Here is a 71,471-nt window from a genome sequence, read left to right as displayed (position 1 = left end):
CCAGAAGTAAGTAAAATAAGTAATATTTGCACCTAGACATATGTTTGGCTTGTTTAACCGGAGATTAGGTATGTACGTTGAGCACAGTTTACACAATAAGAATGTAATATGTAAGACTTTTCAACTACACCCTGGAGGTAGTATCGTTTGGTGCAATTGCATGTTCCATTTAAAATATCAAGGATTTTTTGTGGATTCTATGTTGTAAGCTGTTCATTTGATGTGTCAATTTAAATTTTAATTCGTTTGTTTTTCGCCAAGTTTAGTTTTGCAAGTAAAATATGGCTATTGGCGAAAGATCCTGCTGTACAAAAAACCTAACGACTGTATGATGAGACTACCTCCAGGATGCAGTTGGAAAGTCTTACATATTTTACATTATTATTGCATAAATTGTGCTTAACATACATATCTAATAGGGTGTTTCATTTTTTCACCATTTTTGAAATTCAAAATGCCTGGGGTCCCATCTGGTGGTATTTGGGAAAAAAAGTTTACACCCCAAATTTTTTTCAATTATGACGTCATATTGAGGTGGTCCACGAAGTTTGAAATTTTGGGGCCTCAAAATCTCGAAATTTGGCCGTATCTCCGGAACCACTCATCATAGATCGACAAAATTAGTATCAAAATGCGCAGAAGGGTCGGTTTCCTATACCTGATGTAGAGAATATTAAGGTCTATCTGCTTCAGAAAAAAAGTTATTTCAAAAAATCTGATTTTCGGTCTATTTTCTCCTGATGTACAGAGATCAGGTGATCAAGATAATAAGTTTTTCTGTATTTTTCCACTCTTGGAAGCTGCTATTGCGTAGTAATAGTCCTTGTTCGTTTTGCAAGAGACGAAAGGGTAATAATTGAAGGTATTACTATTATAATGATGATGGCTATCCCTCGTCGAGGATATTATAATGTGACCGTTGAGGAAGAGGTATGCTGCTCAGTGCTCACCTGCTTTAGATTTTGATTAAGTGTCATTATGGCATTAAGGTCAAGTATTAGTAAGTCGATGCAAAACTTCAAGGAATCGGAGAAAAATGTGCTTCCCCTTAATTCAGATATAGTCATCACTATTTTTACTTGAGGAAGAAAGTATGGTAGCCGAAACTAATCCCAAGTTTTTGAAGAAAATACCCCATTTCAAAGATTTGAGAGACGAACTGCTGAAAAATGTAGTTGGCATATGAAACATAGCTGGTCTTCCAGTGCTTAGCAAACAGAGAATTGAAGCCAAGTTAAAAGACGTGATAGAGAAGTACAATACAGCAAGAAAGAAAGAAATGAAACGCAGAGGTAATGACTCTAATGAGGTTAATCAAGAATGGTTGCAGAACTTGTTCGATATGTATGTGCATGTAAGTGAAGTGTTCGATCTCCGAAAGTCCGGTTGTTTTTCAAAACAAACTCTCTTGCAGCTGTGAACTCGAAAACCGAGTCCAGGAGAAAGTAATCGCTTTCTTCAAAGATCAGCGAAAAGATCGAAAAATGTTTATCGGTGGCGTAGATGTCAACCATGTAGAAAAGACTTTGGAACGGGAAAATCATAAAAGGAGGTGGGAAACGAGCAGTGAAGTTGAACAACCCAGCACTTCTGGCATACAATCTGCCAAAGCATCGGCACTTCTATGTTCGAAACAGAGAAAAAGAAATGAAGCAGTTAGATGTCTACACAGTAACGAAAGCGACTCTGATGGGGATATAAATTGGGAAGATGATAGGGAATACGAGCCTCTGAAACCAGCTGTTGGGGGAAAAGTGTACAAGAAAGTACATTCTTTTTCAATAAATGATAGAAGTTGTTTACTTGCTGATCGTAGGATGACTTCGGTACCCAACAGTCAGATCTTATGAGGTCGGTTCTTGGAAAAGATCAAATAGCTGCATCACCTTCGACAGTATACCGCCAACGACAAAAAACAAGAGAAAAATCTCTGATGGAAAGTGAGAACCTTCTCAACTCAGCTTCTACCATGCAGTTATGTTATGATGGGCGCGTTGTCGATAAAATAGATCGATACGTTCTCTTGGGTCAACTTGTTGATGATAATGGCATGAAGCACGAAAGTGTGCTTGCTGTTAAATATTTTCCCAAAAGTGTGTCAGTCACTGCAGCACTGATTTTTGACACCATCATCCAGGAGGCTTGCAGAGTTCACTTATCCCAAGTATATTCACTATTCAGTCATGGCTGATACGACTGCTCTCAATACAGGAAAAAAGTCCGGAGTCAATACTCGACTGGTCAATTATTTTAATGATGGAGTTGGTCATGATATTCATACCCTTAAATGCATGTTCCACATAAACGAAATATATCTTTCCCATGTCATTTCTTTTGTGGACGGCGCCAAGAAGGGTCCCGGAGCAATGCAAGATGGGGCTTTGCTTAAGCAGATAGCAAGACTAGACAAGCCCAGTACTGAAACCTTAACACCAACTATTATTACGCAATAACAGCTTCCAAGAGTGGAAAAATACAGAAAAACTTTTTATCTTGATCACCTGATCTCTGTTCATCAGGAGAAAATAGACCGAAAATCAGATTTTTTGAAATAACTTTTTTTCTGAAGCAGATAGACCTTAATATTCTCTACATCAGGTATAGGAAACCGACCCTTCTGCGCATTTTGATACTAATTTTGTCGATCTATGATGAGTGGTTCCGGAGATACGGCCAAATTTCGAGATTTTGAGGCCCCAAAATTTCAAACGTCGTGGACCACCTCAATATGACGTCATAATTGAAAAAAATTTGGGGTGTAAACTTTTTTCCCCAAATACCACCAGATGGGACCCCAGGCATTTTGAATTTCAAAAATGGTGAAAAAATGAAACACCCTAATATCTAATCTCTGGTTAAACAAGCCAAAAGTATGTCTAGATGCAAATGTTACTTGTTTTACATACTTCTGTAAGTGGAAAAATGACAGGTTTATCATGGCTATGATTGTAACAATTCAGACTCTTAGAAATTTTCCCAAATAGCAACATATTACTTTGTCAACAGGCGCTGTCAATCTCTGTGACTTGGCCTGTGTCACGGGTTCATTGTCTCTCTGACGCTTCCTTGGCTCAAGAGGAACGATAATTAATTTGTTTTCTTCGTTTTTTGTTTAATTTAAAACCCATCCAATTTTGTAGGTTTTGGAAGTCCCACTGTCCCCCATGCCACGGCCTCGGACAACCCCCCAGTCCCCCCGCCGAGTGTCAGCTACCAGCAACATCTACGTCTCCCCCATGAAGTCCCGGGCTCTTCTTGATTCATCCCCAACAAAATTGGAGTACAGCTTCTCTCGAAGTCCGGCCAGGGATCTGCGCAACATCAACGCGATGATGCAAAAGCGAGCTGCTCCGATCATCAGCATGAAGCGACACCTAGCGTTTAATGATGGTGAAGAGGGCGCTGCCAAGCGGCCAGCTTACACGCGTCGACTGGAGCTCGTTCATGCAGAACGCAACGGAACAAAGTAACATCTCGTCATCAGCATGATGTGAACGTTTGGGAACAACTTTGTCTGTCGTCTGAGTAGTTTGATAAAAAAAAGTAAAGAACTGGTTTCTTGTCCCTATCTGCCATGCCGCATCACGAATCAAGACACTTTTCAACTAGCGAAAAACGATTTTTGCTGCTTAAACATCTGGTAACGTTGTATCGATATAGAAAAATATAATTTAGAAGTTATAGTGAATTGAATTGCCCGACGTATACCGTTCGTGTCAAAGCAGTAGAAGTATGGATTGTTGTTGGGCTTGTAGCGGTTGGCGCGAATCATTCTGCGGAAGTCTGTTTTTGTTGAGTCCACCCAATAGAATGCGCTTGATAAGAGACAGAGAAACGAACTGTACTCTATCTAGCCCCAAACTCCGGCATTTTTTTCTAAAGAATTGATTGTTGGTCTTGTTTTAGGCTTGTTTCTTCCTGTACAAGCTTTGGTGTAAAATATTCTAGTCCTTGCAATGACTTCAATATGTGATCAGTAGTGAGATTCAGTAGGTGTGTGCGATCTTGTTTTTGAGAATTTGCGAACCGGTTGTTCACAAGCGGATGTCTTAGTCTGTGCATCACTCATAGCTGGTCCATATAACACGCTATTGGTAAGAGAACTTAAAAGTGTTTGAATTCTATCACTGTACTTAGTGCTGTTATTTTCTTTCAAAATTAACAGCCTTTTTATTGACCTGAATGAAAATAACCGAAGGTAGTGTGAATTGAAAGCGGCGTGCCATTACAACCGGTTTGGTCGGCTTCGTATCGCCCCTGTTTAATTGTCTTTTACAATCGTGTTTGTGTGTTGTAGTTATGCTTCCACAAAATGAAATGCTAAATCATTAAACAATCTTTTGTGTTTTAAAAAAAGTTTACGGCATTTACATTAAAACAACGTTGAATTATTAAGTCGTTCATTTCTTCGTTGTGTATGATGTATGAGTAGCGATTTTCGCTCTGTGATTTGTGTGGTATCTGGTATTACACTCAAATTGTCATTTTTGTCGTGTCCAGTACCAGTAGGCAGAAAAGCAAGGCAGCCGATCGTTGTTTCCAATTGATAGATTGTGGCGGTCTTTATCTTCGGGCTGAGAAAGCTTCTTAATCTTCGCAGTTTCGCGAGTTGTATAGGCTTTGAACCACTGACGCAGGCGCTGTCACAGAAATTGAAAGTAGAATGGTTTGAATTCTTGTGATTAGTCAAATTTACATTTCGTTTTTTTCTATAAATACTTCACCACAATGTCCACTTGTCCTCCCCGCTAGCTTAGTTGGTTCAACTCTAGGGGCTTGCGTTTGAGCAACGCATTTTAAAGACTGCTCTCCATTCAGCGGCATGTAGTGGATGGAATAATTCCCCAGCAACAAATCTTCAACAATCGAAAACTTCGCTCTGCTAATCTCGGTAACCGGCTCATCAGGAATAACCTATCAAGGCGTTGTCAGTCCGAGGATGAAGATTCAAAACCAATTAACCCATTCATGGCCGGTGTCCTTTTAAAAGGACATCGTTTTGAATTCATCAGTATTGCATCATCTTATTTTGATTGAATCATTTTGGACTTGCTAGTAGTTGTTTAGGGTCTGTTTTGGAAGGTGTTGATAAATATTTGCAAACAAAGTACTTTTTCTGAATTTTGTGAAAGTTTGAAAAATGAGAAGAGCCCGATAAAGTGAAGTGAGGAGGAACATGTATGTTTTATTGCCTATTGGTAATAGATATGAATTATGTTTCTTCATAGTTTGATACTCTGTAATATTGTGCTTCCTACTACACTCTAATTTGTGTAAGGTTTTGCTTCTTTTATTTGTTTATTTTGCTTTATATTTATTGTTGCCTTTTAAAAGGACACCGGCCACATGGCCACATTTTTTTGGTTGTTTGTAACACTGTCAAAGAATATTGAACATCGTGTAAAAGCAGCACATTGTGCCTATGGAAGACTTAACCATCGTGTTTTCAACAACCATGCTATATTTATCCGCACAAAAATTATGGTCCTCCGGGCAGTCGTTCTATCCACTCTTCTCTATGCTTGTGAAACCTGGACATTATACCGCCGTTACATCAAAAGTCTTGAAAATTTTCAGCAGAGGAAACTGGGTCAAATGCTAGGCACTCGTTGGGAAGATTGTCTCACCAAAGATGCAATCCTTGATCGCGCTAGGTTGCCCAGTTCAGAAGTCACCATATTGCAACACTGCCTTCGCTGGACAGGACATGTCATGAGAAGGAACAACGAGGAGGGACAACTAGAGACAGGAAACTCCCCTCCAGAAGACCAAAAATGAGATACAAAGATTAGCTGAAAGTCTCCCTCAACCATGCAAACATTGATCTGGATTCATGGGAAAACCTTGCTAGTGACAGATTACTCTGCAGAAAAAGATCTAAGGAAGGCACGGAAATTTTCGAAAAAAGGGATACAAAAAGCCCAAGAAAAACAAACACTAGAAAAGTTAAAACTACCACGTCCCTCCCTCCATACAATCCTTACCCCCCATACAATGTGACTTTTGCCCACGTCTTTTCCATCATACACTGGCCTCCAAAGCCATATATGACATCACCATCCAAAGCCAAATTCGATTTGATGACGAAACCAATGCTCAGACACGAGTTGGAGCCGACGACTGTCAGTGGCGTATCGCTATGGTTTGTGCCGCCCGCGGTGGACCATGATTTTACACCCCTGAACGCGTGAAGTAGGAACCAGCAAATAGAATACGAGCCAAATCCATTTCAAAAAAGATTTTGACTATGCTTTTTCGTTTACGTTTAAAAATATTCTACTGCCACAAGCTTACGACCGAGGGGGAGACTGCCCACTGGGGGGGACACCCCCCCACTAGCTACGCCGATGGTTACCGTGAATATAATACGTTCATACAATAACTTTGAAACGTCCTTCAAGTAAGATCTGACAAATTTCTACCGAAACAAACACCTTCTTATGTTAAGGTATCGCGAGATTTACATTTGACTATGTGGCCGGTGTCCTTTTAAAAGGCAAACAAAAAAATGCATCAAAAAAGTAAAAATCATCAAATTTTTTTAAACTAATTCAAAAGTTATGACAATACAACTTTGTGGCTGAAATATTTCCTAAAAAGAGCAACGGGAACTTGTGGCGGCTTTTAATGGGTTAAGTTAATTTTATTTTGACGTTGCCTGCGGAAGGGGGTCAGACCAAAACCGGTGCTCGAGCTATGTGCAACCTTTTCGCAATTTTCAAGAGTAAAGTTTCTGCTTATTGAGTTGTCCACCTTCTGCATGTTTTGGAAAGATGCCAAACCGACCTTTTTTTTGAGCGTCCATGGGCAATAGGCCTACACCCCCGATGATTTTCGATCAAGCCAACTTAGAAGATGGTTTTGGTTTTTGAATCTGGGTCACAAGAAGAATCAATTCAATTTATTTTTCTTTGTCGGAAAACAACAGCAATGATAAAATTACAAATAGTGAACGGGAACAAAAGGAAAAGGTGGCAAAACTACAAAAGTTTAAAACGTGCATTAGCCTACGTAGCCTACACGAAAGTAAATTAAGCACGGCTACCAAACCTAACAGTTTAAAGTAGATGAATTAGTTGGAAGAACTAGTTGGCTCCACATACCTAATTCAACCGGAAGTGTGCCAGTTGATGAAACCATGCGGGGACGACTGAACCTAACAGGGCCTCCGAGAGAAATCAGCACTGGTCGGGAAACAACACGAAAAATGGGCCCCATAATATTTTTTAGCAAATATTGCATTGCATGTTCGTGTTAAGCTGAAATTAGCCTACTTTCCTCAGCATGAAAAGAACTTCGTTCAATGTAAAAATCATCAATACTGTATATAATCACTGGATTACACTTGCAGCAAAAATGCCATTGAGGCAAACTATTTTGTCTAGAAAGCTTGTAAACACACAATAGGCCGACAGGCAACGAAAATAGTTCAACCAAGCATTTAATTCAGGAGTGTCCAAACTTTTCCCCACGCGAGCCAGTCTTGATAATAAGTGTTCGCGGGCCAACAGCCACAATAATTTTTCTGAAAACTGCAAGTTGAATTTATATGATTTTTGTGTGCCTGCAGGCCAAAAATAACACATTGTACAACAGGCGCGGGCCATACAAAAACGTTTCGTGGGCCGGAGTTGGCCCGCGGGCCGGACTTTGGACATCCCTGATTTAATTCAACCCTTTCTGGACTTTTTGCAATGCAAAGTTACGGATCACAGCATCAGATGATAAATTATTGCGACGTCTGAATTGATGCACAACATGTCTAGTTAGGCTTTTCAATCGGTTTTGAGTCATGGTCATAGGCCCACTGGAGCGCAAACAATTCTTTACAAATTTCAGGAATTGCTGAAACCACGTTCTCAAAGCACAACCGTTGGAGGTAGCTACCGGAACAAAAAAAAAATCATAACAAAATTATTTGGAAAAACCTTTCGAAAGTTGCAATCAATGATTCCTTGTGTAGAGATTATGGGGTGGTTCGTTCTGGTTTGCAGCTGAAGTTTGCTGTCAATTTCTGTCAAAAGTACCAACTCATCCAAAATGTCTTGAAAAATGTCATTGTTGTAGCCTACAAATGGTTTCAATTTGTCCCACATGCCCGCAACTGCACAACAGACATACGATGAAATTTTCATGGAACTTCAAACTCATCGACGATATGTTTAAGTTTGTTGATGCATTTGTCAATTCCAACAACGATCGAATCCTTTGCAATGTACGGTAGAATACATTTCGTTCGAATGATTCAGCTAGTTAAGTGGAGTTATAAAAGCGTTCTGTACTCAGGAAAACAAAGTCATTTTCTTTTAAATTTATAATTGCCAAGATTTATAATCAGCTTTCTCTTACTTAGATTACTTCTACCTTTAATTTCATTAAATTCATCAGTGAATCTTGTTTAGGACCGTAATCCACATAATGCAAAGCAGTCACAAATTTAAAACTGCTAGTTGTAGGCTACTTTAGCATTGACTCAGCTTCCGATCAAGCTCTTGTTGGTTCTAACTTGATGCATTTAAGAAACGTCTTTAGAGCTCCAATTGCAAAAGGGTAATATAAAGCATTGGGTTTGACTGCACCCCGCCTTGATTACATTCTCGAAGTCAATTTTCTTTGCAAGATGATAGGACAGCTTTCTTTAGATTTTTCAGAAATTTTTCTGTGACTGGTCTATAACTTTAAAGATGCTACAACAAGCTTACAGATAATCAATTAGGCCTACTCCAAAAAGGATAAGACATTTGAACAACGCTGTCTGTAGGCAACATTATGAATTCCAACTAGATTTAAGCAACAACATCCATAAACAAAAACTCAAATAAAGAAAAAAACTCACTACCTTCCAAATCACATCATGAGAAGCATGACCAACAAAAGGCTACTTGACCACACGAAAACAGATCTTTTAACTATGACAAAATTACATCCAATTCCAGCAATAAGTTAATAAAATCAAAAGTTTTAAACCTGTTCGGCCACATTAAAAGATCACAATTCGGAATCAGCAAAGTTTGCACAGAAGGATAAGTAGAAGGAAAAAGAAAACGTGGCAGACAACCAAAACGATGGCAAGACAACATCCAATCATGGACCGGACTCAACTTGGCGACACTGGGCGAGCTGGCTCAAAATCATCACTCTTGGAAGCAAATAACTCATGTTGATGCGCAATCTGATGCAGACGGAGATAATGACTGATGATGATGATGATCCATAAACAAAAAATATACAGGATTTACTTTCTTTAATCGTGCTTGGACTGATACCTTTAACTTTCCCAGATAACTTATGTTGGATACAACATCCTATGCCTGGCCAACGCAGATTTTGAAGTTGAGGTTCAGTTGTCAAGCAAAAATAGTTCCCGCTTAGCTAACACAGCGCCAGTTTTCAAGTTAAAACTATCAATAGGGGAGACTGGGGTAAAGTGTGCAATGGGGTAGGATGAGCAACCCCTGTTTTTGGAAAAACGAGTCGGCGGAATTTTTTTTATTTTTATTCTGGATGTATCACTCATAATGCCACTTCACTCAATGTATTTGTTATGTTCACTGACAATTGCATTTTACAATGGCACGCAATTATATCAGATTATATTGCATATGTCGAAAATTCGAAATTTTTATTTTTTTGCCAAAAACTGAATAACTTTATTGTTACACTATGTAAATCAAATCTGTTTTTTTTGTATTGGTAAGTATAAAGTGTGAGGATATTCAATAAAACGTTCAGGTTGGTTAGTCTTGTAGTTTTTTAAATATTTGTAATTTTGTCACAAAAATCAGAATGGGGTAAAGTGTGCAATGCTAGTTGAAGTACTGTATCTTGGAGCAATTGCTCAACTTACCCCAAAAGAAATAGCCTTAGCTTATTTAATGTTTGAACTGTTGAATTTGTGTCTTTTTAGGTTCGTATTGGATAAAAAAAACAGTGTTGTGTTGTGAAGCATAATGCCTCGCAATTATACAAACTAACTGACAGGGGAATGCTTCAACTTAATCGAATTGCTCAACTTACCCCAGGTCATTGCTCAATTTACCCCATACAATTTATGCCGGGGTAAGTTGAGCAACACGCGAATAAGTATCAATATAAAAAAAAATAAAAATCGCAAGGTGATAAAACTCAATCTAAAATGTAGCTGATTCACTAGTGCTTTAAGTTTACCCTATTAAAATTTTCCAAAACAAACGGTTCTTTTGTAAAAGCGACTTAAGCAAAAAGGTGCTCATCTTACCCCACCCTCCCCTACAATCGAAACCGTTCAGTGATACAGAAATCATTTCAGCTTCAGATTTTACGTCTTGAAGCTGTTCAACATCGCCTACTATAACACAAAAATGATTTGTTCTTGATGAGAAGAATCGAGAGTGACATTTACAATGATTGAGAAATACTGGAAACTACGCACTTCATTTAAGAATTTGTTGATTATTTAGTTGGTACATTTTTACTTTAGTACTAAAATGGGCCCCCCTCAAAAGTGCAAAAACAAAAAACTACTCGTTTTTCCTTTACAATGTTTTGCTAGGGGGGAAACTGGCCCGAATTCCCCCCCCCCTCTTGGAGCCACTGGAACCTAACAACCAATATAAAAAAGAAAAATCAACAACACGAGCATTTAAGAATAAACAATGAACATACGGCATATTAAACATATTAAAACAATGAAAACTATTAATAATACAAAAAGTGCTCAATGCTAAGCAAAAAGGCAAAGCAGAGCGAATTAAACCAAATATAGTCATTACCATCCGAATCCCCGACAGCCCGCAATCAATGACACGTGTTTCGCCCTTGAGGCTGGGCTCATCAGTATCGCACAACTATTCATGCCATATAACTTAGTTATAGGTCCTTTTCAATCGTGCATATCCTTGGCCACAGTTAGTTTAGTTGTTTTCTTTTCACAAAGGTATAAGGATTCAATTGACTGACAAAAGCAGCGATTGAGAATTATGTGGCATGAATTTGTGGTGCGATACTAATGAGCCCAGCCTCATGGGCGAAACACTTGTCTGCCGCTGTCAGTTCTTGATACACTCGAGTGACTCGACTGTCGAGAAACAAGAAAAATCATTTTCAATGAGATGAAAGTTCTGGAGTTAACCATGTGATTTACCCAGGATAAAATGCAATCACGTAGTGCTCAGTTGTACAAAGAAAATAACAGGTTGTTGAAGTGTTATATGACGCCCTCGAGAAGAGAGGGTTGTAGCCTACTTCTCAAAAAACCCGGCACTACGTTGGTGAAAGCTTTACTGAAACAAATAAATTCCAAAGCATTATAATACCGGCAGGTTAGCCTACAGTAGGCAGAGTAGGCTATTTAATTATTAAAACCTGGTTTGTCGAGTTCTGAACGCAGCCTTCCGTTGATTTTAAACAAGTACTTCGACAAAACAGCCTCAACCCACATTTCGTTATATTTAAGTAGTTTAGAAACAAAATCTAGCCTAAATCTTTTTAACAATACGGTATCACCATCACGTGCTGTCTCCGATCCGAAGGTTGGCTGTCATTTTCTTCCACATGTCATGTTCTAGTTCTTCTGCAATTTGGTATAGCCGCAGCAATGTTGCATAGAGAAGGCTTTTTATTTTATTTTTTATTATTATTCAAAATAATAGCAGTTACCATTTTGATGAAGTTGTCATGGTTACGATGCATCTTCAGCTTTCGAAAGTAAAATTGGTTGCAATAAGTTGAGGAAAAGAATATTTCAAAATGAACTACGAGGATGAGGAAGAAGCGTTTAAGAGCTCTTTTGTTACTTATTTGGCAGAAGGAGATAAACTGTTAAATGCAGGAGAATATTTCAAGGCGCTGGACAGTTATAAAACGGTTTGTTGGCATTAGTTTTCGCTACAATATTCCTTTATAATTCTCAGTGTTTAGGCAATTAGTGAGGCTTTGGGCTATTGCTTCATTTTTTATCTATATTTTTCAGCAGCTTCAAGGTGAAGGTGTTTGCATGACAGTTACAGCTTTATTTCTATCTATTTCATAGCAGGCTCAAAGTTAAGAAAAGGGTAGAATTAATTAGCCTACCTACATGTAAGCTATTGGCTAGTAACGGTATGTTTGTAACTGCGACTATTTAATGAGCAAGAGTTAGCCTGAAAATGATTGTTGAATGGGCTATAAAGTTCTACCAACAAAGTTTCAAATAATTTAAAAGTTATGCAAATAAGCTTGAAGATTTTGTAGTAAGCCTGAATGAGTTAGTCTACAACTTAGTTGAAAACAATGGTTTGGTAAATTTACAGTATTAATACTGCAGTCAATAGTCCTACCGTATAAAGCACAAATTGATTTATTTGGTGTGCTTATTTTGTTGATTGTAATGAGCCACTTTTCTGACATTTATACTCTTTTTTCAGGCGCTTGAAATTGAACCTAAAAATGTAACAGCTCTTGTCGCAAGATCAAAATGTTATTTGCATATTGGTGATGCACAATCAGCACTGGAAGATGCTGAAGAATCACTCAAACAAAGCAAAGGCTTCCACAAGGTGAACCTTTGAGGAAAAATTGTTTGTATGTTTGATTTGATTATAGGAGTACAATATTTGATTATATGAAAAGAATGATGTGTAATCATCATCATATCGTACTTTTGTCAGTGATAACTGATGTGTCAAAAATGCTGCAAATATTCTCTATATTGGGTATGGGTAACTAGCCTAATTTTTATGACAATTGGTCATTTTTTAGCTCACTATAACAGTCTTATGTCCCCCGTTAGTTCAGCTGTGCACTGCGCGTGTGCTCTTGAGCAATGCATTCTAAGGACTGCTATCTAGTATCTATTCAATGGTGCCTAGAGAATGGAATAATTCCCCTGCAACAACAATCGGAAAGCTTCACTCTGTCAATCTCCGTAACCGACCCTGCATCAAAAGCCTCTACAAGTATGTGAAACTACCAGGAATAACCTATCAAAGGTTTGTCAGTCCGAGGACAAAGATTCAAAACCAAACCAACCAAACTTACCAGAGTCAAGTAAATATTAGTAACATCAATGATTTTAACATACTTATTACTTTATTCACCCAATAGTACATAAATATACATGAATTTTTTATTTTTTGAAAAACAGAACCATACAAGTTCAATTTGAATTTCTAATCTAAATAATATTGTCTCACTTATTTCAAATCTAACTATTACTAGGCTTATTTTAAAGTGCCCCTGACAGGTTGGACCCAAGTATAGTAACTTTTCTAAGCATTTTCTAGCGCAGAATTATGCTTAACGAACTTTTTAATCTTAACCTCGAAGCTCGACTGGTAAGGGCGAAATTTATACAAAACGACAGTTCCACAGCGCCACCACAGGCGAAACTCCATATTTCACTGCTCTGCGACGACTTTGGTGGTATTACGTCATCGTGGGTGGGCGTCGTTAGCGACGAATAAAACAAATGCTTTCTAGATGTAATTGGTGGATCACAGTTTGGTCGGAGTTGGTACAAGCGGTTGCTTTTTTCGAATATTTATTCTTTTTTGCAGTTTAATAAAACTGTACTGGATACGTTCCTACAAAACCTAAAATATACTTGAAGTGAAAACTGAAGAAATCGTACGAATCATCATTCATATTTATTTCATCATCACTATTCATAAATAAATAAAAGTTCTCTCTCTCTCTCATAATGTGCCTTCAGTTGGCCATTGAAAACCGGTGTAATAGCCATCTGGACTTTAAAATTGTTTCGGATTTGCCAAACAATGCATGATGGCAGCACAATCCGATTGTTGCTTCCGAGAGTACCACCTTGTAGTATCCACTCCAATACATGCCTGTAAGCGACTAATTACCGATACTGCCTGCAAGGAAATAAAATCACTTTGTTTAGTGTGCATTCTTTAGCGTTTAGGGTATTTTTAGCCTAATGTAGCATCCTTACTCTTTTGATAGGTCTCCGTTTTCTCCTTTTGGTTTATTGCTTTTTCTCCAGTTCTTCCTGCTCCTCATAAAAAAAGTCCTCAGAACTGCAGGATGTAAGTGTGCCTCAAAATGGGTCAAATTGGTAACACAGCTAGATGGGTCTTTCTTCAAAAGTGCTTTCGTCTGTGGCACTTCATGGCAACATACACATTCATTGGGCTGGGACATAGACTCGCACTTGTGGCAAACGCACCACCTACAGTTCCCAGCATGCCACTCATTGCTGAGAAGATCCAAATCGGGTTTGTGGTGTTAACAAAATCATCTCCATTGAAGTAAAGAGAACATATACGACTAGTTTTATATGGTCCATCCCACTTTCGAAGACTTGAAGAAAACTTTGACTATTTTCTTCTCAGCACCTTGTTTTGTTTGAAAGCATGAAATATAGCACACGTCTTTGTCAGTGACTCTGTCACATAAACAGCAATTTCCAGGCATTACCTCAACCATAAATTAAGGGTACTGTCTGTGAGATACTGCTGTTACACTGCAAATGGCTATATAGCCAGATTAGGACAAACAAAAAGATTATCCAAATTGTAGCCCTACAAGAGTTTAGAAAAACTGCAATTTCAATTGAATTGAGATGCTGTTTGATGAAAATAAACTCAATCTATTTGATCTAAACCTGATAGTAATAATAAGTTGACTTTTTCATTTCGGTAATTCTCATTTTGCACATGCTTTAGACCAATAGAGCCCCACACATTGACGTTTTGGAGCAGTCGTACCATACCTTACCAACTCACCACAGAGAAAGAATGTATCCTTCCCACCCACGGTGACGTCACAGCGGTGTTGCCGTTTTTATTTTCGTAATTGACTGATTGCCAGATTTGCCGAAAATGAACGAAAGTTTGCAAGCGTGTAACTTAGTAGCCTGTTGATATTTTTTACGATTTGCTGGTCAGGGAAGTTTGTTAGTGTCATCTCTTTGGTATCTTAGGTAAATTTAGCAAATTTATTTTCCTGTCAGAGGCACTTTAAATAGGGGCGCAACAATGTGTTGAAAACATTCAAAAAGGTTTTACTTGTGAAGAAAGTGGGCATTCTTCCCGGCTATCAGCAAAAGGCTGATAGCCGGGAAACAATCGGCTGCCGATGAACATAAAGTTTTACTTGTCTGTTAATGTAAGCTGTACATTTTTTGCATGAATAAATTATGTTAAAACTATTGGTGTTGCAGTTTTGCATACCTGTGGTTTAACAAAATGAACTCTCTACCAACGCTCAGCTATGTATGCCTAGCTATAAGTTTATGTACCGGTACTGTATTTACATAATGTTAAGTTGTCTAGTATATAATTCCCATCAAGTTTGTGTTTGATACAAACAAACTACAATATATAATAAAAATACGTTTCGTGTAAATGATAGGCATCACCACTAGAGTAACTGAAAGCTCTGTTGTCAAAGCAACCTTTACATTATATGTCTGTCGTAAGTTGGGTCATCAGAAAGTTTTTATTTCAAAAAAATAATTGGCCTGAGTATTGAAGTGGCCAATTCAAAAAATTTGTAGGCAGATGAAGTTATGTTGGTTATATAATATATATTTTTGATGTTGCAAGCACATATTCTCTATTTTTTTTTATCTTACAATCTAAATTTATGCACTATTTATGGGTTGAGCAAATATCATTTTTAAATAATGAACTGCTGAATTGCATCATTGACATTTGATTTTATTAATACCTGTTCTCACACTAGTAAGTATATTATATGGGTTGTAGCATATATTTTAAATTTGCAGGGCTTGTATCAGAAGGCCCAAGTGCTATATCACATGGGTGACTTTGAGCATGCGTTGATGTTTTATCATCGTGGCCACAAGCTTAGGCCAGAACTTCAAGAATTCCGACTTGGAATTCAAAAAGCTCGAGAAGCAATTGATAACTGTATAGGAAGTATGTTTATAATAGTGTATAAACAATTTTTATTTTCAAATCTAATTCACCGTGTTGCTGCATTTACTGATAACACCAAAACTTGTAGATGTTTGGAAATTGTAGGCGTACAGCTGTACAATAAGAGTGACGAAGTGATCCTGATGTATCCTAACCTTCGTTCTAGCTTCTTGATGTCAGGAGAATTGCAGATGATAAATTTTATTAGGATCCTTGTACTGTCGGAAGCAACCAAACGAATAAAACTAGTCAGTAAAACAATAAAGTTTGGTAACTAAATAAAATTGATGTGAGGATTTTTCTGCCATGAAGGTGGTTTATCGGTTGCATCTTTCTTTGATTGCTTTACTTACTTTACTTTTATTCTATTTAAATAAGAGTAGAGTACTGAACAAGCTGCCTTTACGGCACCGAAAACTCCATGCAAATTTGAATTACTTAACAAGGCTGTTCTTATTTATTTACAATGTGGCGTTGAGTTTGTGTGAGGAATGGAGAATGGTTGTTGGAAAGCACATTGCATAAATGAGGGTACCCGGTCATTTGGTCGACAGACATTTGGTCGACAGGACGTTTGATCGACAAACATTTGGTCAACAGGACATTTGGTCAACAGGACGTTAGGTCGACAGAACGATTCATTTTAGGGTTAGTTAACTAACCTTAAACCTAACCTAACTTTAACCCTAAAATGAATCGTTCTGTCGACGTAACATCCGGTCGACCAAATGTCTGTCGACCAAATGTCTTGTCGACCAAACGTCCTGTCGACCAAATGTCTGTCGACCAAATGACTGTCGACCAAATGTCTGTCGACCAAGCGACCGGACACCTAAATGAGGAGGTGTTGAAGGTGGTGTACAAGAGAAATTTTTCAATAGAAACAATGAAAAGAAGGCACCATTCATGGGTTGAGCAGAGGGTACTCTATGCCATAGAATTGAAGGATGTTATCAAAGGTTGAGGTTTTAAAGAATGAGAAAGAACCAGCCATGGGAAGAACAAATTCTTGAGTTACGTGATGATGAAAGTGATTAATTATTGTTAAATGATAAGGTAAACAGAGGATAAAAGAAGAGAAGAGCAGCAGACCTTTTGAGAGGCAGAAAACTAACCAGTGAAATCACAAAACTACTAAAATACGCAGTTGTCACAGATTATTCAATATTTTTAAAACCATGCCTGGAAGTTCAACAATGTCGAAAAATTACTAACTGCATATTCTGTATGTAGGTCCATCATCTGTGAAGTTGGAAAACAAAGGTGATCTGACTTACTTCAACAAAATGGATGAAGGGAAAGGGAAGTTGAAGCCCAGAAATCAGTATAAGTGTGTGGTTTTTATTTTTGATATTCTTTCAATCATATTGTTGCCTCATGAACAAAAATTAGAAAAAACAGTTGACTGTTTCACCAATATGTTGTTTGTATTTGTTTGAAAACATAAATAACAACGTAAAGGATGATAATTATAGTCTTACGCATGTATTTTGTTTTCAAAGACCATTGCAAAAGCCAGCAGCAGCTTCGAAGTTGGTACGAGCAACTACTCCAAACAGCGGCCCAAGTACCAGGACTACAAAGGCATTACTTGGGGAGTTATACGCGGACAAGGAATATCTAGAAAAACTATTAAAAGACGAAGGTGGATACTTGATGTTTTGGTGATTTAGTTTATTATTTACACTATTTTTTATCGTTTCGTTTTATTTTTATCAAAACCATCTTGGCGTTTTTTTTTATCTGTGTCATCTACCACGAAATGGCCCGTTTCGGTGAGTCCGATCCCTTAATGGGGGATTTTTTCAATTTTTTTTTTAAATTATCGGTTACCGTAGCCTAATTATCATCGCCGTTTTAGGATAAGGGGTTAGAGGTTAGGGACTCACCGAATCGGACTCACCGAATAGTAGCAGACCCCATCTACCACCGCCCTACCGCATGCCCTCTACAGATTCTTGATGTCAATAAAGTTGTTCTGTTTGCTATTTATAAAAAATGTCTACGTTTGTAAAATTTGGATGTATTAAAGCAAATAGCCGTTGTTAATATCAGAATAACTCGGAAAAACATGTTGATACCGTGCAATGGATTGCTCACCTACGTTTATATTTAATTTAACACGCCTTTATTAAGTGTGCTGCTGTAAGCCTAATTAAGAAATTCAAATGATGGGCGCTTTCTTTTTGTAGTGGCGGTATTTCAAACTAAACACATTACTCATTCAAACCCATGATATTGTCTCCCTTTACCTTATCCGGTTATCCCCCTTATAGGGTGCGTTAGAATTGTGATGATACCGCCTATAACAAATTGTGTTGATCCGCATTCTTTGTTGCAACTTTCACAGACTTAGTCAAGGAGAGTGAGGGTGGGATGACCATCTATGACCTTGTGGCGTCTGGAATACATTACCTCGACACAAGGTGCAATAAAAGCTATATTTCACTTGTAACCGTTTTAAAGCAAACAAAATCTATTGCAAATACAATAAAAGCAAATAAAATAATCACTATTGTTTGAGACCTTTACAGCTTGTTTTATTCCAAAGTGTGATCAACAGAAGGTTCATATTGAATAGAATTCCAGAGATAATCAGGAGAAACAGGCTGTAAACGTTTTTTGGGCAATAATGATTTATCATATGGAACTTAATCATTTTCCACTTTTAGTGCAGAAAACTCTGTCTGTTTGTAGAACCGATTTTTGGAGGCAGCAAAAGCCCATGTACGCACGGAAGCGTGACCGGTTACAGATGCAGCGGAAATGGTCTTTCAAGAAGAACAAACGTCCTGACGTCCACGCGTCGTTTATTCTGAAGAACCTCGAACAAATCGATGCCTGTAAGTTCAATTGGTTAGCGCCGGTAGTTCAATTGCCGGTAAGTTCAAATCGATGCCCCGATAGCTCAATTGGTTAGCGCGTCACTTCTGGAACGAAGAAGCTTTAAGATCAAGCGGCGCTGGTTCGACTCTCGGGGTGTGCGCTTGAGCAACGCACGTTAAGGACTGCTCTCCATTCAGCGGCATCTAATGGATGGAATAGTTCCCCGGCAACAAGACTTCAACAATCGGAAACTTCACTCTGTCAATCTCGGTGAGGGCCTGCGTCAGTGATTCAAAGCCTCTACAAGTATGCGAAACTGCCAGGATTAATCTCTGCAAGAAGCTTTCCCAGTCCGAGGATAAAGATTCAATCAATCAATCAACTGCTGGATATCGCAACCTCGTGTCTGGCCCGTCTAAGTAACAAATCATTCCTTTTTACATTGACTCGACGTTTGTAAACGTTGAATCAATCCAATCAATCAACCCAATCAATCCAATCCATGAACCAATCCATCCGTTTGTGTTGTTAAAGCGTTAGGTTTTATGACAAAGCTTAGTTTTTATAAAGTCTTTGTTTTCAGAATGTAAATGAATAGATTGAAACGCAAAGCGGTTTATTTAGTTTAGTGGATGACTTTAAAAGCGGATTTCAACGAAATTTAACCAAAACAGTTTAAAGAAAAATGGTACCAGTGATATCGATGATCCAAAACCAAGGAAGCTTTATGTGCACATAGAAAATTAAATAATTTGGCAGTTTGGCCTAACTTAAGACAGAAAGCTTGTAACGTTACCTTCGATGCGTCTTTTAATCTTGACATGATTGACTGGTGGAATGACTGTTGAAGGAGCGATTTTCTTGGCGTCTGCAATTTTAGTAGGCTACTGGCTACTCACTACAAAACAGCGAGCATTGCGCTTCTCTAACCATCTCGGGATGGCCTCCACGCTAGTCACTAAAGCCAACCAAGACACAGATTTCTCGGCAGTCAAGTTTAGCAAAAATTTACAGCGATAGACCCTAATTTATTCTTGCAGATTTGTCCGAAGGCAAGGCGAGAGAGAGCCTTGCACTGGCGATGGCCACTCTTCAAAAGGTCAACACACTTTCCGACAAAGAGATCCCTAACAAAGCTGACGTCATAGCCAACTTGAACAGCTGCATGGGCAATGCTCATCTCGAGCTGGGACAAACCGACGAAGCTCTTAAGCACCACCAGAAGGACTTGTCGATAGCAGAGCAACAGTAAGCAACTTTTGAATGACTTAAAAAATGAAATTATAAAACATATTTTTAAATCAATGTTGAAGTTTTGAAAAAGTTGTTTTCCTTCTGACCCTTACAAATCATCCCGACAGGTTTCAAGGTGCTTTGAGATTTCGTGGTGCTCAAAACACATTAAGACGTGAGAACATTGTCAGTATTTTAATGAAGTCTTTTGTTTTCAGCAACTTTCATGACGCTCGATCTCGGGCACTGGACAACCTGGGAAGAGTTCACGCAAGAGCGGGAGGCTTCCAGAAGGCCATCGACTGGTACATGTGCCTGAACATGCTGATCACACTCCTCAGACAGCAAAATCCGTCGTTTTTGCATTGATTCAACGCTCTGCAGACGTTCAATCAATGTAAAACTGATGGATTTTACTGTCTGGGTCAATGCCAATTGTGACTTAAAAAGCGATATCGGTTGTGTAATCTAGATGTTATAGCGTTTGCACGACGCGCAGAAGGTCATACACTATCCAAAACATGCGGCCAAGGTTAAACGTGAGACTTTCTTTTGCTTCTGTAGCTGGGAACAAAAACTTCATTTGACGAAGTCAGCGTTGGAGAGTACCTGGCTCTACCACGAGATCGGCCGATGTTACTTGGAGCTTGCAAAGAGCAGGAAAGCGAGAGAGTTTGGTCAGAAATCCTTGGCCGCCGCTAAACGTGCCAAAGATCAAATGTGGCAATTAAATGCTGGGGTTCTAATTGCTCAAGCGGAAGGTATTTACAACGTACCGTTGAGTGTTCCATTTATTTGCAACCAAAGCATTTGCTGATCAATCTTACGTCTTCAATTCGTGAAAATAAACTTTTCAATCTAAGGGATGAAAGTTTTAAGTGAAGGCTATTTGTTACGTGCAAGATTATAACATCACAAATTATGCAAAAATGTAGTGAAAAACAAATTCTGTAATGTCAGTCGCTTGTCTACTTTACGAATGCTATAACATTTATCTTTCCAGTGAAGCTTGAAATGTACGATACCTCCATCAGATCGTTCCAGATGGCCTTGGAAACCGCCAAGCTGGAAGGGGATGAAACGGCTCAAGCTGCGATAATCAAGGCGCTAATGGACGTCAGGGCAAAGTAAGCGAACTGAACTACTGCAGGCGATGTTATACTAATAATTTACAATATTATTGTAAAGTGTTCGCTAGACCAACGTGCAAGGACAGTCCAGCGGATGGTTGTATAAATGAAAGACCATTTGAAAGAAGTTCTGAATTTGTGTGGACTTTCCATACAGTTCTAATTTTTCTGTCAATACGTCATACGAAACAAGGCCGTAAACACACACAACGCAGAGTTATAATTGTAGGCTACAGTACTCATGGTTATTTCTAAGGCGCAGTGATAGGCTACAGTACTCATAGTTAATTCTAAGGCGCAGTGATAGGCTACAATAGTCACAGTTAATTCTAAGGCGCAGTGATAACAGTTTCGTGCAGTGATAGACCAAACTTGTGCAGTGTTAAAATAGGTGTTTATCCGCCAGATAGTACAGTAAACAACGCATTCTAGTGTGCAAGACACATTCTTCTGATTGTGGGCGAGTTATCTCACCGACAGTTGCTAGTACGGTACGTCAAACTATTAAGCACTCACTGCTTGTAACCTACATAAACATGAATATGCCTACGCTCTCTGAATATGGCCTAAGACCTGTTATTTTGAGGTGAATAGGGCAGAGTTGAAAAGTCACATAAAGCAGGGAAGTTTTTCATGGTAGGGGCAAAGGTGCAATTTCAGACGAAACAAAAACAATTTAATGCAAATAAAAAGTTAATTTCCTCTTTCCTGCGTAAGATACTAATGTACATTGACATGACATCCGTGTCTTCATAACTAACCTATAGTTGTCCTACTATAAACCTCTTTTGTGTTTTCAAAAGTGATTATAATTAAACCAATCAAGCGCTTTAACTGACTTCGGACATTTTTTTAAAAGTGTTGTTTCATATTTTGCATATGTTTTACTTAGGGGCTGTCCATAAAAGATGTCAGGGAGGGGTTTACAAATTGCGGACTTTTTATTGACACAGTGCGGACATGGGGAAGTAAGGCGTCATTTTTTTGCGATGTTATGACTTATGAGGACGTCTTTTATGGACAGCCCCTGCTACTTGATTGGTTATCGCCTCTCCTCAATTTCACAAAAAAAAAATTTGGATTTTGCACAGTAGCCTAAATTAAACTGCAATGTAGGCAAGTAAAACCATGAGCGACGTAGGTAGGAAAAGCCGCTTTTGCTTTAAGTTTGCAATCCCATAGTTTTCATGCCATGTGACCAGATAATTGACAACGTGACTGTTGTCTAAGAAAATGCGCAGTGTTAAAGTATAACGACATTTCAAACTTTCGTATTTGCCAGGTTGGTTCATTATACGGATGATGAGGATGACGGTGGGTCTGACACAGCCACAGGTGCTGCTGCTCCACCTGTGGTTGTCATGGAAGAAAGCCCAGAACAAACTAAAACCGTGAGTTTGTTTGCAAACCCTCAGTATTCGTAATGGAAAGTTTGATTTCTTAATGATGATGCCCCTGTTTATTGTCTTTCTTTGTGTGCGCATTTCGTTTGTACAGTGTCCAATTTTCGTCTTGACCTGTAATGTAGATTGTAGGCTACCATATTGCGTAATGTACGGTCGTCAAACATTAAAAGCAGAAAAATAAAATATCTAATGTGCTAGAAAAAGTAAACATTTTTTAATTTGGGGCAAAAATTACACGTTGGGTCACATCAAATCATCTTTGATGATTCTTTTATTACGGTATTTAGTGACATTCTGTGTTTGGACAGAAGAAAATATTGTATGATTTTTACAACCAACGTTTTTTCACGTTTCTATCATAGCACTACTTCGATCAAGAAAGTAGTGCAACAGGCTGCGAAACCTTGTGTCTGCTAACTTTTCGATGAGGGGATGTTTAATTCTTTTGTGATGCCCTTGGGAAGACACCAGAGTGGCGACATGTGATGCTCGAGCAGTCCTAAATTGTTTAAGCCGTACGAAGCGGTCACGTCGTGCAAACTAGTCGACTTCTCGGTGCTTGCGCAACGTAGTTTATGGACTGCTCTTCATTGAGCTGCACCAAGTGGATGGAATAATTTGCAGACCACACTTCAAGCAGGAACTCAACTCAGCCACTTTCGGTAACCGACTCTGCGTCAGTGATTCAAAGCCTCTACAAATATGCGAACCTGCCAGGAATAACCAGAGGCTTTGTCAGTCCGAGGATAAAAATTCCCTCAATTAACGAAAATATAACTAATATTTTAACTTCAGCAGACCACCCGTTGCTGCAACCGGCTCTTCAACACGACTAAGCCGATTTTGTTTGTTACCTTGCAGAAAGAATAGCAACCTCACGAAGATGGCCACAGGAGGGAGTGGCTGAAAAAGCTTTTTTTCGTTGCATCAACGTCAATGTATATATTTACATATCATATCTATATATCAAAGTGCAGTTCCGTATTCTGACAAGTTTTTGTAATAAAAGACTTTTATTTCACACCAATATTTGCACATTGTAACGAAACTTAACGCCCAGCAGTGATGATCCATCAATGCCGCCTTACTGCCACCCGCCACAATTACGTAACAACAACGTAAGCAAAAGGAGTGTTTCATACTCGCAGCGACGAGGAAGCTAGAACAAATATTTTTCAAACTCCCAAAAATCTACAACCACAACAATCATGCCAGATATAGATTGGTTGCTATGGCACAGGGGATTTCCCTTCCACGAACTGAAGAGTAATTGATGGCGAGTCCAACATTGCGAGCGTTATTGTCCATAAACTATATACAAGAGTCCATATTCCTTCCTATGATTTAGTGTACTTTCCCCACATATGCAACATAAAAACTGAGGCAATGAATAACAAGCTCATGACCAGAACAGGAACGGGACCCCTGTGAAAAGAACGATTGTTTAAATCAAGTACATAACGTTAACTAGAATACATTGCCTCAGTGAGGTAGGTGTGTGGTACAAGTACAGGCCCGTAATTATACATTTTAGCTTGGGGGGGGCTCAAAAGCTGTTGCGAAGTAAAATGCTATGCACATAACATTTGTAGTTGCAATGAGTTTAATTTGTGGTTTTTCGGGCAAAGGCACGGCATATGTTATAAAGTCACAAGGTGCTAGATAGCAGTAATTTCGAATGATTGGGATAATTCCAGCCAAAACATGGGTATTTCCAGCCAAAATGATTGCAGAAAAGAATAGATGCAATATTTTTAACACACAACTTTGTCAGGAATTACCCTCGTGACTTTGTCTAGTACAGGTCTCCACCAAACCAATTTATCACCTTTGGGGTGTAATATTCGGCAGTAAACGTCAAAAAACACCAACAGCTGTCCAAGCTGATACCACTATCAATGTTGATGGATTTGTTTTTAAGAGATATTCATGGACAATATTTCCAAAACCAGCATCTTACTCCATTGTTAATGCTTTTACCTGAGATGCCTTGCCAAAAAAACTCAGCCAAATTTAAAAATCATTATCGTGCAATCTGTCTGGAATAACCCTATAACTATTACCCTACCAGTGCATAACAACTAAAAAATTACAAGCAAGATAATTGTACAAAGTGACATATGAGCATCAAAACAAATTAAATATAGAAAGTCTTGGGTCTGGGATTCACACGAAACTACTGAAGCATGAAACAAACTTAATCTACTTTAAAAGGGGAGAGCTACTCAAAATAATTGTTGTTGAGTAATTTTATAAAGGGAAGAATTGAAGTAAACGTTTTAGCTCAGTCTACAATATGTATCTCTTACTTTGAGCTTGGGGGGGCAATGCCCCCCCAAGCCCCCCGGCAATTACGGGCCTGTACAAGTAGCACCTTTGAACCCTGGGCAGTCGCCATGGATTGTTACACCATGGGTCTCGGGGAACACTGGTCTTGATCACACACCAAACTAACAAGTGGGTCCACGTCCCACCTCATGGGCAACAACCTCGACTGGTTGGCTAAAACTTGTTAGAAATCCTGCTGCCTTGCAGGAAATACTTTTTAAGTAAAGGCTAGGCCCACCGCCAATAACTGTGGTTAGCGTCAGGAAGGGCATCGGGCTGGAAAATCTATGCTCCAAAATATTATTTAAATGCAGCAAAAGCCAATTGCTGCGCGGAAACAATCGGCCACCCCCACTAGTGGGGAACAAACCGACGATGGATTATGATGATGATAACTGTGCACAACCGGAAATGGAATTTCCAGTCTTGTTCAAATATAATTTTTACACAAAATTAAAGGTGGGCGCCAAGCAGCAAACATTTAAGAACCGCAAAACATTTTGTATGACTGCTGAAGTGCCGATCCCACACGTACTGTCAAACTTTTAACATGGTCATAGATTTAACAAAGAAAAAAGCGGTAAAAAGAAAAAAATTAAGAAAAAAATATTGTGGTTTACGAAAACGAGAATAGAAAGATTAACATTTAAGTGTTTCTTTATTCTCGCGTTTTCGTAAACTATACCATTTTTTTCCTTGTTGTTTATGTGTTTCTTTGTTAAATCAGTGACCAAGACCATGTTAAAGTTTTACCCTCATGTGCCGGCTCTAATCCTCTACGAATATCCACTCTATTAGTTGGATTTATTTGAACTATGCTAGTGATTTAATTCTCGACAATCTGCTTGATTTCATGAGCTCATTAGCATAGCAAAATGCATGTGGGATCTTCCTACAAATCAATTACGCTGTGTAAGAAATTGCAGAAATTCTGACGACGGCATCACATATCTGGAAAATTTTCGTGGTGATCTGAGGGCTTGGTTTTAAACCAACAGAAAAATGCTGGTGCAATATTGTGTGCTTGCTTACACTTTGAGCCCTGGTGAGTCTTCACTGTAGAACCTCCACATCGCACTGCCGGCACCACTACCTCCGCCGGGGGTGCTTTTTGAACGTGTGGTAGGTGTTGCTTTTCGTTGCCTTACGGTTGCTCCTGAACCAGCCCTGAAAATGACGCAACAATTATGAGAAAATGGAAGTGTATGGCAGAGGAGCATACCTACGAAGCTATTCCTTTGTTAGTTTCTGCTTTTTCAGGCAAATATCGACTCCAAATATGTATTATTCAAACAACAGCACAAAAGAAGTCGACAAGCAAACTATGAAGGAATGTCTATTGCAAGATGTAAAAGACAAAAAGTTTAAACGACAAACTAATGATGTTTATCATTTCAGAAAAAGAATCTTAATGTTATGGGAATTATGAAACTTCTCTGCAGGAACTAGGGGTGTTCAATTTCGATTATTTGAATATTCGAAATTCAATTTGTTTTCGATTTCCGAATTTCGATTTCGAATATCACAACTATTCACTAAACTGCAAAATGAGATTTTATTGAAAGAAACGACATAAAAATTCGATAGAAAACGCGAAAAAAAGCCATGAAAATTTGCGAAAAAAAAACACAAAATAACGTCTACAGCTCCAGGCCCATGTTGGTGTTTATGAACACAAGCTGATCGACATGGTCACCCGTCAGTCGAGATCTCAGCTACGTGAAGGTCAGGCCAGTTTTTGAAAACGATCGCTCCGCTGGAGCCGAGGTCGCTGGGATCCCAAACACTTCAAGTTCATTTTCACAGCGAGCAATTCACTGCCGCGACATTTCACTGCAGAGTGCAGAGGTTTTGACTCGAAAGCGACATCGAGTATGTTTGCAAGCGCATAAAGCTAAACGCACGCTCCGTCTACGTAGCAAATTATGTTGTTTTTGGGTGCATTCAACATCTGATGACATTGAATCGACACAAAGTCGTAGATTTTTGCTATGTCCCATGCAACAAAATCAGTCATTTTTACATTGACTCAACGTCTGCAGACATTAAATCAATGTAAAAATGACAGATTTTGTTGTCTGGTGTTGGATTGTAGCATCGCAACTCGTTCATAGTGATTATTTATCGCGAAGCTGTTGCGGTTTGCATTCAAAAAGTGTTTTCCTGCTGCCGATCGCTAGTTCATCTATTGTTTTATGTATCAATATTCAATACAGCATAAAAAGTTGCCCCCACACAGAAATATGCGTGGGGGCCTGGCACCCACGCAGGCCTGTAGCCAGCCGGGGGCCAGGGGTGCCTCGCCCCCCCTGAAAAAAATTTTGCCCCCCCCCCTTTGGCAAAATCTCAATATTCTCAAGCAACAGTTACAATTTTAATGATTTTGCCCATTTAAATTTTTTCGCCCCCCCCTAAAAAAGTTGCCCCCCCTTGCTCTGCGGTCTGGCTACGGCCCTGCCCTCACAGCTTAGGCGCCTATGGATTCGGTAAAAATGGATAAAACTGCGACAAAGCTCAGCTTACACTTTCTGCTATTGCACAACCTAGCTATCTTCATTCTTGAGAGAAATTTGTGAAACTTGGCATTAAAAATGCCAACCTGCATCCCTGGTGCAGGACTGGCCGTTGGACTCGCGAGAACGTGTGATAGTCACGTGATCGACGATGCGCATGCGTCGAAGTCTTTTTTCGCTTGCAAAATGCGACAAGACAGATTTTGCGCCACTCGCGTTACTTTCAACCGCGTTCGGTTCAGTCGTAAGGGCTGCTATAATTTCGAATATGTCGATACGAAAAACGAATTTCGAATATCACCTTAATCGAATCGAAAATCGAAATCGAACACCCCTAGCAGGAACCCTTCGCATTGAACTATCCTGGATATCTTACACGTCATCTTGAATCAACTGAAACGATTTATCGCCAGTGATTTTGTTCAAATGTATTTTAACTATCATAATCCTAACTCAATTCATAACTATGGTAAACAATAAATACTGCTAATACCACGAGATGACAAGTGGTCAATGTCAAGCAAACACAGATTAGCCTATATCAAATATGAGCCACTATTCAGTATTCACCTAAAAACCTTACCAGACTTTTCCACCCTCATTGGGATCAGAAGATTCTTATGCAAATAGAATCTCAATTCATGATTATATGAAAGTAATAAGCATAAAAAATGAGCAAGCAAATAACCTTGGAGCTGCAGATCCTCGTCCCGGTGATCGACCTCCTCCAACATTTGTAGAGCTTGATGATGGGAGAGGCTGCATCAAAACATACATCAAGATTTCTGATTTGTACCAACATACTATTGGTATGGTAAGCATGCAGCTTCAGTGCAAGATAGATAAAATCAGATGGCATTTCACAAGTCGTTTGCATTTTCAACATAATTTTCAAGAGCTATAGGACCTGTGGCGAACAATGATCATTTTTTTTTGAAGTTTAGATTTCTCAAAAAGCTTCAAAAATAGCCACATTGATTCAAATAAGACAAGATGCAATTTTATCTCCAGAATTACAACACAGTGTACATCAGACGACACTGGAGCAGGCCCAAAGAATGAGTGTAGTAATCAACATGTTTTAGAACAATTATATAGAATGAATTTCAGAGTAAAAAACACAATTCAACCCGTGTTGGAGATCCATTGAAACAATCTATAGAAGTAGTCTGCACATTTCTTGTGTGGTAAATACAATCTGAACTACTTTAGTACTTCCTAACAAACTTTCAACACAGCTGACAGCTATACAACTTACATTAAGTATTATAATACACAAGGGAAGAAAAATCATCTGACAGGTGTCCAGCCATCACCAATGCTTGATATGCACAATACACACAAAATTATTTTCAAGTGAGTCAGTTCCATCTCAAACAGCCAAGCAAAGCACACAAAGATATAATCAAAACACTCAATATGCAAGAGTTAAGATGTTGCATATCTTGCATATCTCTATATCTCTATATCTCTATCAGCAATCAATATCATCTGCTACATTAAGAATTGATGGATATGTTTAACAACTAAAAGCAAAATAAAAAGTGGCTAGAGAAAGTACAATATGCAATGATACAATCATAATAAGCTTAACCAGGAATCACAAACAATATATGCAAAATATTAGCTTCATGGGTAGGTTACCGTACGGTACCGTACTTGTTAAACAACCACCAAACTCAGTTAATTTAAATCCATTCACAAAGCTAATTTTAAATGATGAATTTAATATACAAATATATACAACAATTTACAGGTAATACTTTATACGAAACTTCCAGGAATAACTTATTATGGAGGCTTTGTCCAGTGGGAGAATAAAGATTCAAAAACCAACCTTATCACAAAACGAAAGCAAGCTTTGAATGAAACCTTAAATTTATTAGAACACATACTTTGATACTATAAACTTTCAACTCACCATTTTAAAAAATTGAAGTTTTCTGTTCGAGCTGGAGTTTTTCGCTGTTGAAAACTGTAAAGTTGTTATCCCACTTCCGCTGGCTGAACTAACTTCTGAATGCAAACAGCGCAGCGCAGCGTCACGGACTATGACGCTTAACGCAGTTTTCGTCACAGCTTCCGTGTTACTTGTTCCCACTGTATGAATTTCACGCAACGATAAATTTATATATAAAAAAAGGTTTTCGTAGCGGAGCAAGGTTTGGTTTTGAATCTTAATCCTCGGACTGATAAAGCCTTGATAAGTTACTCCTGGTCGTTTCGCATACTTGCAGAGGTTCTTGGCGCAGAGCCAGTTACCGAGATTGACAGAGTAAGGTTTCCGATTGTTGAAGTGAAATGATTGATTGATTGAAGTGTTATTGCGGGGAATTGTTCCATCCATTAGTTGCCGCTGAATGGACTCATGGAGACCAGTCCTGAAATGTGTTGCTCAAGCGTACACCCCAAGACTCGAACCAGCGCTGCTTGATTTTGAAGCTTCTTCGTTCACGTCACGGGCTAACCAAATGAGCTATCGAGGCGGACCAAAGAGAAGCAACCCGCCCAAACACAGCTGTATAACCATGACAGCGATATCCCAAGCAAGTAGCGGTGGGGATGACCTGAGGACGAAACCTATATTTCTTGTATATTAGCTTAGCAGTAATTAACAACAAATCATTACTATCAGAACGTGAAAACAGGCTGACGGGTCTCACACCAAAATTTCAGTTCGCTAAAAAGAGAGCATTATCTTCTCATTCCCCGGGCTCGATATATTGGTATCAAGTATGCAAACATTCTTCCGATCCTTTTTGTAAAATTTTAAAGCTTCCAGAAAAGTAAAAACGTATAGGTAGGTCTATTGCCTGATTTTAAAAAGTTATCCGACAGATTTGAGCTTGGAGTGGAGCATGAATTTTCCCGATTTTTAAAAAATAAAGTGGATTTGGAATTTCCTTTTTTTAAACTTTTGGAGTGGAGTAGATTCGGATTTTGGTTCCTCAACTTTGCATTTTATTTAAATCAATTAAGTCCTGTAGGCAATATAGCTTTGCTAATAGATGAAATAATAAAACTGTCTCCACGATTTTCGACCTCGCAATAATACTTTTTTTGCATCTCTGAGTTATATCGTGTTATACGCATTGGGTTGCTTTGGTTTTGAACCTATATCGTCAGACTTTTTCTTCGTCGTATGAGCTGTTCTTCCAGACTATATGTTTGGGCATGAGGTCATCAGCCACTCGACAGTCTCGTCATCCAGGGCCTTCAGTCCAAGCGTTCCATGTGGTGGTTGATGGATTGGGCAGTCATGGATGACATGGTCTGCTGTCTGGTCTGTGGCGCCACACTCGCATGCCGGTGAGGGAGCCAGGCCCCATCTGCACATGTCTGAACGAAAGCGACCGACGCCGGTTCTTAGGCGGTTAATTAAGCCAGACCCACGCAAGTCTTGCGAGGGACATTCCCGGAGGGTGGGGATCGACGTCGGGTAGGAAATGACAGAGTCGGGAAGTGTTGTTTTGCCACTCCGTGTCCCATGTCCGTGTCCAAAAAAAACAACCTAGCTCACACAGGGCCGGATTTAGCTGATAGGGGGCCCGGGGCACTTTTAGATCGGGGGGCCCCCGTGCAAAAAATTTTTTCGCGCCTACGGCGCGAAATACCATCTCTACGTCTACAGTAGCATCAGTCCGGTACTGCACAGCATTTTGCAGAAACTTTAAAGGCCAAAAGGAAAAAAATAGCACAAAATCACATTTTTTCCACATAGGGGGCCCTTCAAAAGTCGGGGGGCCCGGGGCAACTGCCCCCTCTGCCCCCCCTTAAATCCGGGCTTGAGCTCACATTGTAATCTTGTATTGTTTTTTGTTTTTTTCGCATGTGCTGATGATGCAAAATAAAAGAACTTCTTCTTCTTCATGTGTAGTTCTTCCAGTCAGTCCAAGCATCATCCTCAGACTGACAACGCCTTGATAGATTACTCCTGGCAGTTTCGCACTAGAAGCTTTTAACTTGGGTAAACTTGGGGCAGGGTTTTTGACTTTTGGGCTGAGTAGGCTACTGGATAGTGTCAACTCAGAATTTGGTTTTGGAATGGAGTAGTTTCGGAGTCGGATTGGAGGTGAGTTTGGTTTCGTGGAGTAAATAATAGAAGTAGAGTCTTAAAAATCACACTCCCCTCAACCATGGATCAGTGATCCATGCCTCAACGGAAAAGACTAGAACATCACACGGCCAGGGCGAAAGAGAAAATTGAATTGAGTCCTGTCTTTGTCATGAGTTACCAAGGGGGGTGGGGGAGACTTATATGCCAGTCCCAGGTATAACCTGTCCCCCCCCCACCCCCCATGGTAACTCATGACAAAGACAGGACTCAATTCAATTTTCTCTTTCGCCCTGGCCGTGTGCTGTTCTAGGCGTTACCTGCCTCAACACTAATCCGACTATCCGTATCCGGCTATTCCAAGCGGAGCTGCGGAAATCGAAAAAATTATTTTGTTTGAGGAAGGTAGCGATCTGCTGCAGCGGAGCTGAGCCTGAGCGCACAGCAACTTCCTAGCGTTAGCAAGTTTAAAGGAAATTACTTAGCAATTTGAAGCACTTGCTTGAACAGCTAGGGCCCCAGCTTTCTGTGTTTATTTTTATTATAACTTTGGCTTTCTGTGTAGTTGTATTACTCGATCATATTTACAGATTTTATTCATCTGATGAATTCAATTTGTTACTTTAGTTTGTGATAAAATTGATGTCTGTCTGTCAATGCACCAGTCTTAAATAGCAGCATAAAAGTGTGTATTTTAATAACAATTGGCTTTATTTTATTGGTAGCCTACTAATATGTGGCAACTACCTTCATTTGGACAAACAATTACAAATATTTTCTGGAAAAATGAAAATACTGCCTATATTGTATCCAAATCTGTTGATCAAGAACTAGGACTTAAAAAAGGAAAGAAGGTTCGCTTCAAAAAGGTTGAAAAATTTGTTGATTTTTTTGTTGAGGACACCGTACCACAGTTATTGTACACTTTATACAGGTCAGTATTTATCTATAGCCTACGGTACCTTGGATGTTTTGATATTTGTTTTATTGATTTATAAGTAACTTAAGCCTAAACGTACCGTAGCTTAAGCTGCATGATTTACTAGTGAAAAAGCTTTCAGGACAAATTACATGGCATTATAAAGTCTTGCAACAAATCCTTTATAATGTTTACCAGATATTGCCATGAAATTAAAGAACTTAAAGAATGTGAAGTAGAAGATGATGAACTGCATAAAAAAGTTGTTGTTGCAAATCAAGCTGTTCAAGTACAATAATTGTTAATGTTTTTTATTTCACAACTTTTTCATTACTTAGCCTGACAATGCCATAAAACTGAATCAGCTTGTGATAGCTTGTTTGGCTCAATTTACATAAGAAGAGCATGTCATGTCATTGAATGTCATAAAATCTGCATTTTAAACATGCACAATGATTCTGAATGTTTAATGCCCTAACTCTTAAAATATCAAACTAATACTGTAACTTACTTGGTTTATGAAATTGGTTGTGTGACTTTACCAAAATAACCATTTTCCATATCCTGCAAATGAAGAGTTGTATTGTGATTACTTTTGGACATCATTTTAAATGTTATTTCATTACATACGTATTTAACATTTACATGGGTTCTGTGATCATGCCAATTATGGACCAATATATTCACTGCTCTAACAACTGTTGCTACATAGTTTTTCTTGCAACTTTTAACATTTCATACCTTGTATCGGTCTAAATTTTGTATGGGCAAATCTTGCTCCCCCTTCAAACCATTGTTAATTTTCTTCAGGAACTAACAGTTAAAGTTTTAGAGATTGACCATCTTCAGCCATGTATTGATGGTAGAGACAAGGATGACTTTGATCTGCGCATCCACCCCACTAAAACAAAGATTTCTGATTCTATTGAACACTTTTTGGAAGTAAACTTTGAAATAACAATGGCCTCTGCAAGAAGAACTTCTGCCGTTAATAGAGCCGTCAAAGCTAGAGACCTAATAAGTTATTTACCAAAAGAAGAAAATGAAAATGTGCCATCTCGCATTGGGGGAATCCATAAACCTGATGCTGAGGAATTATGTAAGTTGTATAGTGTAATTGTAAAAAAATTATTAACCTGTATTTTTCCGCTTCCAAACACAATAAAAAAAAAAATTTAAGTACGGTACCTTAGTTATACTGTAACAATAACATGTGATGCTTTGAACTACATTAATATCCACAAGATGAATGTGCCATGCATTTTTTTTATCTATTGACATCATTTTCTTTTAAGCGTGTTTTAAAATTTACAAGTAAGATATTAGACACTGAAATTTAGAACAAGACTCAAAGTATTCACATGGGCTATCCGCTATACATTTTGGAATGCTTACTATATTTTATGACAATTCATGTTAACTTATCAGATCGACTTTGAGACTTTGCAATGATGTCAAAATTAATTTCTTAAAAAAGTTCATGGTTGTTTCCACATTAAAATATTGTGTGGCTGAACTGAATCGCTTGGCGACAACAACTTATTCAATTTTTAAAACATAGATTTTAATTGTTTTTGGTTGACCAGAAAAAACAATTCTGTAATGGAATTCAAAGAAAATGAAGTGGTGTACCAACAAACATTTATAAGATTGGCCCATGGTGCGTGAGAAGGTTCCACAGAGGATACAAACTGATATGCATAAATCAACAAGTGAATAAGAAACTATCAGTAACTTTTCAAGTACATGTAGCTCCACTATCTTCACTTTGTGTGGAGCTACATGTATATACTTAAAAAGTTACTGATATTTTTTTATTCACCTGTAATGAAATGTGTGTAGAAGTAGAGTTAACACAGTGAGGTATAAATATTATATACTAGTCTTAACAGTCTAGCAAGCAAAACAGTTACGTACGGTGTCGGTATATATGTATTTACTTTGAATCTTTGATGTCTTTTTGTGACAGCGATGGAACTGGCCCAGCCTTCCCCAAATATCAGCATCCCTCATGATGATGAATCCTTAAATCTATTGGCCAAGGTAATTTATTTCATGGGGGCTTGAAATGCTATGAAGTAGGGACAAAAAATGAATACAATAAAAATTACTTTCAGCACTCCACTTTTAGGAAGTGCATTTTATTAAAAGATGTCATTGTTTTTTTGTTGAAAACGCTGAAATTGTCAACGTGTCCAGTTTATTCGCTACCATTTGTACCAACTTTTAGAATCGCACCAATTGTTATAGTCTTTAAAAAATTCAAAATTTTAAAGTGTTAATCGTTTTCCTTGCCACGCTCAATATAGTAACGATGGTATGTGACTAGAAATTGTTTGCAGTAGATGAAACTTAAGTTGAGCTTTTCACGCAGCTAAAAGATAGATTTCACATACTGGTACAACATGTTTAGGATCTTGTGGCTCTGCATTCGCTGATGAACCTTCATAACCCAGAAGACGACGCCGGCACATCGGATTCGACTGCTGGTGGCAGCAGCGGGGTGAAGAAATCTACCATTATCAAGGTGGTTATAAGTGTGTTAAATCTTTCACGACCAAAAAGGTTACAAAATTTGGGCATGTATTTTCATGCCGAGATCAATTGATCGCAAGAAAATATTGCATTTACCACAGAAGGAACAAAGACCAACATATACGATAGCGCTTCTTCAAATGATTTGTTGACTAGTTTTGCGTGGTCGGATTGGCCCGTTTCGGTGAGTCCGATCTCTATTCGGTGATTTTTTCAATTTTTTTTTTTTAATTATGGGGTACCGTAGCCTAATTATCACTGCCGTTTTAGGGTTAGAGGTTAGGAACTCACCGAATCGGACTCACCAAATAGTAGCAGACCCTGCGTGGTAGTAATAAAATTGTCAGTGTGTTTACAAATTTATGTTACTAACCTAACTGAAAGCTTGGAATTCCTACATTAAATTTATAAGCGTTTAGTGGGAAGGTTTGGTCAATCTGCATAGAGCATAAATTTTTCTGCATAATTCCAGAAACTAAAGTCATTGTGCTGCAGAGAAATGTTTTGACCTTCAGTGCAAAACTAAAATTGCACAATCAACTTTTGGAACTTCAAAACATTTGATAAACCATGAGTTTAGTTTCTACATTTGTGTTTTGTAGAGTTGATTGTATTGCCAAACTAACCAAATATAACTTGGTGTGACTTTGAAACCAACTAACACCCTTTAGACGGCCATGTTCCCCATTGTTGGGGCTGTAGTGGGCGGAGCGGTTGGTGGGCCACTGGGATTTATGGCAGGTGCGAAGATTGGAAGCGTCACAGGTGGTTTTGCTATGGCTGGTGTCACGGGAACGGTTATTGGTTATCAGGTGATGTTTTTCAAATTAAAGTTGCACAATTGATGTACGGTACCGTACTGTAAATCATCAACACGCGGTAAACACTCTCACTGTGTGCAGTAGCATGTTTTCTTTTCATCCATGCCGTTCTTCCTGGTTTTATTGCATGAGTCTTTGCCGTGGTTGCTTAGGTTTTAGTTTGTGATATCACTGTCTCACTCTGTTACGTGGAATCTTAACATTAGCGTTTTAATGCAGTTTGTTTGTCAGATAATACAGTAGACCTTGTTTAGTAATCACCATGGTAGCCAGAACCTGCAGCAAACTTGCTGTGTTAAACAACTAATTGGTCGAATCGTGACCTTATCTCAAATGAAGACGATACTTGCATTACTTGGAGACGTTTTGCTTACGTAATCTTTTATCGAGTGTTACTTCTTGTGGTTGAAAGTTGTTACGATAACCGGAACCGTTTTTTGTAGTGGAATCATAGTTGAAAGAGCTGCTTAACTTCGTACGTCAAAGAATTAATTATGTTAGGTGCGGTCCACCTAACGGTGGATTATCTGAACTACATAATCAACGGTAGGGTTTTGAAACCATAAGAGATGTTGCGTGAGTATGGCCAGCTTCTTAACGTACCATTATTTTAGGGTGGCAAAATAATGAAGAAAAAGCGAGAAAAAGAAGCTGGCACGTCAACACAGGAGCAATCGTAAACTTCTTTATATCTGCATCATACTTATCACTGTGATTTTACTGATGTTTGCACGCAAGGCGCTATGAGTCAATTTAAATTGTTAAACATACTCTTGTCGATTTGCCTAGCTGAAACTTACTGTAACGAAATACTTGCAGCATTCAACGCCTATTGGGGCGGGCCTCTTCACTGGGGCGAAAACCGACTGAACAACTTGGACTCCTCCCTCAGGCTGTATCTTTAAAACTGCCTACACTCAACTTATGTTAGGCTTACCTATTTCCTTGTACGTGTTTTACGCCAGCACTCTTGTGTACTGATTTACCTTTGAAATACATGAATATATGAAAGATGCGTGAATGAATTTCAAAGTTTTTTTTTTGTCGTATCCAGGCTTACACCTGGTAGTTGAAGATTTAGATTAAGTGGACGGGAAGGCAAGGAAGCCAATCTTCGTGTCCACCTTCAGGCATGCCATAAGTGTCCTGCCACAGACACAGCCGCATGCTCTTGAGCGGTGTCGAACCGGCGCCCTTTCGATTGCCGTTCCAGGGTTCTCACCACTCGGCTATGCAGCGAAACAATTTCAAAGTGTAGTGGCAACTGCCCTCAAAATGTGTTTCCATTTTTCTTAAAGATTACCTCCGCTTGTGTTAAGTAACCTTCCACGTGTGGTTTGCACAACACTCAATTAAAACTTTTAATATCTACAAGGGAAAGAATACCCAATTTATTAAAAAGGAAAACAGGTTTTGCATAATTTCACTCTGCACATGCGAATTCTAGGTGGAAATATTAGGAGCATTTATGTTGTGCAACGTAGAATCAATGACACGGATATTAAGAATTGTATCATGGATACTGCAAAGTCTGAAACATTCAGTTGCCAAGGTCGATGTCTTAAACTTGAGATCGTATTATTGGACGTCTGGACCAACACTCAGGTTGGCGACATCTGTCACATGAGAAAATACCCAACAAAGCACTAGAACATAAAAGAACTGTTCAACAATTAAAGTTTTATTTTTTACGAGCTAAAGTTTATTGCCACGAGCTCAAGTCCTAAAGCTCATGATACGTAGTTTCTTTAAGTATATTTGGGTGGTGAACTGATCTTATTCGAAAGAAATATGACAACGGTAATTATTAGGCTTGATGACATTGACCTAACGTTGCAATGAGAACACGATTTATCGGGTGGTTGCATCTCGCTGGGAGTCGGTGCAGGGAAATTATGCTGTGCGGGAACTGCCAGGTGGCGACGAAGAGCAGTTGATAAAGATTCAACCGAATTGGAAAGAGAAGCCGCCGGGATAGCCCCCGAAGTCTTGTTGCGACTCTAAAAAGTAAAGAATTTATTTAATTGATCTTGTTCCCTGAGGTTGATGCACTTAAAAAACTACGACAGATATGTTAAGTACTCATAAGGTTGTTGGAAGAATAATTTAGGCCCGACACCAATGAGAACCCAGGGCTCCAAATTAAGACACTTCTAAGAAAAACGTACTACTGTATATCCAACGACTAAGAGGTGGTTTCTTTAAGTTCCCTGGCACTTCGGAAAGGAACCTAAAATCATTTCGGGTCCAATAGTACCCCTGGACTACCCGGACATTTTGCCGATTGGACAAATTGCCGAAATTATACAAATATATTATCATAACACATAACCTTTCGGCAAAATGTCCGCGCACGGGACCACCCTGTCAACGCAACTGCTCGAACCAAGATTGTCCGAGTCTACTTCGAAAGATTATGACGCACGTGTGAATTGTTGTCCTCCGCCTCCGAAGAACATTTGGAAAATGTTGTTTGCATCGAAGTCAGGCATGGATGGCCCATCGAGGTCCTCTCCTCGGTCAAATCTATCCCTGCAAGGTGATGAGGAAAGTGATAAGCTATTCTTAAATAAAAATACATAGGCTACCTTCTGAAAGTGACAAACTGCAGAAAGTGACGATCTTGAACGCCGTGTTTACATTAGATTCTAGCGTTGTGATTTTCCATACGGTATGTGGTCTTATAACAATTATCTAGTTTGAATGATGTCTACATTACAAAACATGTTGCTGTCTTTAGTTAAGCTGAAAGATACAATGCAAACTTACAACGGTAGCCTACTAGTATTTGTGAGATATTTTCTTTATTGCGTGCCCACAAGTGGCAAAACAACATGCCAGAAATAGCAGTAAGCTGACACTTGGTAATGTTGTAATATAGTGACTAACTCGTTAAAAATGATCATTATAAAGGCTGTTAACACATGATTTAAAAGTTCAACCACTTTAATCGTTTTTACAAGGTCACTTTTACTAAGTCACTACCGGTACTACTTTTACCTCTTCTTGGGATCGGTGAGAACCGCGTATGCTTCTCCGACTTCTTTAAATCTTTTTTCCGTTTCTATTTTCTCTTCCTCCGTGGCGTGCGCATGACGGTCTGAAGAAGACAATGCCAGGACACGAGATGAAGCATTTCATTCATTTATAAAACACATGACAACCAAAAAGATGGCAAAACAACGTTCACAAACGGACAAAACTCTATGAGCTGACACAAAATCAAAATCTATGAAAGCATGATTGGTTCAGTAAGGTAAAGGTGAGTCCCATATTTGAATCCAAGCATCGGGGTATGAGCAGATAAGGTTCTCATTATACCGTACTAAGCCTTCGGTACTAACGAGAGTAGGGCGGCCAGTTCATTTCTCTCGGCCGCCTTTCCTTCAGCAAATGCACCCACCCAATATATTACACCCTAGGTAGAGGTGAGCGGTGTTTCTCAACAACCAGCATAAGCCGGGAGTTCAGTGGTGAAGATATTAATCACTGTAGGGAAAGAATTGGTCATCCCCACCAGAGGGGATAATACCGAAAATTTCGAGTAATGGGTAGGCCTAGTACCAAATTTAAGTCATAAGTAGAGTAGACAACCGGAAACAGACATTGCCGTCGGCTGCAGCGTGGGTCAGGTGTACGTCGGAAGGTGATGGTGTACACCGATGCATAGCGCTCAAGTCCGCTTTCCCGCAATGCAGGATAAAGATATGAAAAACAAACAAACAATATTGGTAACACATATTGGAACGCAATCGGCTGTAAGCGGAAATAACGAATGGAGTTGTAAGATATCTCTGGTGAAGTCTCATCCTCCTGCATAATTACTTACTGCGATCATCAGAGGGTAAGGATAATAACATACGCACACCACCAAGGTATACGGAATTCGATTCTACCTTAGAAGGGTCAATTGTGACACACAAAAACGACGATACGAAACACGTTTATTGCAGCAAAAGTTTCCTTTGAAGCTCAAAAACGAGTCGCACAATACGAATTGGGGAAACATAGCCACCGAATAAAGTTAAAGCACAATCCTACCTGGATGGTGCAGCAATGCTTGTTTCTTGTAGGCTTTCTTAATTTGGTCGTCGGTGGCTGTTTTTGACACACCGAGGATTTTATAATAATCTTTCTTTTTACTTCGTTTCAACGCAATTTCCGTCTCGCGGACTAAATCTTTATTCTCTGTCAAGCAAACATTGGTTGGAGGAATCAAGGCATTTAGATGTTAGGTATGCTTAAAAGTAAAGGGGTTAAAAGTAAAGACATTCGTTGGCGCCCAACCCTCGCAATACGGGAACAAGATACTTTAAATCGTATAGAGTAGATAAAAAAAGGGCGCAAATAGTTGTCTGAGCAAGCGAAGCTTTAAGCGGGGACTCCATCGCTGGACCGATCACAACTTGGGACGTTAGTAATTAAGGAAATGGTCTAAAACTTGATCATGTATGCTCGTACAAACCAAAACAAAGTTATCGCACAACATAGAAGCGTTGAATCATAACAATAAAGATCTGCCGCAAAGTTAGCACTCAAATTAAAACGTCATCAACTAACCTCTCGTCTTCTCGAGCTGGTAAGCTTTCTTTGCGTCATAAACCGCTTCATCGTATTTTTCTATCTCCATATAACTGTGACGTCATAAAAATATAATGGCTTCCATTCATAAAAATGAAATTTAATGCTATTATTATACAAAGCATCAAATCAAAATGAAGAATGCTCTCAAATGTAAGTCTAAATACTCCGTGCATGATCTTAACCGTTTCATTTCGAACTCATTTTAAATCATAAATTTTTTTCCATGTGAAGCAAACGCTTTAATTCAGGGGTGGGAAACCTTTTTAACACAAGGGCCAGTTAGGAAAATGTAACGCTAACAGGAGGGCCACACATCAAGGACCGCCCGCGGGCCGCACGTTGCCCACCCCTGCTTTAATTGTTCTGGAACTTTAACCCTTTGAAGGTTGGGGGGGGGGCTGTCAATTCAATTTTTTGTATCAACAGTTGTATCTTTAAAACCACAGAGGCTGCTACTACGAGATTTCTTGACTTTTCCTAACTTTTATTCACTTCTATTGAGCTGAAATTTTGAGCGAATAAAGGTTATAAATTGAGAGATATAAGGCATTTCTCAGCACATCTTCTGAAATATTTCATATTCTATTTACAGTATATGTTATTTTGCATTATTATATTATTTTGCATGAAAAATATAGATTAAAATTGAGATTCTGTAAAAAAATTTTAATCGCAACATTGCAATGCATGTTCTTCATTACTCTACCAAAAATAATGTGTAAACTTACGCAATCGCAAAATAATCCAAAAGTCATACGTCACCTCAACATTTCAACGTATATGAGCAGTTCTAAAGTTTGCATAGTTTTAATTTTTGGATATGCTCAGCGTGAATAACTTTGCAAAGTGAATCCCAAATTTTGAAACCGTGCCTTAAAAAATAACGAGATATCACTCCTAAAGCATAAGAAGAATCGATAGACCCCCTCAAACTGAGCAAGACTCCAGGAGCCCAACCTTCTAAGGGTTATTGCTTGATGTCGTAAAACAATACTAGGTTGAGTTGTTTTATAAACTTGGAGCCACTGACCACTTTGCCCGTCGCTGGTAGGCTTTAACGTAGTCCTCGTACAGGGCAATCGCTTTCGTGCAGTCATCGGCCGCCTCCTCGTATTTGTAAAGCTGCAAAGCAACTCGCCGTCAGAAGATGAAGCATTCGGAGGTTTATTGGAATGAGCGTAACTATCAGAGTGGGATCAATCGCCCACTAGTCAAATCGCCCATATTTCGCCTCACGAACACAAGACTTCGGTTAAAAGCAAATTCAATTTCTCCGACTTTTAGTTCTGTTTCCATCTTGGCATAAAAATATATTTAATGTGGGTGCCCAACTGCCCATGCATGAAGAGTATGACATGGCAGTAGGCCAACATAATCGATATTGTTAAGTACCGTACATCAAACAACTTAAGTGACAGAGTCACCTCGGTAGTTCAAAACCTCTCCAAGTAAATGAAATCGCCAGGATTAAGATTCCACAGGGGCTTTCTTAGTTAGTGCGAAGATAAAATAATACTTAAGCGACCGTCAAATCAGCAAAAAATGTACATATGCATTATTTGTCATAATCTCAATTGGCAAATCAATAATTGTAAATAAAACAACTGGCAACTTGAGTTGTAAATTCAGGGTAAAAGTGCCTCGGTCATAGCTTAATCACAATGGTTATCCCAAACGAAATAAAACAAGATTAGACGGAAAGTCACTGAGGCGATAAAGTAACTGACTAGTTATGGTTGCAATGTGCGACCAGCTAGTTTTACAAATAACTCCGTCATCACCTGTTTACTGTTTAGCATCTCATCATCGATAACATGGTGGAGGGCTCCTTTATTTTTTACCGACTTGATTGAACCAGTTTTAAGTCTATAATGAAAGAAAAAAGTTTTGCCCACTCTAACCCCAACGGCTCAGAAACACAATACCGACCTTGGTTCCGACCAACGCTCTATTGCAGAACAACTTCGCGTTTGTCCGCCTGTTGTTGGGATCGATCTCTAGAGCTTCGGAGTAGAGATCGTATGCTTTCTGTGTGTGGTTGTGCTTGAACGCGTCATTGCCTTCAGCTTTCTTGTTGGCCAGCCGTTTCGCTTTCTACACGAAAAGAAATCGAGTGACTCAAAAATGAAAACTACATACATGCTGCCAATACCACGTGCTTACAACAGGGCCTAGATAGCTACGAGTTATTAGCAAGATGACATAAATACAATATAAAAATATTTGCAAATAATGCCACACACACATTTGAACATAGAAGATGCTAACGATAAAGAGAAATGGAAGAGTCACTGCAGACAACTGGTCGACCCTGATGCTTCGGGATAAAGACCAGGCTTCTTTGATGCAAAACGGAGAGAGATAGACGCGGCTCCTTGTAGACCTTTACGTTTACCGGAGGTCAATTTTTCATAAATCAGAAGCACATGCAGATCCAATCTTGTTTATTCAATTTTAATCAAGTCAACACTAGAACATTTGGCGACATCTAGCAGTAGACGATGCTTTCATTTTTCTTTCGTCAATTCAGCGACTGAAAGTCCAGGCTCAGCATCGACTATGATCGACTAGATAGTCAAAAATTTATCCAGTTACTAGGGCATTATAATTAAAGTACCTTCAGAGTGAGTCTGGCGTTCAAATGATCAGGCGATAGCTTGAGAGCGTGGGTGAAGAAGTTGACAGCTTTCTCAATGTTGTCGTCATAGTACAAACAGATTCCCCGGATGTACACGGCGTCGGCATTCATCTTGTCTAAACGGAGGACATCGCTGAAACAAAAAAGTCATCGTGGTTTTTCAAGCCTTTCAAGTAACAAGCTTCCTGTTCAAATAATTAGTATATAAATAACCACCCGGAGAGAAAAACAAAAGCACGATAGCAAATGTTTAACTATTGTTTTTTTTACATTTGTTAACGTCGCTGCGATGTCAACCAAACGATTACTAGCTGGGACAATCTTGAAAAACCACATTGGTAGTATTTTAAAAACTAATCATGCACCTCATTGGTAAAGAGCGATAATATCAATTAAGCAAGAATCGTAAGAACGCCTCGTTTGGAATGATTCACATTCTAGAATCTAGAACATATGACCAATCGCAGATTTTAACTATTACAAGTCGCACATTAGATTTAACAGATCTAACCTACGCACAGTCGCACACACCAAACCACCGTGCAAATAAACAGTGTATGCTGTAGCCAGGAGGAAAACAAAAAACAAAAACTCAGGGAAACCACCCAGTATGAAAGCAAGGTAAAATTCCTCGTCATTTAGTAGCTAGAGCTAAGAACGGTTGTCCATGAGCTACTCCTATCACACTTGACAATGAAAAAATATTCAAAAACGTATGTCCTCAAGCCCAAGGTAACCAACAGGTGAAAGAGTTGAAAGACAAGTACAACAGTGGCATTAAACAGCAGCATTTTAAGTGTGAAATTAACATATTGTATACTAGGTTTTGTATGCCAGAATGTATAATTATCTAATTGTAAATAATCACAAAACAATTATAATATCGACCCAAACCACAGCAAAATGATCTTCAAAATGCCCCACCTATCATACCCAACATATTGAAAGCATATTTAGGACGACTACACATTAAAACTACATATAGCTCACAAAAACAGGACAAATAGAAACTTACAGAGCTATCTCTTGTGATTCTGAGTATTTTCCCATCATCGCTAGCGCTTCAGCTCTCCTCAGTTTGTAGGCTATGCAAGCTGGAGATATCTCTATCGCACGACGCATGCAGTAAACCACCTGTATCAAACACGTTTCGTTGGTTATCAAGCCTCAACAAGCAATGCAGTGGTAATTAAAATGAACAGTACCACAGTTGAGACAAGCCCACATTTACTAGTGTCTTACTGGCTTATTCAAAGTGCTCAATAATAAATAGATCATGCATAATCAAAATGTATTGAAAAAGCTTTGCCGGACAGGGCATTAAATTTTCCTTGATTTCAATAATCTCATTGACGAGTAAGTCGAACATTCAAATGCATGCACAATTACACATTTTACATATGAACACGTAGCCAGCCTCTAACTATTCCGTTGCTGTTTAAATCGTATCTGCTACGCTCTGCACATCCTTGCTCGACTTAGTAAAAAATTAGAAATATACTGAAGTAAAACATTAGAATAATCAAGTGAAGAAATCCTATTCGATCGGGTACACTTGTCGGCACAAAGGATTACTGAAGGATGTAGTTGAAGGTTGCACGGAAAGCAGAAGGTGAAAAGGTATGAAAACCTTGGGCTGTGTGATGAATGTGATCAGCTAATATGAAAGCAGAATTCAAGAATACGTGGAAGAGAGAAGAGAACAAAGTAAGGTGAATAACGATAAGCCACCATATACTTACTTCCCGATAATCTTTCCTTTTCGTCGCCTCGTCAGCTTTTCGTTCAAACTCACACAGATTGCTAGCAGTGTGAACCTGGAAAGCACAGTTTGGCAGGTTACTCAACAAAATATGCGATGTCAAAGTTGCAAACAAACATACCGGTACTCAATGCTCGATGACAGATTCATTACGCTAATACGTTTGTGGTTGGAATTACAATGATAAATTTAAAATATTTTTACTCACAGATACATTGCAACTTGCAAGTATATTAATTATCAATCATTAATGTTTGCCTCGAATACAATTTTGGTTGTAACGTGAAAAAAATATAAAAAAAACTATGCGGAAAAAGTAAAAAGAAATAAAGTGTGGTGGAAATTGACTGATATTAAGAAGAATGTTTGGTGGTAGCTCATTGAGAAAACAATAGTTTTCTGTTTGTTCTTTTATTAATTTCAGTTGATAAAATATTAGTTCAGTTCAGCAGGCCATAGCTCTAAGGCCAAGGGCCGTAGGAAGTTGTTTCTGAAGCAGCGTACTGCTTATAATCATGAGAGAAATCAAGGCTATAGTCGAAGAGGCGCCACTCCGCAATCCACGGCATGCCTTTAGGTGTCTTGCCACACAGCCACATGCTTAAACGGTGTCGAACCAGCGTCCTTTCGAACGTCGAACCATGGCTTAGTCAAAGATTGATCCTTTCATGCAGTAACTCAACATAACACCTTGTTTGTTTCAAGTTTTTGTAGTAACAAAACCAAATAGAAAAGCTGCTTTATTAAAATAACGTAACAAATAATAACACTTCAAAATTTATCTGAAACACAGGTGAAAGAGGAAAATAAAATTACAACACTGAAGAGTTTTGTAAGACGATAAGAACTCATTCAATCACTCCAAATTAAATGCTTGTCAAAAGAGAGTATAAAGCAGTATGGTATGCAATGCATTGCAATCAGGAACACAAAAGTTCATTAACCGCAATCTGCAAATCATCTCCAATCCCAAGCTTTAAACTTCCTCTCCTCTGCGAAATTTTCCATCTTTGCAACGAACCCATTTCTTCTTGACAACACTTCCACCTTGCTTCGCAGTGAGCCTCTCAGATGGTTTCTTCCCTTCTCTCTGCCGTGCTTCTCTCTCAGCAAAATCTCTTTCAATTTCATTTCCGATAACAGACATTATCTTGGTCATTGATTCAGCGGCAAGGTCCGCCATCATATGCCTGTTTTCATCACTAGTGGGCGGTAGAGAAGACTCCCAGTCGACCATCTAGCTTTAACATTTACTAGCTTTATGCTGTGAACTGTATAGCACACCACTGAATAAACTATGAAGTAGAATGATTGCGCAGGGATGGAAAACATGTAACCCTTTGAACAGCTAGTTATATTTTCCAATATATAATAATTATATATATAATATATATAATTGCAAGGTTAGAATATTTTCAAAGCTTTCAACTTTAACTAAATAAAAACAAGGAAAGAATGTTCCACAACCGACACAATTGGTTTGTCGAATCAATCAGTAGAAGGTTTTGAGTCTTCTATTGTTTACCGGCTTTTTATGATCGGGTGCATGATTCATCAAATAATCTTTTGCCAATTATCTTAATGGTTGTCGCTTACTAATGCAGCATAAAAGTTAGAAAAAACTCTTAGCTTCTTTTAAATTCATCATCACCTTTCTGAATATTCATTACATGGTTATTTCTATCATCATTGATGTGCACTTACTTCAGCCATCACGGATCTATCGCAACTGGCATCCAACTCTTTGGCCTTCTGAAGACAAAGAAGTGCAGCATTGGAGTTTCCCAGTGCTATGTGACATTTTGCTTCACGAAGATAAGCCTGTATAACAGTAAAACAGGCTATAAAGTAGAAGGAAATTTCTTAAAATATTGTAAACTAAACAACAAAACTAAATGAGTAATCGTGCAATTTCCTTAGAAAGGAAATTACAATATTACTTAATACATGGTAACCCCATAGTTAGTAGTTACTTCAGATTAAAACAAATCTAATATTGACTAAAATACTTTAAATATAATCTCACAGTGAATGTGCAACTTGACCAAGAACAAGTAAAACTTGTAGGAGCCTGTGTTGTTGCATTTGCAGTAATTTGTACCAGTCTGTATCTGGATTATTTATTACACTGGGGAACAATTTTGAAAAAATTTTTTGTTGACTTAGGTTTTGCACTTGATAAAGGCTAATTCCGGTGTGCTGATTTCAAAAATGCCGGCAGTTTTCTTCTATCACGTCAAGTTTTTGCTCTACAGCATATATCCAAAATATGCAACTTTTTACGAGATTAGCCGTATTGCTTTTTCATACCTAATAGGAATGCACAAGCTAATCATATAGTAAGTTATATACAAGAAGGGCCAACTGAATTATTACGCAAAAAAGGCACAGGCATCGAATTAGGTCGATGCTATTTCCCCTATTTTTGGTTGGAGGATGCAATCATCCAACGAAACTAGATTAGAATGGTAAAATTGAAGTTAGTTGCTTTCCACTTTCAACCATGTATATAATAAATGTAGGCTATAGGCTACTACTACATGTTGGTTTGTTAGAATACTACCTTGTCTGCGTCTGCTGTTTCTCATCGTCAGTGTCTAAATAACCCGGATTCCTTTTGCTATATCTGCGGCAGTTTTACTATTTCTAGCCAAAGAAAAGACTTCAGTGCATTTGTCAAACAAGCCTACTTTGCCCATTTTAAAATAAAACTTGGTGTTGAAGATAAGTCTTGGGCACCCCACAAGGTATGCAAGCAGTGTAACGAGAATTTGCGGATGTGGACCAAGGGAACACGTGACAAATTGGCATTCGGTGTACCCAGGGTTTGGCGAGAGCCTAAAGATCATTACACGGACTGTTACTTTTGCTTGGTGCAAACTTCAGGGTATAACAAGAAAAACAAACGTAAACTGAGTATCCAAGTCTTCCATCAGCTATACGTCCAGTGCCTCATTCAGCTGAAATACCAGTTCCAGTTTCCGTTCAAACACTTACGCTCGAAGATTTGGATCATGATGAATGTCTTAGTGATGGCAGGCCTAATGATGAAGATGTTGCAATTGAAGATGATTCAAAACGTGGAGTATTCCATCAACATGAGTTGAATGATTTGACACGAGATTTGGGACTAGGAAAAATAGCTTCGGAACTATTAGTATCCAGACTAAATGAGAAAAATTTACTTGGAAAAGGAGCGAAGGTATTATACTTTCGATCGAAAGCAAGTGCGTTTTTACCGTACTTTCGAAGTGACAGTAGCTTTGTGACCTTAAACCTGGTGATCCCAATATTCTACATGAGCCACTTGTTGACAAAGAGAAAATTATTTTCCCACCTCTGCATATAAAGCTCGATCTCGACCTAATAAAGCAATTCGTTAAATCATTGTCAACTGAAAGCAGCTGTTTCAATTACCTTGTTTTGGCTTTTCCTGGCCTGTCAATACAAAAAATTAAGGCTGGTGTAACCTATTTGATTGTCCACAAATTCGGCAACTCATCAAAGATGAATGTTTCATTGGTTCAATGTCAGAATTGGAAGAAAATGCGTGGTTATCATTTAAAAAATTTGTCAAGGGATTTCTTGGGAATACACGGGGGCAGAGAATTATACTGAAATTGTTCAGAAGCTATTAGAAAGCTACAAAGAACTCGGCTGCAACATGAACATCAACGTGCATTTTTTGCATAGCCATCTTGCTAATTTCCCGGAAAACCTTGGTGCGGTCAGCGATGAGCAAGGAGAAAGATTCTACTAAGATCTGAAAGTGATGGAAGAAAGATATCAGGGAAGATGGGACTTATATATGCTGGCTGACTATTGCTGGAGTATTAAGCGAGACTGCCCATAGCTTGAACATTCCAGGAAAAGCTACAAGCCTAAATTTTTGCCCTAAAACTCGCACTTTATTTGTCCTGCAGAAGCAATATCCGTTCTATAGATCAGAATATAGCTGTACAAATGTTTATTTGAAAACCATGGAGTTACTTTCGGTTGCTGGTAGTTCTTAAAACGTTTTATACAATAAACGCAGATGTCTTAAATGTTGTACTTTTTGTGGGTTATGAGACAAAGTGGTGGGTGTCTAGCTCAAAAACTTGACGTGATAGAGAAAAACTGATGTCATTTTTGGATTCAGCGCCCAAAAGTTAGTCAAAACCAATTGTTAGATCGAAGTCAACAAAAAGTGTGTTCCCTTGTGATCTGTATTATATGTATATTGTGTGTTTAGTTTTATATATTATTTTATCTGTTTGAATAAGAACATTCTGAAGATCCCAATAAAGGTAAAATGGGCTGTCTTGGTTTTACATTATTCAAAACTATGTTTGATGTAATTTGCTCTGTTTGGCTTTTACTTGGCATTAAGCACTTTTTGTAGTGTTGATACTTGATAGTATTTACCGTTTCCATAGTTTACTGTGTAACTATGTAATTTGCAAAGCAATGTTGTAAATATGACAAACCTTTGCATAGGAATTATCCATTCGAATCGCTATCTGTGCATCTTCAAGTGCTTCTTTGTATTTATTGATCATCATCTTTGCAGCACTCCTATTGCTGTAGTAACTTGCGTTTGAGGGATATAATTCTGTAACAAAGCCCAATAAAAAGTTTCACATATTCCCAAACACAGACCACCAATTCATCAATTATAGATTTGTTGCAAGATGATTTATATGATTTAAGAGTGAAAAGCAACGTTTAAAATATGATGGACCATGGACGAAAAAATTAATTTGAGTACAAGTACTTTTCAATTTGAGCAAAAGTTATTTGTAACTAGCTTTTGTTTGTAAACTGGATAGTTTCAACTAAATCTTTATTTTCAAAAAAATGTCTTATAATTCATTGCAAGAAGTGAACACTTTTCCTTCAGTTTGTTCACGTGTTCACTTTTTGCAATACATGACAAGATTGGAAAAAAGTGTCCAAAAATGTTACACTAGTGTACATAAACACAATTATCTTTATTAACTGTATTAAAAGAAGAATCATCAATTATATCAAATAATTATATCAATAAAAAATCATAAATTATATCACAAACAAATAATAGACACAAATTACTATTTGGTTGTGTTAGTATAAAATTATATACTTCTCTTCTTAAGTTATATTATATACTATAATTTAAATCTTTATTATTTTGAACTAGTAAAATTACCGATGGCAACAGAATAATGCTGAATAGCTTTTTCATACTGTTTTGTTTTATAACATTCATTGCCGATGTTTTTCTCTTGCTCTGCGGCACTGAAATAAAAACAATATTAACATAGAAATGATTTCAATGGTTAGCATATCAAAGTGATCAAAAAGAGCAAATCATAAAGTGATACCAGGCCTCGAAATTCACGGCGGACACGGCGGACATGTCCGCCGTCACAGCATGTGATGTCCGCGGGAAGTACCCTCTAGATCGGTCATATTTGTCCGCCGAGAAATATCGCAGAAACTAGCGATACAAATCGTCATTGCATAGCACGAATAACTGTTGCAAGAATATAATTTGAGCTGGGAATGCGAAATTATCGCATTCCAAGCGCGCATCTAGAAAAAGTTAATACTGTATCTCTTAGCTTCCATTCAAGCAGAAAAACTTTCGAATTTTACGTTGCTTCAACGATTGATGACATTGAATCAGCGTAACAAAGGTGAATTCTTCGCTAAGAATCGATGGGAGTACCGGTACTTCTATACTAATCACGCGCAACTTAGTTCAAGTCTTATGTCACAATGTCTGGCTTTGATCTTCGAGTAATATTGATAAGGCAAGGTTGGTTACAAAGTTAGATTATAAGAGTAGGCTACTACAGCAAGATGCAGCAAAACGTACAGCAAGATGCAGCAAATTACAGTAAGAAAGAAAAGGCCCAGGAAAAATTCTGAAAGTGAGAATGAGGGCGATGAACCTACTACTAGGAAATTTAGTGGTGATAGACGCGTATATTAAAGGAACAACGAATGTAAGGATTAGCTCTGTCAAAGATCACAACACATCGTTTACCCCAAGCCATCAATTTCCGATCATCAAGGCCATCGACAATATGAGTGACAACGAAAAAAATCAAAATTAAGAGGTTGTTTGAAATCGCATATTTCATCGCTAAAGAAGAGCTCGCATTTACGCTTTTCCCTCAACTAGCCGGTCTGGAGAAAAGACACGGAATAGATCTCGGTATCACGTATCTTAACGACAAGCAGTGATCTCGTGGAGATTGGCGCACGTCTTTGAAGATCGATGCTATTGAAGCTCTCATCATGCGCATATGTTTGGATGGCCTTGATTGCGCTGATTATAACTCCGAGCCTGCCGTGGTCTCGTGGAATACTGATACTATTTTGGAAAGGCGACCGCATAACGGAGAGGGGAAAAATAATTGTGCTTTTTCTAATGTTTTGTTTATTCTTTTCGTCACTTTCGCTCGCATGACACGCAAAAATAAACTTAAAGAAAAAAGCCTATAGTGAAACTTTGCACATCAGAAAATAGTAGCGTTACGCGTTAGAGTTTTCCGACTCGTGCCCAGAGCATTGTGACGCAAGAAGCCACACGACCTCGTTCGGTGGAAGTTAATCAGTTATGCGGCGGATTATTTTTTTATTATTTATTTGCATCAGACACAAAAAGTCCATATAATTCAAATTTTTAACAATCATCATCATCATATTTAGTAGCTACACAACATCAAGCGCACGTCATTTGTTTGATGAAAGCCTTTCAGAGTAACTTTGCTGAAATTTTAAAAAGCCTAAACTGTAACTATGGTTCTCAAATGGCGAAGATTTATCAAGATAAAGGGATTAAGTATGACGATCGACGTTAAAATTGGTGTGTCCGCCGTGAGACTTAATTTGTCCGCCGAGATAGCTGCTCAGACCGGACACGTTTGTCCGCCGTCAACAAAAACGAATTTCGAGGCCTGTGATACAGTATCTAGTGAAGATTGAGAAAGCATCACCATGATCACAAACAAAATGAATGTTGGATATGTGTCACTGTCACCTGCAAAATGTAGAAAGTACCAAGAAGCAAACCAATGTCTACTAATTTCGAGCAAGATGGCACTTCTTGTCAAATTATATGAGAATTGTGAACCTCCTTATGAAATAAATCATAATTTCCACATGGGACAATAACCTGTTTCATTCTTGTCACCATTTTCCTTTACTTTTGCAATTGCAACTTGTACGGTATATGTATATGTGCATACTTTACACATCACAACTTTTCATATTCTCTATTATATATATATATATATATAAATTTTTTTTGCAAAAAGCAATGATTACAAAGCTGAAAAATAGAAAATCTAAGAGCACTGCTTTGCATATTAGCATTGTTATTAGGCCTAAATTATATAAAAAAAGTATTAAATAACATTATATCAACTTACTACCAAGCACTCAATAAATTACACATTACTCAGAATAGCAGCTAAACCGCCTTGAACCAAAGTGCGTCTAATTGTCTATCTAACATGGAGTCAAAATTCAAGGCAATACAAATTTATATTTACAGCTAAGTGGTGGCAACTTTGAATTTTTATAGATAAATTAGCAAATGAATAAGCAATCGTGGTTGTTTCCTTTGTAATTTTAAACAAATTTAATCATAATTGTGGAATACTGGAATGAGCCAATAGGCTAGTTGTAATCAAGTAGGCTATTGCCAATGTGATCATCTAGTATATTATATATCTGTTGCAACGATCATAAAATGGTTGCTGAACTACACGAAAAATTATAAATGAAATTAACAAGTATATATATAACTTGTAAACTTGTTGTTTCATCTGATTTAATGGAATAATGCCTCAAACTGGGCAAATGTCAAAAGTGACTTGTCTATCATTATCATAAAATTTTCATAAATATAACTGTGTTGAAGTTTTTATTTTAATCATGTCACAAATGTACCTGCCTTAACAACAGTCGGCCCACAACTGGATGATATTTGACAACTTATTGCATTACACTCCTCTGATTGAATCCCCAATTATACAACAATCAGGAAGACATTTAGTATAAATAGTTTATTCTTACTTTTTATCAATAACAGCTTCTTTTCCACAAACTTCTGCTTCCATTGATTCTTCAGACTTCATGTTTGTCTTTAAAATTTCAGTAGAATCAGTCATAACTTTGCATGCCATTTAGTGATTGTTCAGTATTTTACAAGTTAAATACACAACTTGACAATAAATAAACTTTAAAAAAAATACTAAGAATTAGTCAGGGTTCATCTAGCCTTTGAATCCTGGAACTTTGTTATGGAGTCTGGCCTAGCTTGTTTGTTGCAAAGAACAGCTTTTATTTTTAGCCAAAAAATATATGAACTGTGTCACGTTTAGCACTCAGGGAATGTAAATGTAATCACTGAAACAGATCCTATCTTTAACCCTATTTTAATACGAGCTGTTTTCGTAGGTGGAAAGCAAGTCATGGGCTAACGGGAACTATGAAAATCACACAGTCAAAATATTTCACAACATAATAGCCATTTGTATTGTGCATATAGAAATTAAATCTTTACCTAACAAATTTATTGAAATAAAGTGTTTGAAATGAAAAGACACCAGAAAGTTGGTTTTTATTCTACTTTCCCAAAAATAGCTTCAAAATTGAAATTTTTGAATTATAACATAAACGCTAAACTAAACAAAAATTACTTTTTCTCATAAATATAAGGCATTTTTGGGCGTTTTTACATTCCAAAGTAATTGCACTACCATAACATTTATATTGCACTTACATTAAATCATATACCGTAGCATTGCATGAAAATGTCTAGCCACCTGAGACGAAATGCTTATTGTGAAGGGCAGGAAGGTAGAAAAATGACCAGTTTAGGTTTAGAAAATTCGTAAGGAACAAAAACTAAAAGTCAAGAAATTTCACTTTCTAGCATACGGTACGGTAGTTCCTTCTGAGAAATATTTCACTACTAGAGTGGGGCGTCCTCATAAAACCCCGTGTCGCTACAGATAGGGTTAAACAAAGCTTGCCTTGAAATATATATAGGTTACGTAAGTAATCTGATCCTCTGTAACTTCCGCTAAAGTCTAACAGGACCAACCGACCATTGAGATCACTGTTGCCACTCTCTTGTCATGGAAAAGTACTAGATTTGACTAAAAAAAACACTAGATTCACAAAAAAAACACTAGCACCATAAATACACGATCATTTACATGCATAATGTACAAAAATGACAGCCAATGGCGTTAGTGAGTGTTAAAAGTCCTTAAAATTTCAAAGTAGAACTGAATTTCCTTGAAAGTGAGAGCCCTGAAGTCATAGCCGAAGGAGAGTAAAACATTTTGGGGGGCGAACAAAATTTTCCCAAATTTTCCCCAAGTTTATTGTCAAAAACGCAATATAACTCACAATCATCTCTGAAGTAGTGTAGTCTAAGAACTCCACACTCATCAAATGTAAGCGACGAAACGTAAGCCTCCGTTACCATATGGTAGGCTACGCTACCTACTTTAGTCTATTTTGAAGACTTTTCACAGTCCTTTGTGTGTAATTTTTAAAGTATTTATGCTAAATATCTCAAATTTGGTTATCACTGGGTGTAACTAGACAAAAAACTCGCTGTCCACTTTGAAAAGCACTACAAACACATTGATGCAGCCAAACAAAAAATAGGTGGGGCTACTTTGAACACTGTCCAAACTTATGCACACCAACATAGCGCTAAATCGCTAAAAAAACACTAGATGGAAAATAAAAACACTAGAACACTAGATGCAACCCAAAAACACTAGATCTAGTGGAAAAACACTAGGAGTGGCACCACTGATTGAGATTGAGTAAACACCAAGTCATCAAGTTGACCACCGTCATTCTGGCAGAATAATTTTTCCGCTTTCCACCTAAAAAAGATATCCGTGAATAAGTGCGAGGCATAAAGTGCGACATGACATACCTTCGAAAAATCTTAAATAAAACTATATTCCGCAACATATGCCACTTAAATTTTGCATGCATCGGATTTAGTATTAAATTACCTTTCCAGGGATGTGCATCAATAGGTGGGCATTTGGGAGGAACGTCCAGCAGAACGGTTCAAAGATGGAGGATATTTTCACGATATTCAAGAAAATAATACGATTTTTGCATAAAAAACACCTCTCCAAACATCTTCGAATAAAACTATATTCCGCAACATATGCCACTTAAATTTTGCATGCATCGGATCTAGTATTAAATTACCTTTTCAGGGATGTGCATCAATAGGTGGGCATTTGGGAGGAACGCTCAGCAGAACGGTTCAAAGATGGAAGATATTTTTACAATATTCAAGAAAATATTATGACTTTTTGCATAAAAAACACCTCTCCAAACATCTTCGAATAAAACTATATTTCGCAACATATGCCACTTAAATTTTGCATGCATCGGATTCAGTATTAAATTACCTTTCCAGGGATGTGCATCAATAGGTGGGCATTTGGGAGGAACGTCCAGCAGAACGGTTCAAAGATGGAGGATATTTTCACGATATTCAAGAAAGTAATACGATTTTTGCATAAAAAATACCACTCCAAACATCTTCGAATAAAACTATATTCCGCAACATATGCCACTTAAATTTTGCATGCATCGGATTTAGTATTAAATTACCTTTCCAGGGATGTGCATCAATAGGTGGGCATTTGGGAGGAACGTCCAGCAGAACGGTTCAAAGATGGAGAATAATTTTACGATATTCAAGAAAATAATACGATTTTACAAAAAAAATACCTCTCCAAACATCTTCAAATAAAACTATATTCCGCAACATATGCCATTTAAATTTTGCATGCATCGGATTCAGTATTAAATTACCTTTCCAGAGATGTGCATCAATAGGTGGGCATTTGGGAGGAACGTCCAGCAGAACGGTTCAAAGATGGAAAATATTTTTACAATATTCAAGAAAATAATACGATTTTTGCATAAAAAATACCACTCCAAACATCTTCGAATAAAACTATATTCCGCAACATATGCCACTTAAATTTTGCATGCATCGGATTTAGTATTAAATTACCTTTCCAGGGATGTGCATCAATAGGTGGGCATTTGGGAGGAACGCTCAGCAGAACGGTTCAAAGATGGAAGATATTTTTACAATATTCAAGAAAATATTATGACTTTTTGCATAAAAAACACCTCTCCAAACATCTTCGAATAAAACTATATTTCGCAACATATGCCACTTAAATTTTGCATGCATCGGATTCAGTATTAAATTACCTTTCTAGGGATGTGCATCAATAGGTGGGCATTTGGGAGGAACGTCCAGCAGAACGGTTCAAAGATGGAGGATATTTTCACGATATTCAAGAAAGTAATACGATTTTTGCATAAAAAATACCACTCCAAACATCTTCGAATAAAACTATATTCCGCAACATATGCCACTTAAATTTTGCATGCATCGGATTTAGTATTAAATTACCTTTCCAGGGATGTGCATCAATAGGTGGGCATTTGGGAGGAACGTCCAGCAGAACGGTTCAAAGATGGAGGATAATTTTACAATATTCATGAAAATAATACGATTTTTGCATAAAAAACACCTCTCCAAACATCTTCGAATAAAACTATATTCCGCAACATATGCCACTTAAATTTTGCATGCATCGGATTTAGTATTAAATTACCTTTCCAAGGATGTGCATCAATAGGTGGGCATTTGGGAGGAACGTCCAGCAGAACGGTTCAAAGATGGAGGATATTTTTACGACATTCAAGAAAATAATACGACTTTTTGCATAAAAAACACCTCTCCAAACATCTTCGAATAAAACTGTATTCCGCAACATATGCCACTTAAATTTTGCATGCATCGGATTCAGTATTAAATTACCTTTCCAGGGATGTGCATCAATAGGTGGGCATTTGGGAGGAACGCTCAGCAGAACGGTTCAAAGATGGAAGATATTTTTACAATATTCAAGAAAATATTATGACTTTTTGCATAAAAAACACCTCTCCAAACATCTTCGAATAAAACTATATTTCGCAACATATGCCACTTAAATTTTGCATGCATCGGATTCAGTATTAAATTACCTTTCTAGGGATGTGCATCAATAGGTGGGCATTTGGGAGGAACGTCCAGCAGAACGGTTCAAAGATGGAGGATATTTTCACGATATTCAAGAAAGTAATACGATTTTTGCATAAAAAATACCACTCCAAACATCTTCGAATAAAACTATATTCCGCAACATATGCCACTTAAATTTTGCATGCATCGGATTTAGTATTAAATTACCTTTCCAGGGATGTGCATCAATAGGTGGGCATTTGGGAGGAACGTCCAGCAGAACGGTTCAAAGATGGAGAATAATTTTACGATATTCAAGAAAATAATAAGATTTTACAAAAAAAATACCTCTCCAAACATCTTCGAATAAAACTATATTCCGCAACATATGCCATTTAAATTTTGCATGCATCGGATTCAGTATTAAATTACCTTTCCAGAGATGTGCATCAATAGGTGGGCATTTGGGAGGAACGTCCAGCAGAACGGTTCAAAGATGGAGGATATTTTTACAATATTCAAGAAAATAATACGACTTTTTGCATAAAAAACACCTCTCCAAACATCTTCGAATAAAACTATATTTCGCAACATATGCCACTTAAATTTTGCATGCATCGGTGTTAGTATTAAATTACCTTTCCAGGGATGTGCATCAATAGGTGGGCATTTGGGAGGAACGTCCAGCAGAACGGTTCAAAGATGGAGGATATTTTCACGATATTCAAGAAAATAATGCGATTTTTGCATAAGAAATACCACTCCAAACATCTTCGAATAAAACTATATTCCGCAACATATGCCACTTAAGTTTTGCATGCATCGGATTTAGTATTAAATTACCTTTCCAGGGATGTGCATCAATAGGTGGGCATTTGGGAGGAACGTCCAGCAGAACGGTTCAAAGATGGAGGATAATTTTACAATATTCATGAAAATAATACGATTTTTGCATAAAAAACACCTCTCCAAACATCTTCGAATAAAACTATATTCCGCAACATATGCCACTCAAAATTTGCATGCATCGGATTCAGTATTAAATTACCTTTCCAGGGATGTGCATCAATAGGTGGGCATTTGGGAGGAACGTCCAGCAGAACGGTTCAAAGATGGAGGATATTTTTACGACATTCAAGAAAATAATACGACTTTTTGCATAAAAAACACCTCTCCAAACATCTTCGAATAAAACTATATTCCGCAACATATGCCACTTAAATTTTGCATGCATCGGATTCAGTATTAAATTACCTTTCCAGGGATGTGCATCAATAGGTGGGCATTTGGGAGGAACGCTCAGCAGAACGGTTCAAAGATGGAAGATATTTTTACAATATTCAAGAAAATATTATGACTTTTTGCATAAAAAACACCTCTCCAAACATCTTCGAATAAAACTATATTTCGCAACATATGCCACTTAAATTTTGCATGCATCGGATTCAGTATTAAATTACCTTTCTAGGGATGTGCATCAATAGGTGGGCATTTGGGAGGAACGTCCAGCAGAACGGTTCAAAGATGGAGGATATTTTCACGATATTCAAGAAAGTAATACGATTTTTGCATAAAAAATACCACTCCAAACATCTTCGAATAAAACTATATTCCGCAACATATGCCACTTAAATTTTGCATGCATCGGATTTAGTATTAAATTACCTTTCCAGGGATGTGCATCAATAGGTGGGCATTTGGGAGGAACGTCCAGCAGAACGGTTCAAAGATGGAGAATAATTTTACGATATTCAAGAAAATAATAAGATTTTACAAAAAAAATACCTCTCCAAACATCTTCGAATAAAACTATATTCCGCAACATATGCCATTTAAATTTTGCATGCATCGGATTCAGTATTAAATTACCTTTCCAGAGATGTGCATCAATAGGTGGGCATTTGGGAGGAACGCTCAGCAGAACGGTTCAAAGATGGAGGATATTTTTACAATATTCAAGAAAATAATACGACTTTTTGCATAAAAAACACCTCTCCAAACATCTTCGAATAAAACTATATTTCGCAACATATGCCACTTAAATTTTGCATGCATCGGTGTTAGTATTAAATTACCTTTCCAGGGATGTGCATCAATAGGTGGGCATTTGGGAGGAACGTCCAGCAGAACGGTTCAAAGATGGAGGATATTTTCACGATATTCAAGAAAATAATACGATTTTTGCATAAGAAATACCACTCCAAACATCTTCGAATAAAACTATATTCCGCAACATATGCCACTTAAATTTTGCATGCATCGGATTTAGTATTAAATTACCTTTCCAGGGATGTGCATCAATAGGTGGGCATTTGGGAGGAACGTCCAGCAGAACGGTTCAAAGATGGAGGATAATTTTACAATATTCATGAAAATAATACGATTTTTGCATAAAAAACACCTCTCCAAACATCTTCGAATAAAACTATATTCCGCAACATATGCCACTCAAAATTTGCATGCATCGGATTCAGTATTAAATTACCTTTCCAGGGATGTGCATCAATAGGTGGGCATTTGGGAGGAACGTCCAGCAGAACGGTTCAAAGATGGAGGATATTTTTACAATATTCAAGAAAATAATACGACTTTTTGCATAAAGAATACCTCTCCAAACATCTTCGAATAAAACTATATTCCGCAACATATGCCATTTAAATTTTGCATGCATCGGATTTAGTATTAAATTACCTTTCCAGGGATGTGCATCAATAGGTGGGCATTTGGGAGGAACGTCCAGCAGAACGGTTCAAAGATGGAAGATATTTTTACAATATTCAAGAAAATAATACGACTTTTTGCATAAAAAAACCCTCTCCAAACATCTTCGAATAAAACTATATTCCGCAACATATGCCACTTAAATTTTGCATGCATCGGATTTAGTATTAAATTACCTTTCCAGGGATGTGCATCAATAGGTGGGCATTTGGGAGGAACGTCCAGCAGAACGGTTCAAAGATGGAGGATATTTTTACGAGATTCAAGAAAATAATACGTCTTTTTGCATAAAAAACACCTCTCCAAACATCTTCGAATAAAACTATATTCCGCAACATATGCCACTTAAATTTTGCATGCATCGGATTCAGTATTAAATTACCTTTCCAGGGATGTGCATCAATAGGTGGGCATTTGGGAGGAACGTCCAGCAGAATGGTTAAAACATGGAGGATTTTTTTACGATATTCAAGAAAGTAATACGATTTTAATTTGTAATATCTCCATATATAGTTGCGTTGTTGTTAAAATAATCTCACAGAAAGGTTCCAAAAAAAACCTTTTCGAAAAGAACCTTTCTGTAGGGTTCTTTTCGAAACAAGTTGCGAAAAAGAACCCTAGGCCTAGGGTTCTTTTGATAAGCAAAGGGTTCTTTTTGCAATAAAGAACCTTTTTTGTTAAAAGAACCCTAAGCTTAGGGTTTTTCTCGAAAAAAGAACCCTAAAAGAACCCTAAACGAACCTTTTTCATTTACAGTGTGAGTAATTTACGCTGCTTTCCTGCAACCGGCCTACGTTTTACTCAATGCATTTCATGATTACGTTCCCCTATCACATTTACAATAACTTCAATTTTATCAACATATGAAAAAATGCGTACATCCCCTTTTACAGGGCATCGACAACAACTTGGGTGTTTGCATACACGTTAGCATGACCATTATAAAATTTTGAATTACCATTGCTTTAGGATTCAACCGCTGCTGGTTATACCAAATGATTATTTCTAAAACAAAAAACGCAACTGTCATAATTTTTTCTAAGTTGTTTGCATATAACATCGCGATGCAGACTGGAGAAAAATCGATGCTTGGTGCGATTGAGGGTCATCTCTTTCCATTCATCCAACGTAAGGAAAAACGACTTATTAGTCACATCAACCCATTCACAACGTCGTTCACGCTTTTGTGATATTGATTCTGTGAAGTTTCCTAACTCATTTAATGTTTCATCGGAAATTGAAGGTATCCGGTTGTCATAGCTTCTATGAACACCATCTGTTTCGTCATTTTTAGTTTCTGCGTCACCTATGTCAGTTTTTGCGTCATCAATGTCGTTTTTTGTCCCTTCAGTTTCGGTTTTTGCTCCCTTCATTTCGCTTCTTGCGTCATCAATGTCAGTTTTTGCGTCATCAGTTTCGGTTTTTGCGTCAATGACGTTGTTTTTTGTCACTTCAGTTGCATTCTTTGCATGATCAATGTCAGTTTTTGCACCACCAGTTCTGTTTTTTTTTTATCATCAATTTTGATTTTTAGTTCAGAAACTTTGTTTTTTTGGTCATAAACTTCGGCTTTTGGCTGATATGTTTTGTTTGTTTTCGCCTTGTTCATATCAACTTTTGTGTCGTTGATTTTTGTTTCGAAAAAAGTTATTTCAACTTTTCCGTTGTGAGTTGCGGCTTTTCTCAAACTTTTGTCACAGCGAGATGTGTTTATATCTAGGCCTATCATATTATCAGACAATGATAAATCATCAAGACGAGCCAGAGAAAGATATTTTGCATCATTATTAATGAAACTTGATTTCTGCTAAAATGGTGAAGATGAAATGTTTAAAGCCTCAATGGACTTAGTGTTTACTTGAAGAGTTCTGTGACAAAATACCGAATTTGACGAATGCATCACTACGTTTACACCCTCACATACAAGGCGACTACGAACGCGGTCCCATTGTTTTTTTTGTGAGCGCTAATGCCAGATTGTTTGGGGGGGAATATGCAGCGAGGATGAAACCACGTTAAGCAAGTTTAACAATCCATCGTTAGGTTTATTACACACCCAGTACATTGAAGTCTCTTCATAATTTTCTGTTGATAATAACTTTCCACTATGGCAGTTGAAGACATCATTTGTTTCATTTTCGATATCAGTGTTGTTGTATTGAATAGCCTTGCATGATTTTTCATTTTCTGAAGTTAATGTAGGCCTACTGGGTTGATATGTCAAGTCACTTTCCATTTTTTGTTGTTTAAACGCAAGATATAAGAGTTTTACAGATTTTCTAAAGGAAGAATCAAGACGCCACCATTGCGTAATTTTTCTCACTTTAGAATGAACATAGGACGAGGAAAGTTTTTCAAATGTTTACTGATGGAATTTGCCAAGTCGTCGTCGTCGTATCCAGGCTTACGAGTGGTGAGAGCCTTGAAACGGCAATCGTAAGGGCGCCGGTTCGACACCGCTCAAGAGCATGCGGCTGTGTCTTTGGCAGGACACTTAAAGATATGCCTGAAGGTGGACACGAAGATTGGCTTTCTTGCCTTCCCGTCCACTTAATTTAAATCTTTGCCAAGTCATAAGCTAATTTTGAAGGGGCAAGTTTTGATGTAGAAACGGAAGTTGTTTTAAAACGATTTATTAAGTCTTCGTTTTTCCTACAGAAAGCCAACAAAATTTTTTTTCGTTTGGAGGCAGCACTTTTTGCACGAAAACTAGAGAAAAGCAAAAAATCTACAAGGTTTGATTTGTTTTTCAAGGATGGTAAATTGTGTTTGGCTAAGTACATGCCTATTTCTTTTGCTGTTTTTAGCGTACCAAATAGTACTAAACTCAGCACATCAAAGACTATATGATTGTATTTATTTTTGCCTTACAAGTTATATTTATGGTAAGTTTAAACGGTTTTGCGACCCACTGTGGATGGTCTCGCGATCCAAGTTTGGGTCGCGACCCACTATTTGCGGATCCCTGCTCTAGACTACCCCTGCTCTAGACTAGAGTCCAGTGGTTCTCAACCGCCGGTCCGCGGACCGGCGTCGGTCCGTGTAATTATTTTGCCGGTCCGCAGAAGATCTTACTTTCTGCAGAGCTTATTTTAAGGTGAAGTCATTATTATATTGTAAAATTGTGATTGCACTGTGAAATATGCACAGCTGTAAAACTGACATATCTCCACGTAAAATTGTTTGATAATAAAGGTGAACGTTTTGATGATCTAATTCTGTGCCGTTGATAATGTTTTTGTGACAAGTTGCTCGTGGTTTTCAAAAAGTTTTGAAACACAGAAATACATAACCAAATGGGGAATTTTGTCCTTAATTTTGAAAATTTTTATAGTCGTTGGAGACGAAATTTTGGAATTAGATAAATTTGAAGTTCCAGGATAGTCAGGCCTACAATGGAAATTTACCAAAGCCGGAGTTTGAGAAAGCAAAGATCTTGTTTTTCAAAGACGATGCGGAAAATTGCGCTTCGGAATAGAATGAAGACAAGACGATTTGCTATGGAAAATTCTGGTAAAATGGAGTGGTGGAAAAAGTAAAAAGAGGTGCTGAGCATTGTGAGTCAACACTTGAAAGAGTTGGCTAACAATTTTGACGATCATTTTGCGTACCATGAAGATCCTCGACATGGAAACTTTTGGATAAACAATCCATGCATCGATGAATGATGTCAACACATGCGACCTTAATCTTCATGAAAAAGAAAGTCTGATTGAATTACAATATGTTGTGCTTCTACTTTGCAGTCAAGATTTGAAAAACATCATTGTAACACTTTTGGATATCTCTTGCAAACGAATTCGTGCCATCGAATTGATGGTAGGCCTAATTGTTTCAACTACGACAATTCTTTTTCATCTCTAGCTTTAATAACAAAGCAAAGAAATCGCCTGGATGCCGAAACAGAGCTATACGTGTTTTAGAAACTTCTTTGATATCTCGTCTTCCTCACATAGGCTACTGGCCGCGTAACAGTAGGAAATTTTCCACTGACATTGATTTTGTATGCAAATGAATTGACATTTTTCTGTTTGAGTTGATTTGATTGCCGTTTTATTCCAATTTTTGTCCTGAATACGAATCATATGCTAAAACCTTGCATTATGGTGCGCAACGACAACTTTGGATAACTCAACGTTACAAATATTCATTCTATTTACTACGATCTTTGGTTGCCGGTCCGCGAACATTTTTTTTTAAATTTTGCCGGTCCCCCACTGTTAAAAGGTTGAGAACCACTGGACTTGACTACCGGTCCTCGCTTCAATACGCCTGCAATGTGCAAGCTCACGTCAGTGGTGTGATGGCGGACTGGTAAACATGTTAGATTGGCACGCTTGAAATTCTTGTTTCGAATCTTCTCCAACGCGATTGTAGGTTTAGCGTTCTAATTACATTTTGTTCGCTTTATTATGGGGTTGGGATGTGAGGATTAAGGATTAGAGGTAGGGGAATAGGACTATAAGAGTGCTAGGACGGGAGCTGAACTGGGAGCCGGGACAGTTTTGTCAACGCACTGCCTTCAATCAAATGGTATAGCTCAGGGTTACTCAACTAATTAACCTTAACAAAGGTCCAGTTTGACAAGTCGACAATTTTTAGAGGTCCGATGAATAAGTTATTTCACAAGCAACTACTAAAGTTAAACTATCTGTACCAAGCCACTTTTTAGGTAAAATGTAACTCGAAAAGACGTATTATTTTCTTAAATAGGGAAAGGGAAAGGAATTTGATACACTTTTAACATTTTTGCCTGTTAACTGAAAATTACTTGACACAAACTATTGATTTTAAGCTGAAATGAAAGTCTGATCCCTTACACACTTTTTAAAAACATTTTCACTTTTGTATTTGTGTTACTTTTCTTTTTTAATTGAAATTTTAAAAACATCACTCAAATGTATCAATTTACCTTCCACGGAAGGTAAATTGATGCACCCGGAAGGTAATTTGATACAGTAAAACTAACACAGAAATCTCCCTTGACAGCAAAGATCTAAATGAAAATTTAATATGTGGTTGACGTGATTGTGCGCAAGGATGACTGTTGAGACCCATGTGTGCGGCGAAGCTTCTGCAGCGGGATGGACATGGGAAGAATGATTGGCTGGAGTTCTTATTTAAGAGGGGTTCTTTGAGCTGTTCTCATTTTTTAACAGTAGATAGCGTGTAGACCTACGAAAGCCTATATAATAGTTGTTTTCCAAAGTAGCAGGTCTAGTTAATAAAGAACAACTTATTTAAATCAACTAGATCCATGACAACATTTATTACAGTCACAAAAAAGAATTTAATATACAGTACTGTATAAATTTACCTTCTCCACATGTATCAGTTTACTTTTTTCAAAAAAAGTGATAAAATTCTGATTTTTGTATGCTTGGATGCACATTGCACACTGACACTGTGACATTGCAGAAAAAACGTGACATGCCCTTAAAGCCTTATCCATAAACCATCAAAATAATGAATTGGGTTTCATCTTTCAGGAAGTTTTGTTTAATTTTCCAGACGAAAATAATCATGAGTTAAAAATTGTACCAAAATACTCCAAAAAAAAAACACTTTCACAATTTTATGCCACAAAAGCACGAGTTAGCTGCATGGTGCAATTTTTGCAGGCATTATTTTCACAGATCTTCCACCTAATGACAATATTTTTGACTAACATTTTTTGTACATATCTGTAGGGAGGGTGTATCAAATTACCTTCCGTATCAACTTCCCTTCCCTTTCCCAATCGTAAAAATATTCTCCATCTTTGAACCGTTCTGCTGGACGTTCCTCCCAAATGCCCACCTATTGATGCACATCCCTGGAAAGGTAATTTAATACTAAATCCGATGCATGCAAAATTTAAGTGGCATATGTTGCGGAATATAGTTTTATTTGAAGATGTTTGGAGAGGTGTTTTTTATGCAAAAGTCGTATTATTTTCTTGAATATTGTAAAAATATCTTCTATCTTTGAACCGTTCTGCTGAGCGTTCCTCCCAAATGCCCACCTATTGATGCACATCCCTGGAAAGGTAATTTAATACTGAATCCGATGCATGCAAAATTTAAGTGGCATATGTTGCGGAATATAGTTTTATTCGAAGATGTTTGGAGAGGTATTTCTTATGTAAAATCGCATTATTTTCTTGAATATTGTAAAAACATCTTCCATTTTTGAACCGTTCTGCTGGACGTTCCTCCCAAATGCCCACCTATTAATGCACATCCCTGGAAAGGTAATTTAATACTAAATCCGATGCATGCAAAATTTAAGTGGCATATGTTGCGAAATATAGTTTTATTCGAAGATGTTTGGAGAGGTATTTTTTATGCAAAAATCGTATTATTTTCATGAATATTGTAAAATTATCCTCCATCTTTGAACCGTTCTGCTGGACGTTCCTCCCAAATGCCCACCTATTGATGCACATCCCTGGAAAGGTAATTTAATACTAAATCCGATGCATGCAAAATTTAAGTGGCATATGTTGCGGAATATAGTTTCATTCGAAGATGTTTGGAGTGGTATTTTTTATGCAAAAAGTCGTATTACTTTCTTGATTATTGTAAAAATATCTTCTATCTTTGAACCGTTCTGCTGAGCGTTCCTCCCAAATGCCCACCTATTGATGCACATCCCTGGAAAGGTAATTTAATACTGAATCCGATGCATGCAAAATTTAAGTGGCATATGTTGCGGAATATAGTTTTATTCGAAGATGTTTGGAGAGGTATTTCTTATGTAAAATCGTATTATTTTCTTGAATATTGTAAAAACATCTTCCATCTTTGAACCGTTCTGCTGGACGTTCCTCCCAAATGCCCACCTATTGATGCACATCCTTGGAAAGGTAATTTAATACTAAATCCGATGCATGCAAAATTTAAGTGGCATATGTTGCGGAATATAGTTTTATTCGAAGATGTTTGGAGAGGTATTTTTTATGCAAAAATCGTATTATTTTCTTAAATATTGTAAAATCATCCTCCATCTTTGAACCGTTCTGCTGGACGTTCCTCCCAAATGCCCACCTATTGATGCACATCCCTGGAAAGGTAATTTAATACTGAATCCGATGCATGCAAAATTTAAGTGGCATATGTTGCGGAATATAGTTTTATTTGAAGATGTTTGGAAAGGTGTTTTTTATGCAAAAAGTCGTATTATTTTCTTGAATATTGTAAAAATATTTTCCATCTTTGAACCGTTCTGCTGGACGTTCCTCCCAAATGCCCACCTATTGATGCACATCTCTGGAAAGGTAATTTAATACTGAATCCGATGCATGCAAAATTTAAGTGGCATATGTTGCGGAATATAGTTTTATTTGAAGATGTTTGGAGAGATAATTGTTTTGTAAAATCGTATTATTTTCTTGAATATTGTAAAATTATCCTCCATCTTTGAACCGTTCTGCTGGACGTTCCTCCCAAATGCCCACCTATTGATGCACATCCCTGGAAAGGTAATTTAATACTAGATCCGATGCATGCAAAATTTAAGTGGCATATGTTGCGGAATATAGTTTTATTCGAAGATGTTTGGAGAGGTATTTTTTATGCAAAAAGTCGTATTATTTTCTTGAATATCTTAAAAATATCCTCCATCTTTGAACCGTTCTGCTGGACGTTCCTCCCAAATGCCCACTTATTGATGCACATCCTTGGAAAGGTAATGTAATACTAAATCCGATGCATGCAAAATTTAAGTGGCATATGTTGCGGAATATTGTTTTATTTGAAGATGTTTGGAGAGGTATTTTTTATGCAAAAATCTTATTATTTTCTTGAATATTGTAAAAATATCCTCCATCTTTGAACCGTTCTGCTGGACGTTCCTCCCAAATGCCCACCTATTGATGCACATCTCTGGAAAGGTAATTTAATACTGAATCTGATGCATGCAAATTTTAAGTGGCATATGTTGCGGAATATAGTTTTATTCGAAGATGTTTGGAGAGGTATTTTTTATGCAAAAATCGTATTATTTTCATGAATATTGTAAAATTATCCTCCATCTTTAAACCGTTCTGCTGGACGTTCCTCCCAAATGCCCACCTATTGATGCACATCCCTGGAAAGGTAATTTAATACTAAATCCGATGCATGCAAAATTTAGGTGGCATATGTTGCGGAATATAGTTTTATTCGAAGATGTTTGGAGAGGTGTTTTTTATGCAAAAAGTCGTATTATTTTCTTGAATATCGTAAAAATATCTTCTATCTTTGAACCGTTCTGCTGAGCGTTCCTCCCAAATGCCCACCTATTGATGCACATCCCTGGAAAGGTAATTTAATACTGAATCCGATGCATGCAAAATTTAAGTGGCATATGTTGCGGAATATAGTTTTATTCGAAGATGTTTGGAGAGGTACTTCTTATGTAAAATCGTATTATTTTCTTGAATATCTTAAAAATATTTTCCATTTTTGAACCGTTCTGCTGGACGTTCCTCCCAAATGCCCACCTATTGATGCACATCCTTGGAAAGGTAATTTAATACTAAATCCGATGCATGCAAAATTTAAGTGGCATATGTTGCGGAATATAGTTTTATTTGAAGATGTTTGGAGAGATGTTTTTTATGCAAAAATCGTATTATTTTCTTAAATATTGTAAAATTATCCTCCATCTTTGAACCGTTCTGCTGGACGTTCCTCCCAAATGCCCACCTATTGATGCACATCCCTGGAAAGGTAATTTAATACTAGATCCGATGCATGCAAAATTTAAGTGGCATATGTTGCGGAATATAGTTTTATTCGAAGATGTTTGGAGAGGTATTTTTTATGCAAAAAGTCGTATTATTTTCTTGAATATCTTAAAAATATCCTCCATCTTTGAACCGTTCTGCTGGACGTTCCTCCCAAATGCCCACCTATTGATGCACATCCTTGGAAAGGTAATTTAATACTAAATCCGATGCATGCAAAATTTAAGTGGCATATGTTGCGGAATATAGTTTTATTTGAAGATGTTTGGAGTGGTATTTTTAATGCAAAAATCGTATTATTTTCTTGAATATTGTAAAAATATCCTCCATCTTTGAACCGTTCTGCTGGACGTTCCTCCCAAATGCCCACCTATTGATGCACATCTCTGGAAAGGTAATTTAATACTGAATCCGATGCATGCAAAATTTAAGTGGCATATGTTGCGGAATATAGTTTTATTCGAAGATGTTTGGAGAGGTATTTTTTATGCAAAAAGTCGTATTATTTTCTTGAATATCTTAAAAATATCCTCCATCTTTGAACCGTTCTGCTGGACGTTCCTCCCAAATGCCCACCTATTGATGCACATCCTTGGAAAGGTAATTTAATACTGAATCCGATGCATGCAAAATTTAAGTGGCATATGTTGCGGAATATAGTTTTATTTGAAGATGTTTGGAGAGGTATTTTTAATGCAAAAATCGTATTATTTTCATGAATATTGTAAAATTATCCTCCATCTTTGAACCGTTCTGCTGGACGTTCCTCCCAAATGCCCACCTATTGATGCACATCCCTGGAAAGGTAATTTAATACTAAATCCGATGCATGCAAAATTTAAGTGGCATATGTTGCGGAATATAGTTTTATTCGAAGATGTTTGGAGTGGTATTTTTTATGCAAAAAGTCGTATTATTTTCTTGAATATCGTGAAAATATCCTCCATCTTTGAACCGTTCTGCTGGACGTTCCTCTCAAATGCCCACCTATTGATGCACATCCCTGGAAAGGTAATTTAATACTAAATCCGATGCATGCAAAATTTAAGTGGCATATGTTGCGGAATATAGTTTTATTTGAAGATGTTTGGAGAGGTGTTTTTTATGCAAAAAGTCGTATTATTTTCTTGAATATTGTAAAAATATCTTCTATCTTTGAACCGTTCTGCTGAGCGTTCCTCCCAAATGCCCACCTATTGATGCACATCCCTGGAAAGGTAATTTAATACTGAATCCGATGCATGGAAAATTTAAGTGGCATATGTTGCGGAATATAGTTTTATTTAAGATTTTTCGAAGATATGTCATGTCGCACTTTATGCCTCGCACTTATTCACGGATATCTTTTTTAGGTGGAAAGCGGAAAAATTATTCTGCCAGAATGACGGTGGTATCAAGTTGGACACAGTCAAGTTTCAAAGTTGCCAGGTTGTCAAAAGAAAAATGGTCAAATTTAACATGAAATATCACCAAAACGGCAAAACTCGATATTATTATTGTGACAGTTTTATTGTACTCAAAAAGTGTCTACATTAAACACACAAACAACAAGCAAACCAGCAGTGTAATTCATTTGTAATCAAAAAATGGAACTACATCCTGATAGTTTTGGCCCGGGGGTTTTGGCGACCTTACCAAACTTTTAACTTATTATCCTGTTTCGGAATCCAGCACGTTATAACATTCGCATTTTGTCGCTGATGCCTTTCTCTAGAATTGTGTTATGCGTATTGCTTAGCATATATTGTTATCATTGTGCGCGTGACTTCGTGAACAAAAAAGTTTCAAAATCAAGCGGCTCTGGTTCGACTCTCGGGATGTGCGCTTGAGCAAGGCACGTTAAGTAGGCTACTGCGCTCCATTCCCCTGCATCTAATGGATGGAATAATTCCCCGGTAACAACACTTCAACAATCGGAAACTTCACTCTTTCAATCTCGGTGACCGCAGTGGTTCAAAGCGTCTACAAGTATGCAAAACTGCCAGGTTTAAGCTCTTAAAGAAGCTTTCCCAAACCGAAGATTCAATCCATCCATCAACTGAACTTGTGTTTCAAGTAAACGTAGTCACAATACTGAAAACAGTCGGAACCTGTTAAAGATATTATCAAATTTTTCCAGAGTTTCTGCAACGCTACATGGAGAAAAACATGTTTTTTTCAGTATTAACATTTGAATAATTTTTTTTATATTAAAAACATCATAAAAGCCACACAACAAAATGAACCAAGAAATAAAAAAAATCGTGCCACAATATAATTAACCTGGCAACACTGTTAACCTTTCCGTTTTAATTTTTAACATTCTCGAAGAAGTCAAAGAAGCTCAAACCGGAACGGATCCGAATCAGAAATTTTGGTGTTTTTAGAAAAACAGGATCCCGATCAGGAGGGCAAATTATTGGTTAAAAAGGCTGAATTGGGAGTTTTCTTTTGCAAACAGTTTATTAATTGAAACTACAGCAGGCCCGTAATTATACATTTTAGCTTGGGGGGGGGGGGGGGGGTTCAAAAGCTGTTGCGAAGTAAAAGGCTATGCACATAACATTTGTAGTTGCAATGAGTCTAATTTGCGGTTTTTCGGGCAAAGGCACGGCATATGTTATAAAGTCACAAGGTGCTAGATAGCAGTAATTTCGAATGATTGGGATAATTCCAGCCAAAACATAGGTAATTCCAGCCAAAATGATTGCAGAATAGAATCTCTTACTTTGAGCTTGGGGGGGGGGCATTGCCCCCCAAGCCCCCCCCGGCAATTACGGGCCTGAACTACAGTAAATTCAAAACAACAGCTGAAAGAATTATTGACGGTTTTCACTTTTGCAGAAACAAGCAAGACATTATTATTTATTCGCATCAGACAAAAATGTCCATCTTCGAATTAACAAACCAAAAAAATACTCAATAAATAAATGACACACAGTTGAACACAAACAGCAGAGGAGCAAAATTAGCCAGAAGACAATTTAGCACAATCACTGGCAGATAGGCCTACAATGGACTGCGGTCAAGCTCAGCAAGACCTGACGGACTTTTCTCAATAAATAATAAAAGCAATGAGTAAATCGCAAAGAAAAAAATTATATCGATGGCACGTGGAGTATGTCATTGTAGTGTTCAAAATTTTTTTGTTTGTGCAAAGTGTCAGAGAACTGCGTCAATTATAAATAAATTAAGTTTTAAAACATGGCATACGAAGCCGAGTAACGTAATAATCTAGGCTAAGTTTTTTACAACATTTACAGAAAACGAAAAAACTACATTGAAACAAATTTCATATCGAACGTTATCTGCATCTAAAATAAATATAATGGTCAAATATTATATTTATCAATAGGAAAAAAACTGCACAGTGATAGCGGAAAAGCGCTACATTTCT

The 71,471-nt window shown here is 37.7% G+C and overlaps 5 protein-coding genes and 1 long non-coding RNA gene across 9 annotated transcripts in view; 4 read left to right on the top strand and 2 right to left on the bottom strand.

Moving 5' to 3' along the window:
- Positions 1-4,472, top strand: part of LOC145768477 (retinoblastoma-like protein 1) — a 17,244-nt gene extending 12,772 nt beyond the window's left edge. The window contains exon 19 of the mRNA XM_082579975.1: positions 3,141-4,472. Within this exon, the coding sequence (XP_082436101.1) occupies positions 3,141-3,470 (330 nt within the window). The 3' untranslated portion in view covers positions 3,471-4,472. The remainder of the gene's footprint in view (positions 1-3,140) is intronic.
- Positions 449-1,900, top strand: LOC145768478 (uncharacterized). Its single transcript, XR_014288943.1, has 2 exons — positions 449-678; positions 1,852-1,900. It is a non-coding gene; the product is annotated as an uncharacterized LOC145768478 (long non-coding RNA).
- Positions 4,473-11,676: 7,204 nt separating the features above from the next.
- LOC145768303 (outer dynein arm-docking complex subunit 4-like) lies at positions 11,677-23,479 on the top strand. 2 transcript variants are annotated; one of them, XM_082579781.1, is made up of 13 exons: positions 11,677-11,844; positions 12,384-12,515; positions 15,710-15,863; positions 17,097-17,193; positions 17,366-17,508; positions 18,214-18,289; positions 18,561-18,706; positions 19,730-19,937; positions 20,141-20,227; positions 20,487-20,683; positions 20,926-21,049; positions 22,335-22,451; positions 23,329-23,479. In XM_082579781.1, exons 1-13 carry the CDS (start codon positions 11,728-11,730, stop codon positions 23,363-23,365), a joined length of 1,635 nt encoding a protein of 544 aa, XP_082435907.1. In that variant the 5' UTR covers positions 11,677-11,727; the 3' UTR covers positions 23,366-23,479. The 2 variants fall into 2 exon arrangements, with proteins under 2 accessions (XP_082435907.1, XP_082435908.1); XM_082579782.1 differs by having other exon boundaries at positions 22,335-22,443; positions 23,320-23,472.
- A 262-nt stretch (positions 23,480-23,741) lies between these two features.
- Positions 23,742-29,464, bottom strand: LOC145769335 (protein transport protein Sec61 subunit beta-like). Of its 2 annotated transcripts, XM_082580945.1 has the most exons (4): positions 29,221-29,464; positions 27,988-28,058; positions 25,819-25,953; positions 23,742-23,883 (listed from the first exon to the last, which is right to left on the bottom strand). In XM_082580945.1, the coding sequence occupies exons 1-4, from the start codon at positions 29,221-29,223 to the stop codon at positions 23,796-23,798; spliced, it is 297 nt and encodes a 98-aa protein (XP_082437071.1). In that variant the 5' UTR covers positions 29,224-29,464; the 3' UTR covers positions 23,742-23,795. The 2 variants fall into 2 exon arrangements, with proteins under 2 accessions (XP_082437071.1, XP_082437070.1); XM_082580944.1 differs by lacking the exon at positions 29,221-29,464 and having other exon boundaries at positions 27,988-28,064.
- A 2,485-nt stretch (positions 29,465-31,949) lies between these two features.
- On the top strand, positions 31,950-36,632 carry LOC145769402 (syntaxin-17-like). Of its 2 annotated transcripts, none has more exons than XM_082581033.1 (7): positions 31,950-32,287; positions 32,471-32,561; positions 33,083-33,371; positions 34,242-34,315; positions 34,686-34,799; positions 35,479-35,548; positions 36,243-36,632. In XM_082581033.1, the coding sequence occupies exons 1-7, from the start codon at positions 32,088-32,090 to the stop codon at positions 36,341-36,343; spliced, it is 939 nt and encodes a 312-aa protein (XP_082437159.1). In that variant the 5' UTR covers positions 31,950-32,087; the 3' UTR covers positions 36,344-36,632. The 2 variants fall into 2 exon arrangements, with proteins under 2 accessions (XP_082437159.1, XP_082437158.1); XM_082581032.1 differs by having other exon boundaries at positions 35,479-35,619.
- A 365-nt stretch (positions 36,633-36,997) lies between these two features.
- LOC145768528 (dnaJ homolog subfamily C member 7-like) lies at positions 36,998-52,825 on the bottom strand. The gene is made up of 14 exons (XM_082580038.1): positions 52,665-52,825; positions 49,783-49,871; positions 49,082-49,206; positions 46,317-46,433; positions 44,593-44,667; positions 43,866-43,984; positions 42,830-42,983; positions 42,142-42,306; positions 41,243-41,334; positions 40,189-40,262; positions 39,670-39,816; positions 38,629-38,728; positions 38,054-38,160; positions 36,998-37,628 (listed from the first exon to the last, which is right to left on the bottom strand). The coding sequence occupies exons 1-14, from the start codon at positions 52,772-52,774 to the stop codon at positions 37,573-37,575; spliced, it is 1,530 nt and encodes a 509-aa protein (XP_082436164.1). The 5' UTR covers positions 52,775-52,825; the 3' UTR covers positions 36,998-37,572.
- Between the last annotated feature and the right edge of the window lie 18,646 nt (positions 52,826-71,471).

The sequence above is a fragment of the Aplidium turbinatum genome, chromosome 4 (genome assembly GCF_918807975.1).
Source record: "Aplidium turbinatum chromosome 4, kaAplTurb1.1, whole genome shotgun sequence".
NCBI lineage: Eukaryota > Metazoa > Chordata > Ascidiacea > Aplousobranchia > Polyclinidae > Aplidium > Aplidium turbinatum.
Note: the sequence above shows the minus strand (reverse complement) of the source record. Positions and strands in the feature narration are given on the sequence as shown.

Excerpts from the sequence above, each read along its gene's own strand:
- LOC145768528 (XM_082580038.1), bottom strand. The coding sequence starts at position 52,774 with ATGGCATGCAAAGTTATGACTGATTCTACTGAAATTTTAAAGACAAAC. Across the intron at positions 46,434-49,081 it reads TGGATAATTCCTATGCAAAG|GCTTATCTTCGTGAAGCAAA; the intron begins GTTTGTCATATT and ends ACTGTTATACAG. Across the intron at positions 38,161-38,628 it reads CTCACCGATCCCAAGAAGAG|GGATAGATTTGACCGAGGAG; the intron begins GTAAAAGTAGTA and ends ATCACCTTGCAG.
- LOC145769402 (XM_082581032.1), top strand. The coding sequence starts at position 32,088 with ATGTGGCAACTACCTTCATTTGGACAAACAATTACAAATATTTTCTGG. Across the intron at positions 34,800-35,478 it reads AGAAATCTACCATTATCAAG|ACGGCCATGTTCCCCATTGT; the intron begins GTGGTTATAAGT and ends AACACCCTTTAG. Across the intron at positions 35,620-36,242 it reads GAACGGTTATTGGTTATCAG|GGTGGCAAAATAATGAAGAA; the intron begins GTGATGTTTTTC and ends CCATTATTTTAG.
- LOC145768303 (XM_082579781.1), top strand. The coding sequence starts at position 11,728 with ATGAACTACGAGGATGAGGAAGAAGCGTTTAAGAGCTCTTTTGTTACT. Across the intron at positions 18,290-18,560 it reads ATACATTACCTCGACACAAG|AACCGATTTTTGGAGGCAGC; the intron begins GTGCAATAAAAG and ends GTCTGTTTGTAG. Across the intron at positions 20,684-20,925 it reads TCTAATTGCTCAAGCGGAAG|TGAAGCTTGAAATGTACGAT; the intron begins GTATTTACAACG and ends TTATCTTTCCAG.
- LOC145769335 (XM_082580944.1), bottom strand. The coding sequence starts at position 28,064 with ATGCAGCCTCTCCCATCATCAAGCTCTACAAATGTTGGAGGAGGTCGA. Across the intron at positions 25,954-27,987 it reads CGAGGATCTGCAGCTCCAAG|GGCTGGTTCAGGAGCAACCG; the intron begins GTTATTTGCTTG and ends CGTCATTTTCAG. Across the intron at positions 23,884-25,818 it reads GACTCACCAGGGCTCAAAGT|GGGTCCCGTTCCTGTTCTGG; the intron begins GTAAGCAAGCAC and ends TTCTTTTCACAG.